The sequence below is a fragment of the Coregonus lavaretus genome (genome assembly GCF_964263955.1).
Source record: "Coregonus lavaretus genome assembly, chromosome: 26".
NCBI classification, from domain to species: domain Eukaryota; kingdom Metazoa; phylum Chordata; class Actinopteri; order Salmoniformes; family Salmonidae; genus Coregonus; species Coregonus lavaretus.
This window is the reverse complement of record NC_140013.1, coordinates 24,205,798-24,277,886: the sequence shown is the minus strand read 5'-3', so window position 1 is coordinate 24,277,886 and position 72,089 is coordinate 24,205,798. Positions and strand designations below refer to the sequence as shown.

The 72,089-nt window shown below is 45.8% G+C and overlaps 1 protein-coding gene and 1 pseudogene across 2 annotated transcripts in view; one reads left to right on the top strand and one right to left on the bottom strand.

Moving 5' to 3' along the window:
* LOC311101638 (serine/threonine-protein kinase TAO1-like) overlaps positions 1 to 24,586 on the bottom strand; it is a 27,338-nt gene extending 2,752 nt beyond the window's left edge. Inside the window, exons 1-20 of the mRNA XM_084142774.1 lie at positions 24,097 to 24,586; positions 15,793 to 16,049; positions 15,617 to 15,688; positions 13,068 to 13,169; positions 12,899 to 12,944; positions 12,696 to 12,792; positions 12,455 to 12,568; positions 12,217 to 12,308; positions 11,844 to 11,937; positions 11,639 to 11,720; positions 9,117 to 9,287; positions 8,322 to 8,522; positions 7,235 to 7,375; positions 6,455 to 6,691; positions 6,180 to 6,308; positions 4,926 to 5,129; positions 4,477 to 4,716; positions 3,742 to 3,954; positions 3,182 to 3,364; positions 1 to 2,906 (exon numbers count right to left, since the gene is read on the bottom strand). The exon at positions 1 to 2,906 is cut by the window's left edge and continues 2,752 nt beyond it. Coding sequence (XP_083998900.1) covers positions 2,373 to 2,906; positions 3,182 to 3,364; positions 3,742 to 3,954; positions 4,477 to 4,716; positions 4,926 to 5,129; positions 6,180 to 6,308; positions 6,455 to 6,691; positions 7,235 to 7,375; positions 8,322 to 8,522; positions 9,117 to 9,287; positions 11,639 to 11,720; positions 11,844 to 11,937; positions 12,217 to 12,308; positions 12,455 to 12,568; positions 12,696 to 12,792; positions 12,899 to 12,944; positions 13,068 to 13,169; positions 15,617 to 15,688; positions 15,793 to 15,924 — 3,084 coding nt within the window. The 5' untranslated portion in view covers positions 15,925 to 16,049; positions 24,097 to 24,586 and the 3' untranslated portion in view covers positions 1 to 2,372. The remainder of the gene's footprint in view (positions 2,907 to 3,181; positions 3,365 to 3,741; positions 3,955 to 4,476; positions 4,717 to 4,925; positions 5,130 to 6,179; positions 6,309 to 6,454; positions 6,692 to 7,234; positions 7,376 to 8,321; positions 8,523 to 9,116; positions 9,288 to 11,638; positions 11,721 to 11,843; positions 11,938 to 12,216; positions 12,309 to 12,454; positions 12,569 to 12,695; positions 12,793 to 12,898; positions 12,945 to 13,067; positions 13,170 to 15,616; positions 15,689 to 15,792; positions 16,050 to 24,096) is intronic.
* A 10,543-nt stretch (positions 24,587 to 35,129) lies between these two features.
* LOC311101639 (pre-rRNA-processing protein TSR1 homolog) lies at positions 35,130 to 56,593 on the top strand (annotated as a pseudogene). Its single transcript, XR_014615764.1, has 15 exons — positions 35,130 to 35,213; positions 38,574 to 38,671; positions 38,975 to 39,203; positions 40,371 to 40,505; positions 41,183 to 41,637; positions 42,907 to 43,054; positions 43,248 to 43,408; positions 45,517 to 45,734; positions 46,293 to 46,451; positions 46,537 to 46,647; positions 55,025 to 55,156; positions 55,392 to 55,508; positions 55,701 to 55,841; positions 56,093 to 56,167; positions 56,286 to 56,593. The product of XR_014615764.1 is annotated as a pre-rRNA-processing protein TSR1 homolog (transcript).
* The last annotated feature ends 15,496 nt before the right edge of the window (positions 56,594 to 72,089 follow it).

The following is a 72,089-nucleotide window of genomic DNA, read 5'->3' as shown; positions in this document are numbered from 1 at the left end:
TATGACTCTGGTAACTCACTTGTAATTAACCCCAGGTATTCAAATCCTGACTCCATATCTGACTTTAAGGTCAATTATTAGCTAGACCTTTCAACTTCCTCACCTCAACCACATAATACAGACACACTATATTCATCCCTCGGGTTGCTGTGCCTAAAATAAAGTCAAACTACCATCTGTTTTACTGTATACATTTTCTCTACTGTATAAAGTGCTTTGACAAGGCAGCAGTATTTAAAGGCACTAAAATAAAATCAACTGATAAACGTCAGGGTTCTTATTAAAGGCATTACAGTCTTTGCTCTTGTATCGGACAATCATGTAGCCCAGCATGAATTATACTGATCCTCCTCCTCGATCATTCAGCCAACTAAGATGAAACTCACAACATGTGATCCTCCGCACAGCAGAGATACCCAGAACCAGCCCTCAAGTACCTGTATGCATGCTATTATCACCTTTAAAACTTCTGTTCAATTGATCGCTTAACAAAACTCCTGATATGGACATAATTTTCAGAGGTACATGAGGACAGATGTTGGGATCGTCTCTTCCTGAGGTACATAATTTTCATTGAACGATGCCAATGTGCAAACTCAATGGAAACTAGTTTGAAATGTATTACAAACTTTGTAAACTATTTAATTTAATCAATCTGAGCTGAACTAAAACATTCACAAATATGCCAGTTTTACACTGAGAATGAATGATCAGTATCAGGGCATAGAAAGGCACCATTTTACTGAGTATTAACATACATATATACACTTTTAGTAGTTAGCAAAGCTTAAAGTTTATTTTGGCTCAGGCTCTGCCATGTCCCTCTGGTTTTGGCTGATGTAGTAATGTTATGAGAGACACCCACCCACTTGGAAACCCTAACCAACAGTGGCCTAAGGAACGGTTGACAATAAGTGAAGACTGCAGCCTAGTGGCCAGTTCCACACAGTACAGTAGTACAGAACTGAGCTGAATATGGCCAAAGCTGAAGCTATGGTTAGCCTGGACCCCTAGCTTTGCATCCGAAACAGACAAATAAAAAGAATAGCATCTAAAAACATTCATATTCTGCTTTAGTTTTCTTATTGGCAAATGGATAAATTAGCAGCTTAAACTCCCACAGGGAGGCGTAAAATAAAATGCAGATCACTAAATGCTGGCAAAATGCTCATTGATATAAAAAGGTTCAGACTGTTACTGCTTCTCCAATATATTAAATGTAAACATTTCGATCTTTCAAACTGCAAGTGTAACTGTGAAATTCACAACAAAAATCCTACAATATGACATCTGCTAAAAAAACTAACTTATTTTGCTCTTACCAGCTACAATTTCAAAAAACAATTATCTTTCTTTTTTTAATAAAAAAACAGACAAATAAGAACAGCTAAAACATAATTTATCTAATTCTACAAAACCCTCAGATTCTTGTATGTGAAAACTAAATAATAATATTCACAAAATGTCATCACATTCTTGCAACAGGGGTTGATAGTAACTAAGTTTGTGATATGTGTACTAACAACTGCCTGGCTTAAAGTAGGTTTGGCTTTAACAACAAAAGCTAGTTTTATGGAAGCTGGCCAAAATACAAGCCAACAACATTGTGTCCCAGTGTCCCTCACAATCTCAAACCTAAATGATCATTTCAAACCAACTTTAAATTTGTTTCAGGTATTGTCAAGCAGCTCTATACGGTATCTGAGCAGTTCTTTAAATCTCTCCCTGTTAAAACATTTTAGAACGCAAAACATTCTTCCGATTTGGAAAGAGATAAAATCTCAGCGATTTAAAATGACCATAAAAGCAGGCTGGCAAAAGGAGAGTAAAAAAAAAAGTTACTGGATAAATTGGCCAATGTATTATCAAATTTAGAGCAGGGGGATTTCCTGGGCTGTTTTAGCTTGCTGTGATTGGTAGACACTAAGCAACTTTTTAATTAAAAGCAGTTAGCAGATGTCAAAAGGCTTTTGACAGTGGTCTCAGTGGTGCAAAAGGAGAGCAGTGGCTGTGAATAACACATATATGTAAATGAACATGATTTCTAAGAGAGAACTGTAAAATAAAGACAGAAGGAAGTATTAAGTGTTGACGCTGAATGGTTTCTATAGAAACAGAAGAACTGATCTGTATGTGTGCTAATAAACTGCTGTGTAGAGGGGGTGTGCCTCTTTCAGCCCTTTTGACCTGAGCAACATTTATTTCCACACGCATTCACATCTGTACACAGGACAGGAGAGGAACGAGGGATAGCAGAGAGGGGATGAGAAACGTGTGAAAGAGAGGTGGAGGTGTAGTAGAGCTCAGCCCATACTGTCCCACTCTGCTCTGTGGACTCGGCAGCCCCCTACTCTGACTCTGGGGCTGGGAGTCTATGTGTAGGACAGGTGCGACCCGTTGGATAGCTGAGAGTTGACGCTGGTACTCCTGCTCATAGCCTGCTCACTGCGCCCCCCTGAGGCTGTCCTGCTCAGTGCCTGGGGGCTGTTCTGCACTCCTCCACTGCTTCTGGCCCCCAGGGGCCCTGCCGAGGGGTGACCCCATGGCTGAGGACCCCCACTTCCCTGCATGCCTTGGCCCCAGGCTTGCTGCATGGGGGACCCTCCCTGACCAGAGTGGTAGTGGTGTTGGTGATGGCTGCTTTGGTGCCCTGACGCTCCACTTCCCCAGTGTGGCCCTTGAGAGCCCCCAGAGTGGTGCTGTGTCTGGGGGTGGGCCCAGCTGCCTGAGGCACCTGGGAAGCTGTGGCTAAAGGCCTCTGGGGAGAGGTTTGACAGCACCATGTTGTTGAAGCCTAGACGCATGCTCTCTGAGTCGAACGCTTCGATCTCCCTGGCCTGGCGCTCCAGCAGGCTACGGATCCTCTCCAAACGCTCGTTCTGAAGGGCCAGCATCTCCTCCTCAATCTGAAGATACACACATATACACAGCTACTAAGTATCATAATATGTCCATGTCAAAATAGCACTGGTTTAGCAATGATAACAGCAAACTCCGGAGCTTGAAATTAAATAAAGCCTAAATGTCAATTGAGGCTTTTTGCCACTAATACACCATGATTGTGTCCCAAATGGCACCCTATCCACTTAAAAGTGCACTACCTTTGACCACAGTGCAATATACAGGGTGCCATTTGAGACGAAACCCATGTTAACAATGTTCCCAGTATGGAAGATCAGACCTTCTGCTCCAGTAGGGCCCTCCGGAGCGACACTCTCTGCTCCAGGTCCTTCCTCTCGCGGTCGTGCTGGGCATCCGTCTGCATCTTGATCTTGCTCTGGTAGGCGTTGAGTAGCTCCAGCTCCTGCTGCAGCTGCATCCTTAGCACCTGGCACTGAGCCTCCTGAGCCTCATCCAGACGCAGCTAGAGAGGAGAGCCAGATAGGAGGTCAGCACAATGTTAAAGGGATACTTCCCCAGAGTCAGCTGAACTAGTGGATACCATTTTTATGTTTCTGTGTCCAGTATGAAGGAAGTTCGAGGTAGTTTTGCGAGCCAATGCTAACTAGCATTAGCGCAATGACTGGAAGTCTATAGGTATCTGCTAGCATGCTAGTTAGCAACCTCATTCAAACTGCACGCAGACATAAAAATGTTATCCACCAGTTCATATGACTCTGAGGATGTAGATAAAGGGCCTCTTTGTCAAAAGGCCCATCATCAGTAGTCAGCTTTTTAGGAACTCATCCCCTCTCCTGCCTCCCTCCCCTGCAGTGTTTTCAAGGTCCCTGTGTGACTCACAGCCTGTGTGGAGAGCATCTCGTTGATAGAGTGGTCGTACTGCTCAGCAAGGATGGCCAGCTTACGGGTCTGCTCCTCCTTCAGACGCTTCAGGACAGCCTTGTGGTCAGACTTTGGTGTGCTCTCCAGTAGGTGGTTTCTCAGGGCCTTGTACTGTCTGGTCTGGATCTTACATGTGTCTTGGAACTGTTTCTTAATCTGGAGCTCTTTGGACTGGGACAGAGGAGGGAGGAGAGAGGACAAACAGAACAGTGAGGGGTCAGGTCTGGAGCTCTTTGGATGGGACAGAGGAGGGAGGAGAGAGGACAAACAGAACAGTGAGGGGTCAGGTCTGGAGCTCTTTGGACTGGGACAGAGGAGGGAGGAGAGAGGACAAACAGAACAGTGAGGGGTCAGGTCTGGAGCTCTTTGGACTGGGACAGAGGAGGGAGGAGAGAGGACAAACAGAACAGTGAGGGGTCAGGTCTGGAGCTCTTTGGACTGGGACAGAGGAGGGAGGAGAGAGGACAAACAGAACAGTGAGGGGTCAGGTCTGGAGCTCTTTGGATGGGACAGAGGGAGGAGAGAGGACAAACAGAACAGTGAGGGGTCAGGTCTGGAGCTCTTTGGATGGGACAGAGGAAGAGAGGACAAACAGAATAGTGAGGGGTCAGGTCCCTACATAACGGACATTAACGGTAACACAAAACAACAATTTATGGGAATCGTGTGTGTTAGTATACATTGTGTGCTCACCTTGAGGCTCTTGGGCTGCTGTCGGACCTCCATGACGTGTTTGCGTCGGAGCTCTCTCTCCCTCCTCTTGTTGTACTCCTGCTGGTTGGTGAGTTCTGTCTGGTGCTGCAGGCGGATCAGCTCAGCCCTCATCTTCTGGATGGTGTTGACCTGGCGGAACTCCAGCTCCTGCATGGACTCGTGGTGCCGCAGCAGCATGGCATGCTCCAGGTCCTTCTGTGTCTGACGCTTATTCAGTTCCTACACACAGACAGCATTTTAAAGAAAAAAAGGGCAGTATGAGAAAGGTATGGTTGAACTATGTATACAAGTAGGGAAATGAGCAGAACCCACAGCTGAGCCATGGTTACAAAACGAAAACCAAGAGCAGGGAAGGGGACCCTGTTTTGAGGAGAGTGAGAGGAGCAAGGGACTGTATGAATGAGGAGAGCTGAGTGATTACCGCTGACCTCTCTCACTAGGTCCTGCTCCACGTTGTGGCGAGCGATGAGGATCCTCCTCTTGAAGCATCGACACTCCAGCTCTAGGTATTGTCTCTGTCTCCTCAGCAGGTTGGCCTCCTCCTCAGCCTGGAAGTGCTGGAAGTTCTCCTTCTGCTTGGACAGCCACTCCTGCTTCTCTTTCTTAGGGGTCGACTGGTTCTCATTCAACTCCTGGGGGAAGAACAAGGATGGATATTAAAGGGGCAATCTGCAATTACTACATCCATTTTTGGACTTGTAAATGAATTATATAAACCCATTGATTCTTGAAGAGTATAACATATAAATGCCTCATGAGTTTAGTTCAACTGTCGTACCCCATCAGAAGCCAAAATATAAACTTGCTTTTCCGATGTTTGCCAACAACGTAAATGTAAACAAACACTGTATAGCCTCAAAACATGGTTAAAACTATAATGTAGGGCCTCCCGAGTAGTGCAGCGGTCTAAGGCACTGCATCGCAGTGCTAGAGGCGTCACTACAGACCCGGGTTCGATCCCGGGCTGTATCACAACCGGCCGTGATCGGGAGTCCCATAGGGCGGCGCACAATTGGCCCAGCGTCGTCCGGGTTAGGGGAGGGTTTGGCCGGGGGGGCTTTACTTGGCTCATCGTGCTCTAGCGACTCCTTGTGGCGGGCCGGGCGCCTGTAGGCTGACCTCGTCGTCAGTTGAACCGTGTTTCCTCCGACACACTGGTGCGGCTGGCTTCCAGGTTAAGCGGGCGGGTGTCAAGAAGCGCGGTTTAGAAGGTCATGTTTCGGGGGACGCATGACTCGACCTTCGCCTCCCGAGCCCGTTGGGGAGTTGCAGCGATGAGACAAGATCGAAATAAAATAAAAAAAATAAAATAAACTATAATTTAGATATCATGGATGGTCAGTCCTTGCATCCATAACTCTGTCTATGAACTTGAGTGTGGTTACATTTTCTCCAGCCCCATCCCTCAACCTTTTACCGGATCAGTGGGAGTATGCTTTGTTATCGTTTCAACTGCAGATTGTCGCTTTAAGCAATTCGACATGAGAGCTCACTGTTCACATTTTCTACAGAGGTTTGTCATTCATTGAGTCTGTCTGACATGCTGAGAGGAGTATGTAGGCGAGCAATGGTGCATGTCGTGTTTTTTCTTGAAATGATACAGCAATGATTGAAGCCTTTGTATAATGTGTGTTTAGCCTTAAATGTGACTGTTCATCTGTATGACGCATGTGATTCTCTACCTCTTTCAGCTGCTCCTTGCGGAGTTTGTACTCTCGTTTCTGGGACTCTAGGAAGCTGTTGAGCTCTTTCTTCTGCTGGCTCTGGATGTGCTGCTGGAACTTCTTCTCATCATTGGAAAAGGTCTTTGCCTGCAGAGAGACATACAAAATAAACATTTGAAAATGCCCCCATAACTTAATTTCAAACAAGAACATTCAACAGCGACCTAGGGAACAGTAGTAGAATCTAGACAAAGTATGAATTAAGTATGGAGTAAGTGAGCAAACGACCGTACATCTTTCTCCATGGCGGCCTGGTGCTTCTTAATGAGTTTCTCCATCTCCTGGGCGAAGCTGTTCCTCTGGTTCTCCAGTTCTTTGTCCAGACGGAGCCGGTGTTCGTCCATCTCAGCCTTCAGCTTGTTCTCCAGGGCCATCAGGTGCTTCTGGTGCTGCCTCCTCATCCTCTTATAGCCTGACATCTGCTCTCTCAACTCACTGTCCTGCTCATGCTCCTTCATCTGACGGGTCACCTGGGAGAAACATAGGGCTTATCATAGAACTCTAGGTTCATCTTATACTCTCCTACAGGAGCAGACACTTAAAGGCCCAACGCAGCTGTTTTTATCTCAATATCAAATCATTTCTGGTTAACAATTAAGTACCTTACTGTGATTGTTTTCAATTAAAATACTCCAAAGGAAACATAAATAGCTTCTTAGCAAAGAGCAATTTCTCAAGCAAGAATTTTGCTAGGACTGTCTGGGAGTGGTCTGAGTGGGGAGGGGAAAAATGAAAACTAGCTGTTATTGGCAGATCTATTAACCAGGCAGGCCAAAACTCCATCCCACCAAAAAAGGCTGAAATTTCAGGCAGTCTTTTCAAACAGCTCTTACACTAAAAGGGCATTATAATAATCTTCACAAGTTCACATTATTATTCCAACTTCATAGTGTGGAAATGTATATAAAACACAGGAAATTCACATTTTTGACTGCACTGGGCCTTTAGGGGTCCATTTTTAAATCATGTTATCTACAGTATCATTGTATTTCTAGGGCTCGATGTGCTCTTACCAGGGAGGCTGTGCGTATTGTGGCAAAGTGCTCGCGGTTGCGGTGGTGTTTTGGCCGTGGAGTGTGTGCAGGGGGAGACTGGGGCTCAGTGAGCGGCCTGCTGTTAAGTTCCGACTCTTCGCAATAAGTCGTCTCCTCCTCCTGAGGAAACAAATACAACGCAGCACATCAACAGCAGAGAATTACTGCTTATAAATGATCTGTGAAAGGCACCAGGAAACACTATCATCACTATGTCTTGTACATCACCGAATCATCTCACTATAATCAACACTGTGTCCAGTTATCCTGCTAGCAATGTTCCCTCTAAGCTGCGTGTGGGCGCAGAGTTCCCCGGGACTGTCGTGCAGAAGAAATATCAGCCCGCGCAGAGAAGCATGAGATTGAACTTCACTCAACTTTCTAGTTTTACCCTTTAGTTAACACTATCAACGTTTCCCTCTACTGTGTGAAATGTGATAGAATCAACGCAATATTAGCCACTTTCAATGCAACATACTGAAACAAAACAAACTATGCAAGAGATTTTCTTGTAGGCAGAGCGCATTAGAGTAGGATTCTATTGCATTAACATGCAAGACACAGCCCATACTCTACACAGACCAGTGCCGCATAACCAATCAGAGCTGCGGTATCCCTATATGCATAATTTGTCTGATTCTCTGTAATAATGGTAGTGGATAAACAGGTTAATGTCAATCCCTACACGTTTTTTTTCAAAACTCTCATGGAATTCAGGCCTACATTGAGCACCACACATTGGCTGCTACTGTAGGCTGAATGATAGAACAGCTATTTCCATGTTAAAATGTTATAAGATGCATTTTCTCCATTGTTTTTTTTTATGGTAGGCCACTCTGATAGGCCTACATTATGATAAATAGCCACAGTAGCCTACTTGGCCACTGTTATAACTGTAACTTAATGCGGGCACAGCCTCAGTGTTCACAGTAAACACGCGCCAGAAGTTGCACAGAATTTTCACAACGTTCAAGTTTGCGCACAGCAGACCTGAAATTTGCTCAGCGCCTAATTTTTTTGAGGGAATATTGCCTGCGAGTCCAGCTCTAAGATAATCTCTACCCACCGGTTTGAGGTGAATGACGGAGCTGTTGGACATGACCGTGTGGTCTCCCTCCATCATGTCCAGTTCACTCTTGTCATCTCCGGCGTCGGTCAGGCTGTTGACAGAGCTGCTCTGGGAGCTGGCGCTGATCGACATACTGGGGATAGACTGGTTACTGCCAACGCTGCTCACTGTGCCTGTCCTGCCACTGTGCTCCGGTTCCTGGGGACAACACCGTAGCAAAAGCAAGACACAGGTGAGTGAAATACTTTCTGAATGACAGTGTGTCAACTATAGCAGGTTATGAGCAGAGGATAAACAGGAACAACTGAATTGTGAGAGAATCTTTCAGACCCACCAGGCCTCCCTTAACCCTAATATAATAATTAACCTTAATATTATCAGAGTGCATTAAGAGAAACTACAATTAAACAATTTCCTTGTTTTAAACACAACTGAAGACCTACCTATTAATGCTGGCTTTTAATGTCTGATCGCTTAATCTGCTTAAAGTCTATATTTTGTATTAGTAGGTAATGGTTTGATGTATTGTGATAGTTTTTTCTACTTTTTGCTGTAATGTTGCTGAATTTTGTTTGTGTGTTGTTTTCTACCTTATTGAGTGTGGGAAATACAGGTTTACAAATTAAATAATATTATTATTATCATCATTATTATAATAATAATAATTTAAAAAATGTATCATCATCATCATCCTACCTAGGCTTTTTTCAAAGACTACAATGGTTCTGGTATAAACCATGCTAATTTCAAACTAAGCTCCACAGGAGAGAAGAGCCAGATTGGGCGACTGACCTCCTCGTCTCCGTCCTGTGCCTCGGCTGCAGGGCCATTGTGAGCCTCCTGGAAGAGGATCTTCTTCATCTTGCGGTACTGCAGGTTATCCAGCTCCCGCACCGCAACCTTGGTCCTCACGATCAGGTCCATCAGGACAGAGTCGGGCCGCTCCCGCTGCACAAACGCATGCTGAGAAAGAGAGGGAGGCAGAGGGGCCAATAACTTTCTTTCGAGTTGAGGGTGGGTATTATTCATGTTTATTTAAGGTACACTCAAAATCAAGTCAACAGAGCTATCTCTGTCTATATGTCTTGGCATTGGTAGATCATGATAATCATAAATAATATACACTATATACAGTGCATTCGGAAAGTATTCAGATCCCTTGACTCTTTCCACATTTTGTTACATTACAGCCTTATTCTAAAATGGATTAAATATTTATTTTTTTCTCATCAATCTACAAACAATACCCCATAATGACGAAGCAAAAACCGTTTTTTAGAAATGTTTGCAAATGTAATAAAAAAAAAAAAATGAACAGAAATATTACATTTACAGTGCCTTGCAAAAGTATTCATCCCCCTTGGCATTTTTCTTATTTTGTTGCATTACAACCTGTAATTTAAATTGATTTTTATTTGGATTTCATGTAATGGACATACACAAAATAGTCCAAATTGGTGAAGTGGAATGAAAAAAATTACTTGTTTAACGGAAAAGTGGTGCGTGCATATGTACTCACCCCCTTTGCTATGAATCCCCTAAATAAGATCTGGTGCAACCAATTACCTTCAGAAGTCACATAATTAGTTAAATAAAGTCCACCTGTGTGCAATCTAAGTGTCACATGATCTGTCACATGATCTCAGTATATATACACCTATTCTGAAAGGCCCCAGAGTTTGCAACACCACTAAGCAAGGGGCACCACCAAGCAAGCGGCACCATGAAGACCAAGGAGCTCTCCAAACAGGCCAGGGACAAAGTTGTGGAGAAGTATAGATCAGGGTTGGGTTATAAAAAAATATCAGAAACTTTGAACATCCCACGGAGCACCATTAAATCCATTATTAAAAAATGGAAAGAATATGCCAAGAGAGGGCCACCCACCAAAACTCACGGACCAGGCAAGGACGGCATTAATCAGAGAGGCAACAAAGAGACCAAAGATAACCCTGAAGGAGCTGCAAAGCTCCACAGCGGAGATTGGAGTATCTGTCCATAGGACCACTTTAAACTGTTTTGCTTTGTCATTATGGGGTATTTTATGTAGATTCATGAGGGGGAAAAAAACAATTTAATCTATTTTAGAATAAGGCTGTAACGTAACAAAATGTGGAAAAAATCAAGTGGTCTGAATAGTTTCCCAATGCACTGTATATACAAATGTATGTGGACACCCCTTCAAATTAGTGGATTTGGCTATTCAGACACACTCGTTGCTGACAGGTGTATAAAATTGAGCACACACCCATGCAATCTCCATGGACAAACATTGGCAGTAGAATGGCCTTACTGAAGAGCTCAGTGACTTTCAATGTGGCGCCGTCATAGGTTGCCACCTTTTCAACAAGTCAGTTCGTAAAATTTCTGACCCGGTCAAATTTAAGTGCTGTTATTGTGAAGTGGAAACATCTAGAAGCAACAACAGCTCAGCCGCGAAGTGGTAGGCCACACAAGCTCACATAACGGGACCGCCAAGTGCTGTAGCCTGTAAAGATTAACTGTCCTCAGTTGCAACACTCACTACCGAGTTCTAAACTGCCTCTGGAAGCAACATCAGCACAAGAACTGTTCGTCTGGAGCTTCATGAAATGGGTTTCCATGGCCAAACAGCCGCACACAAGCCTAAGATCACCATGTGCAATGCCAAGCGTCGGCTGGAGTGGTGTAACGCTCGCCGCCATTGGACTCTGGAGCAGTGGAAACGCGTTCTCTGGCAGTCCGACGGACAAATCTGGGTTTGGCAGATGCTAGGAGAATACTACCTGCCCCAATGCATAGTGACAACTTTCAAGTTTGGTGGAGGAGGAATAATGGTTCGGGCAAGGCCCCTTAGCTCCAGTGAAGGGAAATCTTAACACTACAGCATACAATGACATTCTTGACGATTCTGTGCTTCCAACTTTGTGGTAACAGTTTGGGGAAGGCCTTTTCCTGTTTCAGCATGACAATGCCCCCGTGCACAATGCAAGGTCCATACAGAAATGGTTTGTCGAGAGCGGTGTGAAAGAACTTGACTGGCCTGCACAGAGCCCTGACCTCAACCCCATCAAACACCTTTGGGATGAATTGGTACACCGACTGCGAGCCAGGCCTAATCGCCCGACCTCACTAATGCTCTTGAGGCTGAATGGAAGCAAGTCCCTGCAAAAATATTCCAACATTTAGTGGAAAGCCTTCCCAGAAGAGTGGAGGCTGTTATAGCAGCAAAGGGGGGACCAACTCCATATTAATGCCCATGATTTTGTAATGAGATGTTTGACGAGCAGGTGTCCACATACTTTTGGTCATGTAGTGTATTTCAGAGGTCTTACCTTTAACAGTTCCTCAGAGTTGGGCCTGTCTTGGGGGAATTTCTGAAGGCAAGAATCTACAAAGTTTCGGAAGTAATCCGTCCTGAAGTGAGAGATGGGGACAAGAGGGAATAGTTTGTTTCATTCTCACCATGACACACTTTAAAAGTGGACAAATGCCTTCTCCTAAAGAATAAGTCAACTCCGATGAAGCTCAATGACGTACCATTCGCTTGACTGCAGTGTGGGGCTTTCATTCTGCGCTATGTGATACAAGGCACTCATCGCATTCATATTGAACAGTGGAGGTTTTCTCTCAGCTAGAAACAAAGAGATCAGAGAAAACAATAGGTTACCAGGATCCACTAACAGCAAAACATAACAAGGAGGCCAGTGGGGAGGAAAAGTAATAGGAAGACAGACAAAACCTATCAGATGTATTATTTCAACCAGTTTGAAAAAAAAATAAAAAAATGTATACTTTCTTCACTGGCCAGATATTGGTTTGAGATATGGAATGAATAAATGAGAGCATTAAAACAACAGGAGAGCTAGTCTAGAGTTGAACCAGAGTGGAGTACATGGACTAAAGAGTTTACCTAATTCAATGCAGGTTATTCCCAGAGACCAGATGTCGATCTTCCCATCGTACTGACCCTCGTCCATAGCTAGGATTACCTCTGGGGCCATCCTGAGGAAACATCCCCATTTTAATGACCGGTACACCGCTTTTGATTTGATGGAAAATATTGAATGAGACAATAGAGGGTGCCCCATTTCTTCCCCATATTTCAAACACCATCTATTTTTCTTGTACATTGGAATTTTGCCACTCACCAATATGGCGTCCCCACAAAAGAGTTGGCTGGAGAGACAATGGAGGCAGAACCGAAATCTGCAAGTTTCACCTGGCCAGGCTCTGTCAGCAAGACATTCCCTGCCTTGATATCTCTGTCAGACAGAGGAGAGAGATTACGGCATTACAGCTTTGTTCCACTGGCACAGGCACACTCCCTCCCTGAGGGCACAAAGTAGTCAGTCTAACACGTCCACATATACAGGTACTAGGACTACTCACCGGTGAATCATGTTGTGGGAATGAAGGTAAGCCAACCCCTCTAGAGCACCGTGGGTAATCGCTGCTATTTCCATTTCTTGTAGAGGTTTCTTGTGAACTACAGAGGATGTAGAGCGAGAGAGGATGAGAGTGCTGCAAATCATGGGGAAAACAACAAAGAAGAACTCATCTTATAATCATTGTCATAAAAACTCCTATCTTACCTTCCAGGACATCGGAGGCAGAGCCTAGACAGTACTCCATCACCAGCTACAGAGACAGAAAGAGAGAGTGTTATACTGGGTTAAATAATGTACAGTTCCAGAGTATTCACCACGTTATCATAGCATTATGACCTGTTGTTTATATTTTCCATTCAGATAACACTCTTACCCAGGCAGTATGCTCTCGTAGATAGCATCCTTTATACTCTATGCTGTTTGGGTGCTGTATTCTCTGCAGAAACTTCACCTCCTTGATTATGTCTTGCCATTTCTGTAAGGTAAAACAGTGGAACGATTACATCATGTTTGCGTAACAAGCTCTAAAAGGGCCAATCAACAGTGGAGACAATAACAAAGCGGTCTCCCATCCTCTTGTTTTGGTAAAAAGCTGAGGGATGCGCCTGGAGAAATGTAACCACTCAAATTCATAGACTGACCATCCAAGATATCACAATTATAGTTTTAAGCATGTTTTGACGCTATACAGTTTGTTTACATTTACAATGTTTACAAATACTGGAGTAAAACAAGGTTATATTTTGGGTTCTGATGGGGTACGACAGATGAACTAAGCTCATTAAGTATTTATAAAAGCTATATTCTTCAAGAATCAATAGGTATATCATTAATTTATAAGTCAAAAAATTGATGTAGCAACTGCAGATTGCCCCTTTAAACAATAAGGATATAGATGCAGGCTGAAACTATTAGGTGTTCTACATGGCACTTTAGTTACTTCCCTTTGACTTCAACTCTACTTCTTTGGGTTAATGAATTAACCAATCCAGTCATTTTGCCAGATTCAAATCTGATTATCAACTGTTTTTAGACTGAGCTTCAGAGAACAGGACACTGTTTTGCAGTTCCACTACTTTAAGCAAATAAGATAAATGTTTTAAATAGAAACTGCTGAGAAACACAACAAATCCCTTTGAAGACCAAACCTTAGAGAAACTATAGGCCTAATGCTCCAAACTCACTGAGGACAGGATCTTGAAGGAATAGGCCTTGTTAGATTAGATGCTAATGAGTCTTTTCACAGTAAACCAATACTGAGACAACAAACAAAGCTTCAGTAACAGCCCTGCACTGTCTCAACTCATTGATGTTGGCTAATCTTTATAACGAGGCAAGGTGATACCAGGCCAGGTATCACGATACCACAGTGGAAAAACATCAGTGGCCTAGCATCCTGTTCGCCCTGTCGCCCGGACACTTGTTCACGTTTTCTAAACGTTCTCCAAAAACCTGTCACTGAAATGTACACTTCTACTCAATACAACACATTAAATTTAACTTCACACTGTTCAGTGTATAATAGAATACTGCATAGAATGGCTGATTTGCTCATATTTGCAAAGGCCTACCTGTGATTTGGCTGGAGGAATGGGAGGAAGGAATACAAATGCATAATGATCTGCATGTCATTGTGTCAGTAAGGGGAAAACACTGCATGAAAGCTTCTTTACTCTTCAGTTAACACAGACTCTCCCTCCCTTCCTCACACACTATGTCTCTCTCACTCTCATAAACACACACACACCACTCTCTCTCTCCCTCCCAAACACACTGCTCCCAACTTTTAAAACATTAGGCACCAAACAGAATGTAAGGAGCACCAGAAAGAAATAGATAGTTGATATAGTTTAGTCTTCCATTAGGCCTGTATGACTCCTACCTTTGAAGCACATACTGTATCATGAGTAGCATACCCTTTTCCTTTCTTCCTGTGCCAATCAAATTTGCCTAAACCTAATGTCAAGTTACCAGGTTGTTAGCTAGCTAGGTAACATGACTGAACAACGTTGTTTGCCGTTTAGGCTAGAGACAAGCCGTTTTCTTTGCTATAAAGCTGCAAACATGCCTGGTGCGAAGCGGTTCTCCATTTTCCCTCTCTGTCACTCAGAGGCTGCATGACAGTGAACTTGCAAAGTCTACACAGACTGGTCTGTGCTCTTGGTTATGACAGGCGATTAAATGATATAATGTATCAACGTTGCTCACTTTGCACGCTGCTCCAATGTAAGAAATGTACAACATAGGGCGGCAGGTAGCTTAGTGGTTAAGAGCGTTGTGCCAGTAACCGAAAGGTCGCTGGTTCTAATCCTTGAGCCGACTAGGTGAAAAATCTGTCGATGTGCCCTTGAGCAAGGCACTTAACCCTAATTGCTCCTGTAAGTCGCTCTGGATAAGAGTGTCTGCTAAATGACCTATTTATTTTTATTTTATTTAACAGAAAACTCCTCAGGGTCTGCATCCCCGCTCGCAATCACAGCTAAATTATATATTTTTTAACTGACAGAGGAATAGATGTGCATGAAGAGCGCACGGAGAGAGCAGGTGAGTGAGGGCTGGTAGGGGATGCGGCTGGCTGATTACAGCTGCCACACCTGATATGCGCATGAAAGTGAAGTAGATATTATTGGACCTGCGCATAGAAGCAACTAGTGGCTGTTGCTTAAATTCAACTGAATTTATAAACAAAACTGACATTATAAACATTTTACAACAGGCGCCAGCAGGTTCTTTAGATCGGTAGGGCTGGAAACTTCGGCAGTATCATATGAAACGGTACTACGGTATTCTAAAATGTTGGTATCATAAGTATCATGACGTTTTGGTACCGTGAGATTACCGTAGTACCAGTATACTGTGCAACACTAGTTATAACTGTTTGATGTAACATCAACGGCATTTGATGCACAATCAGTCTCTTACCTCGTTGGATTGTTTTCCACTGTAAGACATCTTCTTGATGGCCACCACCTCAGTGGTCCGCACATCTCGTGCCTGAAGAAAAATACAAAGTCAACACCCTGCCCTATATCTTAAACAGTGCTGAATATAAATCCAGCTCTGTTACTGAGCGCAGAGTGGCGGGTCCAAGTACTCACAAAGTAGACGGCACCAAAGCTGCCATGTCCGATCTCTCGCAGGTCTGAGAACAGTTTCTCAGGGTCCTCCTTGAAGAAGAGTTCAGCAACATCGGGGTCCTTCAGGCTCCCCGCCCGACTGGTGTTGGGCATGCTGAGGGGGGGACGTGCCAGTGCTGCCACCGCCGCGGCCAGGGATTATCTGGATGTGCGACAGCGACGTGACAGCCCCCACCGACGGCTCATCTGCAGGACAACGGCCTCATACGTGTACACACCTGGGGGGATGGAGAGGACAGAGTGAGAACTAGTACAGTAGAATTAAGCAAGCACATTAATATAATCATTTTTTTATACATTTTAATTATTTAGCAGATGTTCTTATTCAGAGCGATTTACAGTAGTGAGTGCATACATTTTTCATTATTTTTCTCTGTGGGAATCGAACCCACAACCCTGGCATTACAAGCACCATGCTCTACCAACAGAGCCACATGGGCCCCAAAATCAATCAAGTTATGATATTGAGGGGCTGAATGGTGAAATTGATTCTCCGGGACAACAGCCTAGACAGAGAGAGTGAATAGGACTTTTAATACTGATTATGTAATACTGAAAAGCCTACATGGGGGATGGGGCAGCCCTACACTCAGAATAAGCCTCCTTTCAACCCTTTTCCTGCACAGTCACCATCGGGCCATGTACCCATGATAACTAAAAAACACTGTCTCTAGCTAGGTTTCCATCCAATTGGCGACAGATCTTCATGCGAATATTCAAATATCAGCATAAAGAAAATATGTGCATTTTCCCACCAGTGGTGTCTCCATCAAAAGGACTTATTGAGGATAAAAATCAGTGCGTGATGACGTAGTGCACACAAAATGTACTTTTTCGCTTAAGTTTTCATGAATAAAAATCTAAAGTTTAATGTGTTTCCATCGCATTTTCAACTCTAACAATAGTTTTGTCACAAAAACTGTGCCTACTCTGGTCTTGGCACTTGTGCTCTAGCCAACAGCTGGCAGATACAGTGCGGGTAGTCTGTGTAGGTAGGCTAGTCTACATGATGAGATTATTATGGATACGAGCAAGAATATTTATTTGTCAAACTGCAGTCAAGCATCGATCATCATGTCACCAGAATCAGACCCTCGATACATATTGGAAAGGAGCATCAAGATCAGTGTGCACTTTTGTCACCATGTGAAGTTCATACGTTTTTTCATCTGTAGCCTAATAAACTGCATGCTTTCCCGAGTCGTAGTGGGAGGTCCACACACCATATCATCGCGTGACTCCAAGATTACTTCGATATAATGGTTATTATATCAATATTGCCCATAAAGGCGTTTCCACCACCATTTTTCGCATAATTAATTTTACAGACAAAAAAAGATCCCACCATGTCGAACGAACAAATTCTGTCTGCATTTATAAAACTGTACCGAAATGTCCTGTTTCCATCACAGCTGTCGTATATACACTGCTAAAAAAAATAAAGGGAACACTTAAACAACACAATGTAACTTCAAGTCAATCACACTTCTGTGAAATCAAACTGTCCACTTAGGAAGCAACACTGATTGACAATAAAATGTCACATGCTGTTGTGCAAATGGAATAGACAACAGGTGGAAATGATAGGCAATTAGCAAGACACCCCCAATAAAGGACTGGTTTTGCAGGTGGTGACCACAGACCACTTCTCAGTTCCTATGCTTCCTGGCTGATGTTTTGGTCACTTTTGAATGCTGGCGGTGCTTTCACTCTAGTGGTAGCATGAGACGGAGTCTACAACCCACACAAGTGGCTCAGGTAGTGCAGCTCATCCAGGATGGCACATCAATGCGAGCTGTGGCAAGAAGGTTTGCTGTGTCTGTCAGCGTAGTGTCCAGAGCATGGAGGCGCTACCAGGAGACAGGCCAGTACATCAGGAGACGTGGAGGAGGCCGTAGGAGGGCAACAACCCAGCAGCAGGACTGCTACCTCCGCCTTTGTGCAAGGAGGAGCAGGAGGAGCACTGCCAGAGCCCTGCAAAATTACCTCCAGCAGGCCACAAATGTGCATGTGTCTGCTCAAACGGTCAGAAACAGACTCCATGAGGGTGGTATGAGGGTCCAACGTCCACAGGTGGGGGTTGTGCTTACAGCCCAACACCGTGCAGGACGTTTGGCATTTGCCAGAAAACACCAAGATTGGCAAATTCGCCACTGGCGCCCTGTGCTCTTCACAGATGAAAGCAGGTTCACACTGAGCACATGTGACAGACGTGACAGAGTCTGGAGACGCCGTGGAGAACGTTCTGCTGCCTGCAACATCCTCCAGCATGACCGGTTTGGTGGTGGGTCAGTCATGGTGTGGGGTGGCATTTCTTTGGGGGGCCGCACAGCCCTCCATGTGCTCGCCAGAGGTAGCCTGACTGCCATTAGGTACCGAGATGACATCCTCAGACCCCTTGTGAGACCATATGCTGGTGCGGTTGGCCCTGGGTTCCTCCTAATGCAAGACAATGCTAGACCTCATGTGGCTGGAGTGTGTCAGCAGTTCCTGCAAGAGGAAGGCATTGATGCTATGGACTGGCCCGCCCATTCCCCAGACCTGAATCCAATTGAGCACATCTGGGACATCATGTCTCGCTCCATCCACCAACGCCACGTTGCACCACAGACTGTCCAGGAGTTGGCGGATGCTTTAGTCCAGGTCTGGGAGGAGATCCCTCAGGAGACCATGCGCCACCTCATCAGGAGCATGCCCAGGCGTTGTAGGGAGGTCATACAGGCACGTGGAGGCCACACACACTACTGAGCCTCATTTTGACTTGTTTTAAGGACATTACATCAAAGTTGGATCAGCCTGTAGTGTGGTTTTCCACTTTAATTTTGAGGGTGACTCCAAATCCAGACCTCCATGGGTTGATAAATTTGATTTCCATTGATCATTTTTGTGTGATTTTGTTGTCAGCACATTCAACTATGTAAAGAAAGAAGTATTTAATAAGATTATTTCATTCATTCAGATCTAGGATGTGTTATTTTAGTGTTCCCTTTATTTTTTTGAGCAGTGTATATATAGCGGCTGGGTCCGGGTGGAATGAGCGGGCCCTCATCGACAGCTTCCGGTGTAGCCTGCGAGAGGACGTCCGAAGGGAGCTATGACTTTACTCACATAAAAACTGTGGATGGAAACATGGTTAATGTCTTTTTTTTTTCTCCCACCAGAACAGCAAGTTCTCATGCTGAGTATGAGGGAGAGGAAGTGCAGACACAAAAATGCCAGTGCTGTGCTTTCAACTTTTTTGCTCAGTACAGTGCTCTCTCCCTCGGATATGACGCACGCCACGGGCTGCTTTAGGCAGACGATGAGAAAGAAACTAGTGTGCCTGCCATGTCCAGCCCATTACTGTAGGATCATGTCCCTCTGAGCGTCCCTGGCTGCCACAGGAGAGCCTAATAATAGGAGCGAGGGATGGGCACACTGGCCAGTGATGTCAGGCTGAGCTCTGGAGAGTGGCCAGTTATAGCTCTCGGTCCATTCTGGTGAACGAAGTAGGAAGAGATCACAGTCTCCTGTTTCCATAGAAACAGCAACTACTGTAAGAAAGCCAGTGGGCTGTGTCCTGGCTGATAGACAGTGGTATGCAGACAGACAGATGGAAGGGGGAAACAAAGAAAATAGCCCTGCAGCTGATAATCTCACACAAAGAAAACCCAACATTACAACACAGTAGGTGACTAAGGAAGAGATTACATGAGCTATGCGCCATACCAAACAAAGGAGGTACAATAGTGATACTAAATGCAGCAGACTAGGAAAAGGAAATTCTGAGACAACTTAGTGATGATTAATTTTTACAAAAGACTCCCTAAGGACCCTACTAATCAATTAAAGTCTTTGATCCATGATAAATTGTCAACAAGACAGAATATGAGTATATGAAAGTTGACTGCCCAACCACACCTGTCATATACGCTCTCCCCAAAATTCACAAGAGCATGACACCACCTCTACCAGGCAGGCCCATTGTGAGTAGTAACAGATCTCTGACAGAATATCTCTACCTTTGTAGACTATGTTGTGAAACCCTGGGTGATCTCCCTCCCCATGTTTACCAGAGACTCTACTGATTGTATAAAAACATTTTAATCTGTGGACCATATACCTGAGAATTATTTTCTGTGTACTTTTGATGTTACCAGTCTATATACTAACATCCCCCATCAGGGTGGCCTAGAGGCCCATAAGTTCAACCTCAATGAACGTCCCCCTAATGCTCTTCCCAGCACCAATTGTATTGTGGACCTGGCTGAACTGGTATTAACCTCCAACTATATTCTCTTCAGAGGATACTTTTTCCTCCAGACCAAAGGGACAGCGATGGGGAGCACTATGGCTCCTAATTATGCTAACCTATATCTAGGAATGTTTGAAAAACAGGTGGTGCCGAATCCAGACCTTAACCATTTTCTCTCCAATATTCTCCTAATTCTGAGATATTTGGATGACATTTTTGTGATCTATACAGGGACCCAGGAAGAACTTTTGGAATTGCATGCCTATCTAAACTCTATGAATGAACACCTTTATTTCACCATTAACTATGACCTATCACAAATCAGTTTTCTTGATGTGATGGTTATTAAGGACAAAACCTCCCTCTCTACAGATCTCTATAGGAAACCTACGGACGGGAATACCCTCCTTAGAGGTGACAGCTTTCATCCACGTCCACTTATTAAAAGTCTCCCTATAAGTCAATTCAGTCGCATCAGAAGAATATGCAGCTCTGATGCTTCTTATCAGAAACAGACCACGGACCTCACACAGAGGTTTAAGGAAAGGGGGTACAAAGACAATTGGGTAAAACATGCCAATGATCGTTTTGAAGGACTAACACAGCTGGAAAGCCTTCAACCAAAAGTTAAAGAAAAAGCAGAACATGTCCACTCGTGCTTTACCCAATACTCACCATTGGGGAAGGCATTAAAGGACATTATCAGGAAGCACTGGTACATTATTGATACTGACCCACAATTGAAACCCATGTTTAAATATCCCCACGTAGAGTCTTTAAAAGACCCCCAAATGTGAGAGACATTGTGATTAAATCTGATTACCCACCAGAGAAAAGGGAAACTTTCTTGGACAAGGTTCCAGAGGGTAATTACAAATGTGGCCAATGTGCTCAATGCAGCTTCACGTACAAATGCAACTCATTTACCCACCCCCGCACAAGACAAAGATTTAAGATCAAAGGCCTGATTACCTGCATGTCCACCAATGTTGTTTACATGTTGAAATGTCCTTGTGGTCTGTCTTACATAGGGAAAACCCACAGAAGCCTTAAGACACGGATCTGTGAGCACCGCAGCAATATACGGACAAGTGAGACTAAAAATCTGGTTGCTGTTCATTTTGTACACGCTGGACATCCTATTAGTTCTCTGAGATGCATTGGAATAGAAATGGTCAAGATGTCATGCAGGGGAGGGGACATTGAGAGGAAACTTCTTCAAAGGGAATCTTTCTGGATCCACTGGCTCAACACACTGTCTCCTCTTGCCCTTAACGAGGAGATTGACTTGAAACTGTGTTTATAGTTGTCGAAATTGTGTTTTTTTATTATCCTAATTGAACATTGTATGAATATTGTATGTATATTACTGTAAATATTGATCACATTCCTTGTATATGATCATATATTTTGATACATTGAATGTTAATATTGTGAACCTATGTTATAGATTTTTTTACCTCCTGTTTCAGGAAGTGATGTCACTGAGTATTGCCCCTATATATAGGACCTTCCACCCCCACCTGGGATATGGATGTGTTTTTCATGAATTTGCCTAGAACTCCAGCACCTGTGGAAAGTACCTGGATGTGCATATGTTCTTCAGCTTTTGTACTATGCGCCATACCATCCATAACATAACACTAGCTAGTTGTTAGACCTGTACGGTCAAGACAGACACACTTCCTCAGTCAATTGATTCAAATACATATTTAGGGGGTATTTTCCATCCTCAAATAAAAAAAGCAAAACTCTGTTTTTTACTAGGCCTATATTGCCTGTGGAAGACCAACAGGTATGGTAGTAACATGTTGCTCCTATGGTTGCATAGCTGCCTGTGTAACATAGCCACTCCTTGACAAAACCAGAAAATTGACTAAGTGACAATTTTATGTAGTAATTAAAATACATTTCTGGCAGTAACACAACATGTCACTGTCTGCATGCCTCAATAAACATGTTATGTATTGCTGGCTCTTAAACATGATGTAATTGTTGATCGCCAACTAGTTATCTGAGGAAGGTTGACTGTGCCCAGCCAGCTCAGATGATCAGCTGCACACAGACACACTGAGCAACACTCTCCCTCTCTGACGCCAGCGTCACAAGACTGTTCCGCTCATTCTCGGCCTGGGAGGAACAGCACAGCCGGACCCCAGTCCCTCAGGCACAGCAGGCAGACATCCTTTGTCCCACAACACTGGACGACTCACTCACTACCCTGCTGCACAGATGCAGCCACAGCCCTGAAATAAAGTATAATTAACGGCGTGGGACTGTGGCTCTTTATTGCCATTGTTGTTTACTACATTGTTGTTCATGAATGAGCCTTGTTGTTGTAGCCTCTCTCTCATGATGATGACATTTTGAACTGCAGGAGGCACATGAGCGCAGTGACAGTGATGGTAAGTGATTCATTTAATGAAACACTTCGGCATGACACTGACACCCTACACACACAGAGGCAGCAATAATGCAGCAGGACAGGACAGCAAAGCTGGAGGGCTGGAATTCCCTCTGCATGCTGTCACTGCACTGCATTTCTCAGCATTTCCTGTTCGCTCAGCTATAGGCACTGCTGGGAATTGTTTCAGGCAGTAAGACTATTCTATTGTAGCTTATACAGGCCTAGCAATGGTGTTGTTTTGGAGCTCCTAGAGGGGAAAACAACTGTATTGTATTATCTGTGTAAGTGTAATGTGGTCTGTGATAGGCTAATCAATCATCTCAGGTATGGATACAAACATGGGCCATCCATATTGTCTATCTCTGGGGCCTATGTGTGTCTCTCTCTGCAGTATCCAGCATACCATTTTTGAAGTAAATTTAAATGCAATTCATGAATTGATAAATCCTCATAGTAGAAAAAAATTAGCAATATTCAATTAACTTCCTGAATTGAAAACTTAATTGACCCAACCCCTTTGTTTTCATGATTATGTAATAGACACCCATAAACAAATTAAATGAGTATGAACACATAGCCTACTCATTTCAGTTCACAAGGTAAAGTAGCACCCATTTCATTGACCAAAACAAAAACACACACACAGCTGAACCAGGGAAATGACAATTATGAATCAATATGCAAGGAGGACATCACATTTAATGTGCCTTCCAGCATTTATGGAGCCCTTTTAGGCCAACGTTAATGGCTTGGGGTATATGAACGTCACATAGCTAACAAATTTAATAATTGAGAGGTCTAAACGTGGGTAATAGCAGCTGGATGGGAATGCAAGCTGTTGCCAAATGCTGTCTCATTCTTAAAATTTATAAAATAATAATAGCCAGGCTTGTGCAATTGTAGGCGTATTCAAATGCATTTAGTAGTGTTCCGTTCATATTAATGATGTGTACCAATTGCATAAGGAACACCCAGCATTAGTAAATAAACCCCATGTGGATCAAAGAAACATAACTTAACAACAAAACAGACTATTGTTTACCATCTGATCTTTGCAATAGATGCAACATACACCTAATATGTACCCTAGTTAATCTGACAGTACAGTAGCAAGACTGTAAATTGACGAATGACGTTCAAGGCAAACTCATCATTGAGAAACGTCCCTAGACTCCCTAACCATTCTGAACTCCACAAATTCCAATCGACAAAACATTTACTACGAGACAAAGCAGCCAACTTTATCTAGGTAGCCAGCTAGCTAGTTGTTTTACTAATGTCAACAAATTCGAAGTTACCGGTAGCTAGTTACCTACACCCTATTCGAGTAGTCTGGTCGATGTGAAATCATGCTATGGCTAGCTCAGCAGCCAAAAAAACGTGAGGCAGCTAACTAGTACTACTGTTAGCTAACTTGATGTTACTAGTTAGCTAGCAATAGAAGCCAACTTAGTTTATTATGTGGTGTGCAAGCAATACATGGTGATATGACAAGTGTTGTAGGTATTAGTACATTTTAGGGCTACGTTGCAAGTATTGTTTATCACCGTCTCATTCACAGTTTAACGCGTTAAAAAATGTGAGGCTAGCTATCATTAGCTGCTGCTAGCCAGTTTAAACTCACCCTTCCGACGGGCCTGGCTGGTTTGAACGGAGCAGAGAATGTCGTGTGGTTCCACCAATTTTGGACAGGAAGAGTACTGGACTAGTGTTTTTTCCTGAATTATATTTTCCTTACACTGATTTCTGATGTTTTTCAAAGTTGTCAAACGATTTGTTGCTTTAGATTGGCTGTGTAGAGTTGGCAAGAAATCTCCACCCTTGCCTTGGACTAACGGGGGCCCAGATTGTCGAATCCCGTACTACAGGCAGATCCCAAAGATGGCGGCCGTGCTTTCCACCGCCTCCCTCCGTGACAAATAATACGGCGGGGGAAAATGTGAGGGAAGCTCAGGGAACACCACGAAAACAACCAAACTGAAAGCGACCGCACCCTTGAAATCGTCGGAAGATTGGAGAGGCCTTTTCTATAAATGAGAGTAGGAATATGTTCAATATTTCACTGTGTTTATGTTGGGGTTGGGATTCTCTCCCGTCCTCTTTCAATTCAGTCTGTTCCTGGAACGCCAGTTCCGCCCTATCGCTGTAAACTCCCTCTGACCCATTCATATCCAGTCATTGCTCTGACCCAATGCTCTGACCTAAATGCATGGAATAGCAAAGCTACCAAAACCTCAAGGAGAAGTGACAATACAGTTTTGGTCTGCAGACTAAATAGTTTCTCTAATTACTATGGACAAAATAAAATGGCATGACCGTAGCATAACAAGTAATTGAAGCTATGGACGTTGTTTTTTACAACTTTTCCCCAGCATGATGTAGCTCTCGAGAACCCAAGCAGACCGAAGAGGGCTTACAGCCGCTCCCCAATGCGATAGCATGTCCATGAACATCACTGAAGTTGAGTTCAATTAGTGCTATTTAGTTTCAGACACAGACAGATACATTATATACAGTCATGGCCAAAATTGTTGGCACCCCTGAAATTTTTCCAGAAAATGAAGTATTTCTCACAGAAAAGTATTGAAATTACACATGTTTTGCTATGCACATGTTTATTTCCTTTGTGTGTATTGGAATAACACAAAAAAAACAGGAAAAAAGCAAATTTGACATAATTTCACACAAAACTCAAAAAATGGGCCGGACAAAATGATTGGCACCCTTAACTTAATATTTAGTTGCACACCCTTTGGAAAAAATAACTGAAATCAGTCGCTTCCTATAACCATCAATAAGCTTCTTACACCTCTCACCCGGAATTTTGGACCACTCTTCTTTTGCAAACTGCTCCAGGTCTCTCATATTGGATGGGTGCCTTTTCCCAACAGCAATTTTAAGATCTCTCCACAGGTGTTCAATGGGATTAAGATCTGGACTCATTGCTGGCCACTTCAGAACTCTCCAGCGCTTTGTTGCCATCCATTTCTGGGTGCTTTTTGAAGTATGTTTGGGGTCATTGTCCTGCTGGAAGACCCATGATCTCAGACGCAAACCCAGCTTTCTGACACTGGGCCCTACATTGCGACCCAAAATCCTTTGGTAATCCTCAGATTTCATGATGCCTTGCACACAGTCAAGGCACCCAGTGCCAGAGGCAGCAAAACAACCCCAAAACATCTTTGAACCTCCACCATATTTGACTGTAGGTACTGTGTTCTTTTCTTTGAAGGCTTCATTACATTTTCGGTAAACAGTAGAACGATGTGCTTTACCAAAAAGCTCTATCTTGGTCTCATCTGTCCATAAGACGTTCTCCCAGAAGGAATTTGGCTTACTCATGTACATTTTGGCAAACTGTAGTCTTGCTTTTTTATGTCTCTGTGTCAGCAGTGGGGTCCTCCTGGGTCTCCTGCCATAGCGTTTCATTTCATTCAAATTTCGACGTATAGTTCGCGCTGACACTGATGCACCCTGAGCCTGCAGGACAGCTTGAATTTCTCTGGAACTTGTTTGGGGCTGCTTATCCACCATCCGGACTATCCTGCGTTGCAACCTTTCATCAATTTTTCTCTTCCGTCCACGTCCAGGGAGATTAGCTACAGTGCCATGGGTTGCAAACTTCTTGATCATGTTGCGCACTGTGGACAAAGGAACATCTAGATCTCTGGAGATGGACTTGTAACCTTGAGATTGTTGATATTTTTCCACAATTTTGGTTCTCAAGTCCTCAGACAGTTCTTTTCCTCTTTCTGTTCTCCATGCTTAGTGTGGCACACACAGAAACACAATGCAAAGACTGAGTCAACTTCTCTCCTTTTTATCTGCTTTCAGGTGTGATTTTTAGATTGCCCACACCTGTTACTTGCCCCAGGTGAGTTTAAAGGAGCATCACATGCTTGGAACAAACTTATTTATCCACAATTTTGAAAGGGTGCCAATAACTTTGTCCGGCCCATTTTTTTAGTTTTGTGTGAAATTATGTCAAATTAGCTTTTTTCCTGTTTTTTTTTGTGTTATTCCAATACACACAAAGGAAATAAACATGTGCATAGCAAAACATGTGTAATTTCAATACTTTTCTGTGAGAAATACTTCATTTTCTGGAAAAATTTCAGGGGTGCCAACAATTTTGGCCATGACTGTATAACAAATTATGCTGATGGTCATAACTCGGCTATTATAGATTGACCAATTGTGAGTCCTACTATTCTATGTCAACACCCCAAAGAAAAGGAAAACAGACAAGTTATTGTATCAGTGATATTAGTAGGCCTAATATGATCAGATCTAGGGTAATACTTTTTCTTGGTTTGCTGCTCTTGAAAAAAATAATAATCTGTAGGGCATATCATGTTTATAAGTGCCTACAACAACTTATAATGAGTTATGATCATATGGCCATATTGTAAAACATTATTCCATCCTTGAACATCAGCCTTCACAAATTAGGTTTGTAAAGTGAAGTCAATGTCTGTAACATTTTACACGAAAACACCTTAATGGAGTATTAGGGATTTGTGTAATAACACTAATCACTCTAGTTATTACATAGCAAATTATAATTAATTGCATTGCAGGCTAATCCAGTTGATCCTACATTAAGAAAACCTTTGTCTTTGACTAATTCATGATTATTGTGAATGTGAAGCAGTAAAAAAAGCGATTAGTTACCGGAGTGTAACTCCAGTTCTATGAGTGGAGCTCCGCCCCATAGGGGAGCTCTGCTCCTAGTGGTTTACCCTCTGCCCTAAGGCAGCAACAGCCTGAAGCAAAATTATGCACACACCTGCAGCCAATGGGAGCACAGGTGTCCCTATAAGAGGGGACGCTTCCCCTCAATCAGCCTCCCGAGATATTATCTTCAGCGAGACTAGAGAGGGTCGGCAGGGCCTTAAGTCCTATGGGGCTCCGCTCCACTCATAGAACTGGAGTTACACTCCGGTAACTAATCGTTCTATATCGTGGAGCTCCGCCCCATAGGGGAGCTCTGCTCCTAGTGGTTTAAGGCGGAGCGTAGCGCTCCAAAATGTACTCCCTGCCGAGCCTAACACTTCCCATTAAAAAATGAAAAGGTCAAGCCTAGCAATGGCCGCAACCAATTCCCGCAGTACTGCAACTAAAAACCCCTCCGGGCGTCACAATATACCGCGTCATCGGTTAAAGACCCGCCCCACCTAGTTCAATGGCAATGCCAATGACTAGTGGGCAGATCACCAGAATAGAAGCTACACTAATCTGCACTAGCAGATAGATGTGCCTCAATATCCTGTGAAAACACTACCGACCACTAATGGAATGACACCAAGTGTCACTCTACATTATGTACACAGTAGACCACCTCACTCACTCAATGGAATCCCAGAGATTAGTAGGCAGGAACAAAATATAAGTCATACTAAACTGAACAATCAGATAGATGACCTCACATTCTGTCAATTCAATACATGTCTCTACTATACTGACCCTGTCAGTCAAGAGACATGCCACAAGATATGCTTTCCATCCAAAGCGGACCTGATAGAAACCTGTTTCCATCGTCCTGCTTTTCTCTCTTCTAGCTCAAGATTCCCCTTCAGCTATGCTGAGTACAATCGAACCAGAGAGATAGAAAGCCTATCTATCAAAAAACATGTTTTCCTAACCAAAGCGGACCTGATGGGAACCTGCCCATAGTCCTGCTTTATCCTCTCTTCCTGGCTCAAAATCCCCTTTCAGCTTTGCTGATTACAGACCGAGCCAAAAAGTTAGAAAACATAACTGTCCAGAATATGTCTTCCTAACCAAAGCGGACCTGATGAACACCCATGTCCACAGTCCTGCTTTTTTCCTCTCTTTCTTGCTCAAAATCTCCTTTCAGCCACGCTGAGTACAGATCGAGCCAAAGAGTTAGAAGGCATATCTCATAGATAGAAACAGAATATGTCTTCCTGACCAAAGCGGACCTGATGGACACCCATGTCCACAGTCCTGCTTTTTTCCTCTCTTTCTTGCTCAAGATCTCCCTTCAGCCACGCTGAGTACAGATCGAGCCAAAGAGTTAGAAGACATATCTAATAGATAGAAACGGATAAATGGAGACGGTGTCGACCATGACGCTGCTCTACAAATATCCTCTACCCCTGTTCCTCTGAAGAGGGCAGTAGAAGCTGCTACTCCACGAGTGGAGTGAGCTCTGATACCCTGAGGCAGTTGTCGCCCCGCTGCCTCGTAAGCTGTCTCAATACCTTCACAAAGCCAATGAGACAATCGCTGTTTTGAAAGTGGTCTACCTAATGCAGCCGCACCGTGACACACAAACAGCTGAGGCGATGACCTAATCACTGCTGTGCGCTCAACGTAACACGCCGAAGCGCGCACTGGGCACAGACAATAAAGCTTTTCCTCACTCCTCTCCCCATGAGGAGGGGGAGAAAAAGCCCACAACTCCACGGTCTGTGATCTATATGCACTGCTAATAACCTTCGGCACAAACGCCGGGTTAGGACGTAACACCGCTCTGCTCAGATCGCCATTAATGGCAAGGCAGTCGGGTCTCGTCGACAGGGCACACAAATCACTGACACGCTTAGCGGTAGTCAAGGCGAGCAACAGTGCCGTCTTGATAGACAGCATCTTGAGGGGTATTTGATTCAACGGCTCGAACGGCGACTTACATAGCGCTTCGAGTACCAAGGCCAAATCCCACTGGGGCAGCGTGGCTCTAGGCATTGGCCTAAGCCGCCGCGTTCCCAATAAGAAACGTTTCACTAAAGGATGGCTGAACACGTTCGTTCCGCCAAACCCCTCATGACCAGCTGAAATTGCCGCTGCAAACACTTTAATGGTGGAGGGCGATTTCTGCTTATCAAACATAAACTGCAGAAAAGAGAGCACACTCTCAACCTGACAGTTCATGGGGTCCACACCTTGTGTGTCACACCATCGTGAAAAAACGTTCCATCTGCTGGTATACATCCTAGAAGTGGAACCGGCTCGTGCACCTTGTATGGTTCTGATCACTGCATCAGATAACCCACGGCGCCTCAACCTGTCCCATTCAGGAACCAAGCCTTCAGTGGTTGGCCGATTATGGGCCACTGCCCTATCGAGCCTCCCGCCTGGGTCAACGCGTCCCGTCGATGTGGAATTGGCCAAGGTGGCGCAATCAACATCTGACTCATCTCCGCAAACCACAGAGCCCCCGGGCGATCGGGCGCTATCAGTATCACTGACAGCCCCTCTGACCTCACCCTGGCTAGCAGTGGGAGAATGCAAGACAGCGGAGGGAATGCATACAGGAGAACTTTCGTCCATGGGTAGTGCGCGAATGCGTCTCTTCCCAGTGGTGGCTCGTCCTGTTCCCTCAGAGAGAACCATAGGGGACATTGCGCGTTCACGCGTGACGCGAACAGATCCACCTCGGCTCTCCCGAACTGTTCCCAAATTCGGAGAACAATGTCCGGATGTAGACACCACTCGTCGTCTCGAGGACCCCCTCTTGACATGAGGTCTGCTCCTACGTTCAAGTAGCCTGGAATGTGTGCTGCTCTCAACGAGCGAAGGTGCTTGTGAGCCCACAGCCACAATTCCTCTGCCGCCCGGTGGAGGGCAGGTGACCTGACCCCTCCCTGGCGATTTATGTGAGCTACTGTGGTCCGGTTGTCTGACCAGACCAGCACATCGCGACCCCGAAGGGTAGGCGCAAAGTGGGTCAGAACCAGTCAAACCGTTTCCAACTCCAAGAGGTTTATGTGACGACCTGATTGAGGCCATGCACCTCCTATCGCTTGAGTCTGACATGTCCCTCCCCATCCAGTCAGAGAAGCATCTGTAAATACTGGAATGTAGGATGACACCTTGCCCTTCGGGACTCCGTGCGTGAGAACGCTCGGATACCTCCAATAGTCCAGGTCTGCTCTTAGCGAGAGAGGAACCACCACCAACCGATGACGTTGACGCACTGGGTCTAGTCTTAGTTGGGCGAACCATCGCTGTATTCTGCGCATGTGCAGAAGTCCCAGCGGGACCACAGAGTGGGCTGACGACATGAGACCCAAAAGTGACATGATCGACAGCGCCGTCACTGTGTGATTCGGACGACACTTCCTCAGGGCTAGCAACAATGCTACCCTTCGAGGGTCCGAAATTCGAGCCCTCATCATTACAGTGTCTGTAGCCCCAGGTAGACAATCTGATGACTGGGCCAGGGTGCGCTCTTTTTCCAATTCACAGCAAACCCCAGACGCGTGAGATGAATCACTGTCTGTGTTGTGTGAGTGAACGCCAGCTCTGCTGATGGGGCGAGAACCAGCAGGTCGTCTAGGTAGGCTAATAGCCTTATCCCTTGACGACGCAGCGGCTCCAATGCCGCCTCCACACATTTGGAAAAGTTCGAGGTGCCAGGGCGTACCCGAATGGCATCCTCGTGAACTCGTACGCCACCCCTTGAAAGGCGAACTGCAGAAACTTCCTGTGACGCGATTGTATCGGCACATGGAAGTACGCGTCCTTTAGGTCTATGCTTGTACAAAAGTCTCCTTTCTGGACACATTCCAGTAGACGTTTTGTCGTCAGCATTCGGAAGGGTCGTTTGGTTATGCTCTCGTTGAGAGTGCGTAAATCCAAAATCGGCCTCACTCCCCCCGTCTTTTTGGGCACTAGGAAATAAGGCGAATACAGCCCTTTGTTCCTTTGCTCCCGGGGAACTACTGTGACCGCCTCCTTCGCCAAAAGTTCCGTAATCTCTGACATCAGAGCGGCTACTTTGTCCGGCGTTTTCATCACCGTCTCCACCACTCCCCTGAACGGGGGTGGGGTTCGATGGAATTGGAGGGCATAACCCTTCTGCAACGTCTGTTCTAGCCAGCGTGAGAGGGTACAGCTTCGTTGCCACTGCCAGCAATGCAGAGAAAGCGGGCGCGCACGAAGCTGTGGTGCATCCAGTAGGAAGGACCTGTATTCCTCTATGGCCCTCGCCGCCGCTATTCCCCAGCACTGGGTTGGTGGAATAGCCCAAGGCGGGCCCCCCTCGAAAGGGAGAGGAAACATCAGCTCGTTCTGAGGGAATCGGAGGCCTTGATACGTCAGTTACATCCGTAACTCTAGTATTCCGGCCCTCCGTGAACGCAGCACGGTTTTGAGCTGCCCTGACTGAGGTGTTAACCTGAAGCAGAGCGCCCTCCCCGGATAGCAATTGCGTCATCATGTCATTGTCTGACTGAGACTGCTGCTTGTCATGAGATCCGTCCACTGCAGTACTCAACAGAGTCTGGAAAGTGTGGTCTCTAACTGGTACCACAAGGTGGCGCCACAATACCTCCTTTTCACTGGTCTCATGAAGCTGCTCAACAGCACACTCTGGGTGTGGTGAGCTGCACTCAGAGTAATGGGCATTGTTACGTTCTGAATTAGCCGGGGGCGCCCATACATTGGTTACACCTGTAACTCTAGTATTCCCGCCCTCCGTGAACGTCGCACGGGTCTGAACTGCGCTGGCTGAGGCGTTAGCCTGAAGCAAGGCGTCATTCCCAGCTAGCGGCTGCGTCTTTATGTCATATTTAGACTGAGACGGCTGCCTGCTATGTGAGACCTTTACTACAGAGCTCCTAGGAGTCTGTAGTAAAATATCTTTATTAGGTGAGCTAAGGCTACGCCTTGCTACCTTTTTCTCTTTCCTCTCCTGAGTGTGTTCAACTACGCACCCTTGGTGGGTTGAGCTACACTCAGGATGGTGAGAGAAATTCATAGGACGTGAAGTACTCTGCAATGTGTCATGGAAGACAGGCCCTTTTGTGACAATGTCAGTGAGAGCCAGCTCTTTATTCACACAACAACAATAAACATTTCCCTCCATGCCCTGAACAGTAGGGTGGGGGGGAACAGTGGGCTCTGTCGCGTCTTGCGCCGAGCCGTCATCCGTCCTCTCCCCCTCGTCCCGTCATTGACGCCGTCTTTTCTGGCTGACCTTCTGGTGTTGCCAGGACGGTTTCGTGACGACCTCTCTCGCCGGCGGAATCGTCGCCACCACCGTCGTCGCTGGAGGGGCCGAGCCCGCTCGCCTGCTGTCGGTGGTAGGCGCCTGTCGCCTGGCCCGTCGCCTCCCTGTAGTTCTACTGGGGGCGTTGGAGGTTGACGGTTTGGTTGAGGCCCTGCTAAACTTGCCTGCCAATGGCAGGTGTTTAGCCAGGTGCTTCTTCTCCTCGTCCAGCTTACCAAAGCGTTCCGTCGCCTCTTTAACGGCGACCCCAAAGAGGCCCTCGCTAGAGACGGGAGCGTTTAGTAGCGAGGCCCTGTCCAACTCCTTCATGGCTGTCATTGACAGCCAGAGGTGACGTTCCATGACCACCGAGGTGGCCATGGACCGGCCTGCGCATATCGCTGACGCCTGTGTCAAGTGAAGAATAGCGCCAGAAATCCTGGACGCCTCTTCAATCTCATCGCTGGTCAACTCTGACCTACCCGTTGTTAGACGGGATAGGGAGGCCGCGAGGAGGGCGATGTTGTTAGCCGCTGACACAGCCTGGGCTCCCAGCGTGAAAGACTTCTCAGCCAGCTGTGCTGTGAGTCTGTCTTTTTGTGCTGGTAAGATGGCTTTCTTGGAGGCCGCCCAGGGACTCGAACCCGGCACTAGATACGCCGCCATGGCGCTCTCGAGCTTAGGGATTCCCTTAGCCGCCCACTCACGTCCAGCCACTCTCGTGAATGGGATGTACACCTTGGCCGGCGAACGCGCCGCCAGGGGTGTGTTCCACGAGCCCTCAACATATTTCCCAAGGGAAGGCATAGCCGGAGCCATCGGCTCAGCTGCCTTCCTTGGTTTAGAGTAGGGGCCGCCCTCCATCAAGTCAACCTCCACGGGGGGGAGCAGGGGGCAGCGCTATCTCGAGTCGATTGGCGGCTCTCTCAATGAGTTCGGGAAAGTCCGAACGCAGAGAGGCCGCTGCGAAGGACAGGGCTGCTGACGTAACAGAGCCCGTGTCGTCATCGCATAAGGAGCCTTCAGACCTCGTACTCCCCATAGGGAAGGGGGTCTTGAAGGTTGGCGCTAGAGGGTTGGATTGTTCCATTGGAACATCCATCTCTGCGTCTCCCTCCTTATCATCCCCTGAGCCAGCACTGTCCGACGACGCCTCTGAAGCAGAGGCGAGAAGAGACAATACATCCTCTAGGGGGATATCTTCCCTAAAAAACGCCCAACGCTGCTTCCTCTCCTTCATAGGAAGGAGGGCGCAGGAGGCGCAACTAGGGGGATTGCCGGCTCCTTCCTTGGCATGCTGCGGCCCCAAGCACACGAAACAAAGGTCGTGGGGGTCCGCAGATGTCATGGCGGTACATCGGCACTGAGCCCTGAAAAGGGCTTTTGGGGGTGGAAAATCTCCTGGTGTGCTCATTTAGAAGACGTCGATGGCTGGATCATCGACGGCGATTTCTTCCTGAGTCTTCTTCTCTTCTTGGCTTCTTCAGTCTAGTCGTCCAGTCGCTGAAGATAAAGGGAGGCTGATTGAGGGGATGTGTCCCCTCTTATAGGGGCACCTGTGCTCCCATTGGCTGCAGGTGTGTGCATAAATTTGCTTCAGGCTGTTCTGCCTTAGGGCAGAGGGTAAACCACTAGGAGCAGAGCTCCCCTATGGGGCGGAGCTCCACGATATAGAACAGTGCTGTAAGTTACAATTCTGATGCCAAAGAAAAAGGGTGATCATGAAGAATACAATGCTGTATATCAAAAGTGCATCCAGATTAACATAAAGACGATTTTGAAAGATAATCCTATTAAATGTACCTTTTTACAAGAGGATATCATTTAGAAAGAAGCTGGATGATAGGGCGCTAGATGTAGCCTATCCGAAGCTGTTCAAGTGTTTGCTAAGAAGAAGAAAACTGAACTCAGTAGTACTATCCTGCCTAGAACATCCTTCAAGTCCTATCTCTGTCTCTATGCATTTCCTGAGATAGGTCTGAGTGGGCTGCCCCTGCCCTATAAGGAGCGTGCCTTCCCTCCTTTCTCCCACTCTACTCTGAGGATGGGACTTGTGAACTCATGAGATATTTTGCACAGCATTTCATAGGTAACCTGATAATGATGTTGTGACATAGCTAGAGAATGTGAAATGTTTCATCATTGTAACAGCCACACTGATATCTATCCAAGATGTACATGTCAGAACTATTGATCAAATCATCCTACAGTGGTCCTCTGTAGCTCAGCTGGTAGAGCACGGCGCTTGTAACGCCAAGGTAGTGGGTTCGATCCCCGGGACCACCCATACACAAAAAATGTATGCACGCATGACTGTAAGTCGCTTTGGATAAAAGCCTCTGCTAAATGGCATATTATTATTATTATTAGAAAAAAATGTTATTGTCCCTTGGAGGTTATTGGTAAAATGACTGAACAATTTATAAAGAGATAGATAGATAGAGCAGGACCTGAATCCACATTTAACAATTTATAAAGAGATAGATAGATAGAGCAGGCCCTGAATCCACATTTACTTTAGTAATGACGGCAGTCATTTTTGCGAAAAACAGTAGATGGAACAAGCACCCCTATTTGACCAAACACAGACATTGCGCAAGAAGTCCAAACGCGAAAGTGAACTACGTCATCAAAGTTGGCATGCCGTCGCATGATCGTGGCGAAAATGGTGTCTGGTGCGAAGAGCAGGGTCACAGAGCCGAAGTTTTTAAACAGAAAAACAAAGAACATAAACATGGCAAGCATCGGACGAAAGGAGAAATCGAACGGGAGAACAAGGGTAAGTTCGTGACGCAGGGATGTGGTCCTTTCTGTCGCTGGTTGTAGCCATAGACATGCTGCTGCTGTGCTGCAGAACACTTGCTTCAAATTCTGTTTCGAAAGTAACGTTAGCTGTGGTAAACTAATATCATCAGATGTGGGAACTCCATACCTTCAGTGGCGGTTTTAGCATGTAAATCTTGTTGGGGCAAACACAAAAACATTTTTTGGGGATACATGCCAGCAAAGCCACTACACAACACTAAACATACATTAATTGCACTATGTATTGTTTAGTGTTGTGTAGTGGCTTTGCTGCCCACAAACTGTTAGGGCCTACATAAAGCTGTCCCAACACCTTACCACTGCTACACCTGGCAGCGAAACAGTTCATTCAGCCTCATTTACTGGCTTTAAAAAAACATAGCTGAATTGGCTGACTTGCTTAAACAAATGTTGTTTCTTCTGACAATTGAGATGTACAAACTATGGCATAAGGGGACGACGAGCAGATAAGAGGCAATCCGTAATTTCGATTAAGGCATTAATGAGCGAGCTAGCACGGACGTGGTCAATATAACTATTTGTCCAGCGACATAATTCCGAACATGGGCCGTTCTTACAGTATTCTCCCTGTACACCAAGTCAGAACCGTAAGATAAATAAAGGGGGCATATAAGCAGACAATGAAAGCGCTTACAATATTCAATTATTACATTTCTCTAAAACAGGCTATAGGCTACATGTGCACAACCAAGTCAGAACAGTAGGCGAAATTATGAGGACAAAATGGACCCAATTATTAGGTTGAGGCACATGGGCTACTAACATCTTACTACACAACATACACCTAGTATTACTTCCTTAGCTACAGTATACATATCTCCCTGGCATATTACATAATTTATGCTGCAGCATACAAGACACTTTTGGACTCACCTTATTGTGCTGTGCTTACTTACATTTACATTTTAGTCATTTAGCAGACGCTCTTATCCAGAGCGACTTACAGTTTGTGAGTGCATACATTTTCATACTTGAACAGGAAGGTGTCGCGGCGGTCCTTCTTGGGCCAACTTTGTCATTAAAGTCTGGTCTTCTTCTATGGTGTTTGCAACAATTTGATGTACATTCCGCCACCTACTGTGCGGGTGAATAATAAGGATCCCAAAAAAGGAAATAATGTGGGTAAAAAATAAATCAAATACCATACAAACGATCAGAAAATAAATTAACTAAACAGGTCCCTACACAGGCTCAAAAGACTCCTGTGAGGGTGGGACATTTCCTATTGACAATAGTCCTTGCAGTGCTTCTGCCGTGAAGTCTTGGAGCCCCAAAAACATATCGGCTGCAGATATAATGATGTCCAGCTTCTTGGACTTCTTAGACACTTTTGCTGTACAATTAATCACTGTGGCAATAAATGCCCCAAAATCCACTTTCTTCACAATGTGTATCCAGATAATAATAATAATAGTAATAATAATATGCCATTTAGCAGACGCTTTTATCCAAAGCGACTTACAGTCATCACTCGATTGACTTAAAACGCTAGCAACTGGTTGCATTGCATCCACCTCCATATCTTCAACACTGTTGCCTCTTGCCCCTTCGACTCTCTTCACCACCTCCACATAGGAAATCTGCTGCACAGCCCTGATCCTTGACACCTCAACCTCCTTCACCCTAACAGGGCACTTAAGGAAGTCCGGAGTATGATTCCCACCACAGTTGCAACATTTTCCATTGACAGGTTCTTCAATACTATACTTCTCCCATCTGCAAACATTTGACACGTGACCATATCCTTTACAATTCCCACACTGTAATGGTTTGGACACAAATGCTCTCAACGCATACCTCACATATCCAAGCATCACATATTCAGGTAGAGTCTCCTCAAACAACAATAATATCGATAGGCTTTTCTCCTTCCTTCCATTTACCGTACGGGTCAGGCGATGTGCACTGACCACTCCTGGAATTTTCTAAGGTACTCGTCATCTATATCCAACGAGACTCCAGCTATAACTCATTTGAAAGGGGCCCTGCTCCGAAGATACATGTTACTTCTGACGTGGACAATTTTGCCAGATCTAGTGCACACTTCTTCTGTTCTTCATCAACACAATTAACCAAAACAAGGCTGCTTCTAGTCACCTTGATTGAATCCACCTTTCCCACTGCTTTCTTCACAGTCCTCAATATTACTAACGGATTTCCCAAATGAATCTCCTTGTCCAAAAAACGCAGTCCAATAAGAAATGTATTATGGGACCGGTCCTTGTCTTCTACTACAACTTTTGCTCATTTTGTTCCATTCTTTGATTTCACTATGTTCCATTCATTATCACACACTTCACTTGCCGCACTTTCAGATTCAAGCACAGTCCCCATTTCATCCGGGCTCCGAGACCAACCTTTGCCTCTCCTCCAAGTCTGGCATTCTCTGGATTTATGGTGCTTTCAAGACAACTTGGAACTCGGGGGGGGGGGGGGGGGAGACAGACAATGTCGAATCATGACAACATCAGTGATCTTCAGGTCGGAGCTCTAGAACGAGGCCCGAGTTCCCAACTTGCAATTCCGAGTTGGATGACCGTTCAAAACGTATTTTCCCAGTCGAAGCTCATTTTATTCCAGAGTTCCCTGTTCCAGAGTTCCAGTTGTTTTGAGCGCGGCAGAAGTCACGCTGGATTGACAGCATGGCCAATGTTGAACGTTTATCCTTTTAAGCTTGGAAAAGAGACCCTTAAACCCAGACTTGGACCACACACCCTCTCCACTGAATAGCAGGCTAGTGATCGCTTTGCAATGCTTGCAGTTAGCCACTGATTCCTTCCAAACAACTCATTGTTGAATTTGCGATTTCCAAATTGTTGTGTAATGTTTATGTCCAATGAGCACCGATACGTTTTATCTATAATTTGTCTTCAAGGGTGGCTTCAAGGGTGGCTATTTGAATATATTTAGACTTGTTTAAAAATTTTTTGGTTACTACATGATTCCATATGTGTTATTTCATAGTTCTGATGTCTTCACTATTATTCTACAATGTAAAAATAAAGAAAAACCCTTGAATGAGTGGTGTGTCCAAACTTTTGACTGGTAGTGTAGGTACAAGGTAGGCATTTCATATTATTGACCTTGGGCAAGTCCATGTAGTAGGAGCTAGATTCCACAAAGCCTGGTCTCTGCTCCACACCTTTGGTGGATCATCAGAAACCTCCTTCACCATGGACAGGAGTTTAGTCCTCTACCCTTACATCAACTGTAAGTGTTTATCTGTTAGTGCACATGTTGGTAGCCATGCCCTTTTCATTTGTTTCCATCCTGATCTGTCATTTACCTTTGAATGATGTCATCCCCAACAGGTAGAGTGTCGGTGACGGCTCTTACCAAGAAACAGAGGCAAGAGGCGAGAAAGCTGGACAAAAGACACAAAGCCAACCAGCTGCGGCAAAATAAGAAGGACCTGGTAAGATGCTCTTGCATTTGACACAATGTCACTTTGGAACCACTGTGGTATGAATCAGACAAGTTAAAGGTAGAGTCAGCGTTATGACATTACAACAAGCAGCACCGCAGATATTCAGATGAAAGCGATGCAAGACTTTGCAGTCACACAGAGTATCTGCTACAACGTGGTAGCTACGGGCCCAAAACAGAGGAGAAGTTTAGCATTGATGCACTCTTAGTTGTTGCGGAAATCAGCACGATATTGCTATTACTTTGTACATTGCTGAGTCTACCTTTAATGCTACGTGTCTGTCCTGTCCAGGTCCTGGCAGAGAAACGTAGTCTGGGCAGCAGGGATGGTCCCCCCCACCTGGTGGCTGTGGTGGCCCTCCATGCAGGTGTGAATGCTGAGGCTGTGACCAGGTTGCTGCGGTGTGAGGAGGCTGGCGGGCTGGTGCGTGAGGAGAAGAGTGTGTGTGGGGTCAGTGACAGCTTTAGCCTGGTCATGCCCCGCTTCAAACAGAGGTTCACCTTCCTCCGACCAGACACAGGTAGCTCACCGACTTGGCTACTACAATGTGTTTATGTTGTCAACACTAAAGTTTTATATAGATACTGATTTATAGTTTATGTAAATGCAAGTATAATCCATGTCTGGCTGTACTGAACGTTTATAAGGGGCATTCTGAGTCATTCATTTACATTTGAGTCATTTAGCAGATGCTCTTATACAGAGCGACTTAAGGCGTCCGCATGCTTCCCATCCGAAACAGTTTGGAAGTGTTTGTGCATATATTAAATAAAATCAAATTTTATTTGTCACATGTGCCGAATACAACAGCGAATACTTACAGTGAAATGTTTACTATGACAACATTTTGTGACGTTTGTTAGTTTTGGACTTCGGTGAGGGGTTTTTCGGCTGTTCGGGGGCACATTCTTTCTGGAGGCAAGACGAAGTTCGGAGCCGAAGTCTACGCTCTTTCGTTGGTGATTGGTCAACAGTAGAGATTCTTCTATAAACTCTTTGTTGTCATTCAACGAGAGACGACTCACTATCATGCACATTTTTTCATTGAGAAATACTGCACCAAACATCTTAGTTAGATGTGAAATTGCGCGACTAAGATCTCTTCTGCAAAAACGTCAATTAATTACATATTTCTTAGATAAATTTGGACTATTTTGAGGAAGTGTATACTGGCTACGGCGTCTCAAAATGGACAAACAGTACTATTGCTGTAATTTTTTTTTAAAGGGGAGTATGCGAGCACACTCGTTCGGTTCGGCTAGCCGAGTTTGGCTAGGCACCAGCCGAACTGAAGCATGCTGACTCCTTTACAGGAGCAATTAGGGTTGTGCCTTGCTCAAGGGCACGTCAACAGATTTTTCACCTAGTCGTCTCAGGGATTCGAACCAGCTACCTTTCGGTTACTGGCCTAACGCTATAGGTTTCGTTCTAGGTTTCTGCCTTTCTAGGGAGTTTTTCCTAGCCACTGTGCTTCTATATCTGCATTGCTTGCTGTTTGGGGTTTTAGGCTGGGGTTCTGTATAGCACTTTGTGACATCTGCTGATGTAAAAAGGGCTTTATAAATACATTTGATTAATTGATTGATCTTAACCGTTAGGCTACCTGCCGTCATTCGATGCCGACACTAGTACTAATCCGATAACATTACCTGTGACTCTATTCCCTCCCTCTCCCTTCACTCTCTAGCTGACATGCACACTCTACTAGACGTGGTGAAGGTAGCAGACAGTCTGGTGTTTGTGCTGGACTCTACAGAAGGCTGGGACAGCTATGGAGACTACTGCCTCTCCTGTCTCTTTGCACAGGGGCTGCCCACCCATGGTGAGCTTCCATACAAGCTATCCAAAAAAGACGCTCACAGTGCACTGGATTTTGTTCAACTCCCCTTGCTGATTATCTAAATGTTTAGCAGATGACATACTGTAGATATTATACATGGTATACTGATTCCGTTACTCCAAATCTCAACTACCCCACCACTTATTTTCTCTGCATCCACTGTCATCTCTCTCCTATATAACCTCCACTTCTCTCTCCTGTCATCTCTATCCTATATAACCTCCACTTCTCTCTCCTGTCATCTCTATCCTATATAACCTTCACTTCTCTCTCCTGTCAGCTCTATCCTATATAACCTCCACTTCTCTCTCCTGTCAGCTCTATCCTATATAACCTTCACTTCTCTCTCCTGTCAGCTCTATCCTATATAACCTCCACTTCTCTCTCCTGTCAGCTCTATCCTATATAACCTCCACTTCTCTCTCCTGTCATCTCTATCCTATATAACCTCCACTTCTCTCTCCTGTCATCTCTATCCTATATAACCTCCACTTCTCTCTCCTGTCATCTCTATCCTATATAACCTCCACTTCTCTCTCCTGTCATCTCTATCCTATATAACCTCCACTTCTCTCTCCTGTCATCTCTATCCTATATAACCTCCACTTCTCTCGCCTGTCATCTCTATCCTATATAACCTCCACTTCTCTCTCCCCCAGCTCTGGTGTGTCAGGGTGTTTCAGACCTGGCAGTGAAGAAGCGTGTGGACTCACGGTGGGCGCTGGCCAAGATATCCGAAATCCGCTTCCCCGGGGCACGCCTCTTCCCCCTGGACTCAGACCAGGACGCCACACTGATGCTCAGACACCTGGGAGCACAGAGGCAGAGGAGGCTGGGCTTCCGCTCCCGTCGGCCCCACCTCCTGGCCCAGCAGGTCTCCTACACCCCCAACAGCTCTGAGATGGGGAGTGGGGGAGCCCCCATGGGCCTGGGGACCCTGCGTGTGTCTGGGTATGTCCGAGGCTGCCCTCTGCAGGTGGACAGGCTGGTGCACATCTCTGGGTTTGGAGACTTCCAGCTCAGTCAGATCGATGCGCCCATAGACCCCCTTCCCCTCAACTCTATGACCGCTCGTCCTGCTAAGCCAGGGAAGGAAGGAGACGTAGGCATGCAGGTGGGTCTCTCTCTCTCTCTCTCTCTCTCTCTCTCTCCTAGGGATCAGGTCCTCCAGGAGGGGAGAGAAATGGGAGAATTAGAGGGAGCATACTTAAGTTCACACAGGACACCAGATAGGCCAGAATGACCCAAGCCCTCCGGCACATAGACTATTGCAGCATAGATACTGGAGGCTGAGACTGGGGGGGTCGGGGGACACTTTGGCCCTGTCCGACGATACCACCGGACAGGGCCAACCAGGCAGGATATAACCGCACCCACTTTGCCAAAGCACAGCCCCCACACTTCTAGAGGGATATCAACAGACCACCAACTTACTACCCTGAGACGAGGCTGAGTATAGCCCACAAATATTTATAGCCCGGGGGGCGCAAAAACCGGACAGGAAGATCACGTCAGTGACTCAACCCACTCAAGTTGAGTATAGCGACGTAGCTACCACGTTGCACGACAGGGACGGCATGGAAGAGCACTAGTAAGCCAGTGACTCAGCCCCCGTAATAGGGTTAGAGGCAGAGAATCCCAGTGGAGAGAGGGGAGCCGTCCAGGCAGAGACAGCAAGGGCGGTTCATCACTCCAGTGCCTTGCCATTCACCTTCGCACCCCTAGGCCAGACTACACTCAATCACAGGACCTACTAAAGAGATGAGTCTTCAGTAAAGACTTAAAGGTCGAGACCGAGTCTGCGTCTCTCACATGGATAGGCAGACCATTCCATAAAAATGGAGCTCTATAGGAGAAAGCCTCCAGCTGTTTGTTTAGAAATTCTAGGGACAATAAGGAGGCCTGCGTCTTGTGACCGTAGCGTACGTGTAGGTATGTACCAAATCGGAGAAATAGGTAGGAGCAAGTCCATGTAATGCTAAGTAGGTTAGCAGTAAAACCGTGAAATCAGCCCTAGCCTTAACATGAAGCTAGTAATAGCACTGGAGTAATATGATCAACTTTTTTGGTTCTAGTCAAGATTCTAGCAGCCGTATTTAGCACTAACTGAAGTTTATTTATCCGGTTAGCCTGAGAGTATAGCATTGCAGTAGTCTAATCTAGAAGTGACAAGCATGGATGAGCTTTTCTGCATCGTTTTTGGGCAAAACGTTTCTGATTTTTGCAATGTTACGAAGATGGTCACAGCTTATCACAGGCTGATATCATTACATAGAAAATTGACAGTGATTTAATGAATAATTTACAAACTATAGTGAAGACATTTATCAGCGCTGCTTCTGCTCGTTGACAGTAGGTGCTAACTGCTCTCTAAGCGTTTCAGGATGGTGGTGTTGATGAGGTGGCATCAGTGCGGGTGCTGATGAAGGCAGACCCAGCTCGCAGGGAGAGTCTGCAGGCCGAGGCAGAGGTAGACCCCATGGATGGAGAGCAGACCTGGTCCTCTGATACTGAACTGCTGGAGGCTGAAGGTAAAGGGAGAGAGTGGACAGAGTTATAGGGTCATTACATTGAATTACATGATAGCTGTATGGTCGCAGTGCTGTTGTTGGCATCCATTGTATGGGTACTTTGAACCAGTTCATGTCGACACTGAGTTTATTATTCTCTCTGGGTTTACAATGTAATGAACTTGTCTCTAATAAATGTTTCTCCTTCCCTCAGAGGCCAGAAAGAGCAAGCGTGTTATGAAGGTGCCTAAGGGGACATCAGACTACCAGGCCACGTGGATTGTGGATGAGGAGGATGAAGTGAGCACTGACGATGAGGAGGATGATGCGATGATGGACGAGTCCATAGATGGAGAGGACCTTGACTCTCAGGTGGTAAGTAGTGAGTACACTCCACAGCCTGGGAAACTGAAAAGGCTGCACAGAAGAATGCTTATGTATGTATTTCTCCCGGGACATACAGCATTAGTTTCAAGTTTTATTGTCACGTGCACAAGTACAGTGAAATGCTTTTCTTGCAAGCTCTAAACCCAACAATGCAGTAATCAATATCAATGTAGTACTAAAAATAACATAAGGTAGAACAAAAAGACACTAGAAATAAGAAAGTAAAAAGCTATATACAGGGTGGTCAGTTCCAGTACCATATATACAATGTGAAGGGATACTGGAGTAATATAGGTAGATGTATAGGGGTAAGGTGACAAGGCATCAGGATGTATGACAGAGAGTAGTAGCAGCATAAATTAAGATTGTATGTTTGTGTCTGTTTAGAGTCAGTATAAATGTGTGTGCATGTTATGTGTGTGTTGTGGTGTCAGTGTGCGTGAGTGTGTAGAGTCCTGTGAGTGTTCATAGACTGTGCAAAAATAAATGCAAGGGTCAACTCAGATGGTCCCTGTAGCCATTAATTCAGAAGAAAGAGCGACAACTGTTATGCTGACCTCATCCTGTCTCAGCGCATTGGGTGCACTGCTAAGGTGTTTGTTTACGTGTTTGTTTACCCTCTGCCTGTTGCCGTGGCAACAGTGAAACCACTAAAGGAAAGCGTTAGCAGAAGGGGTAGTGCAAGGAGAAGAGGGTGATCCGTTGGTATTCTGAGTTGATTGTTGAGACGTCTGAGCTGATGTGGGGTGATGCGGAAGACGTCAGGGGGAAGCAGCTCAGACAGGACAGTGATTGGTGGGGGAAAAAAGTGGCGGACGCCAGACGGTTCAGTGTGTGGTTGGGGTTAGGTTGGGGGTGGAACAGAACAGTGTATACGTGACCCGTGGTTAGTCTGCGGCGCAGCACCACTGTTTGTTTTCTCAGTGTCTGCCTCTGGGCTGTAGTGCCAGGCTGCTCACTGTGGCAACAATAGTGTTTGGAGCAGGGGTCCCAAGAGAAGCCACCTGACTTCCTGATCTGCGGACACAACTTCCTGTCTGGACCAGGGGAGGGGACGGCCATTTATTTATAACAGCCCTGCTTGAAAGAAGGGGGGAAATTATTCTATGGCGAAAAGGTTCAGCTCCATTTATTTTCTTTAATTATTATCAGCATGTGTTTGATGTTGGGGTTAGACAGGATTTAACATCTAGGAGATGTTAACAATGGAGGAAATGGTGCTGGGGATGATCATGATTATTATTATTGCAGCTGGGATTGTTCTTAAGGTTGTGAATTGACCCCATGCAGTGAAGATTTCCCCCTCATGTATCTCTTGCTTACTGTAATGCCACTTCTGTGAGAACCACTTGTATACTTCTTCTAACTTCCTTGGGCCAACATGTTGGCTCATTACCATTAGGCTTATAAATAGTATAAAGGGCTTGAACCTCATTAAGACCAGTAGTTGACATTACATATATACATTTACATTTACATTTTAGTCATTTAGCAGACGCACTTATCCAGAGCGACTTACAGTTAGTGAGTGCATACATTTTCATACTGGCCCCCGTGGGAATCGAACCCACAACCCTGGCGTTGCAAGCGCCATGCTCTACCAACTGAGCTACACGGGACCATATATATGATGTAGTATGTACAGTAGCTCTGCAGTAGAAACTAGTGATGGGGGGTAATCGATACAGTTACATATCGGGATATTATTTTTGACGATATATCATATTGACAATATCGCAATATTATTTTTGCGCCAGTTGGCTGTACCTGCACCAAAACTCCAGTATTTTTCCTTCATAGCTTGTTCTCCATCATCCTTTTAAATAGGGAACCAATTTGTTTTCAGCACTTTTATTTCCATGACTGATCAAAACTCGTTTTCTCATGGGTCTATCTTGGCCCTCTGCAGCAAAATATAGTGAGCAATATGTTTGGAACATCGAATCGCAATAAAATCACAGTATCAAATCGCAATACATATAGAATCGCAATACATATCGTATCGGCACCTAAGTATTGTGATAATATCGTATTATAAGATCCCTGGCAATTCCCAGCCCTAGTAGAAACATCCTGTCTTTTCCTGTTTGGTTTAGGATGCTGCCTCAGGTTGTGGCTCTAATGAGTACGAGGATGATGAGGATGAGGAGGAGCTGAATTCCACATCAGACAAGGGTGGATCAGACCAGCGCTATGATGAGCACATGGATGAGGCAGAGGAAGGGGAGGGGTTAAAACGCTACCGGGAGGCTCGGGCCAATGAGATGTTCCCAGATGAAGTGGACACACCTCTAGACCAATCGGCTAAGAACAGGTGACTATCGTATCGTCTATTACCAAACACACAGTGGCCCCTTACTTTTCCTTCAGTACAGTACAGCGGGGCTGTCTAAGCAAAAACATTCAACCAATCCTTGAAAAAGACATGTAACATCCACATTAGACCCATGGCTCACATACAGGTAACTGACAAAATAAAGTGTCTTAATAGGGCGTTGGGCCGCCAGAACAGCTTCAGTGCCCCATGGCATATATTTTACAAGTGTCTGGAACTCTATTGCAACACCATTCTTCCTCGAGAAATTCCATAATTTGGTGTTTTGCTGATGGTGGTGGAACATTTCCAGCTAGTGACTTCATCCTGGCCTTTGGTCAAAGGGTCAAAGCACTCCAAGATCTAACATTTCCTTTAGCAACACTCAGGGGAAAGTCTGAGGGGGGAGGAATGCACCAAACATGTCTGAAACATCTGGTCATATGTAATAGACAATGCCTTCGAGCCGTTAATGCCCAAACTTTACTTTCCAGGAAGTCCTGGCCCAGCGTAATTATTTTGCTATACGTTGACGTTGCTAATTTCCTATGTGCTCAGGTTCCAGCGTTACAGGGGCCTGAAGAGTTTCCGCTCCTCCCCCTGGGACCCCATGGAGAACCTGCCTGCAGACTACTCCCACATCTTCCAGTTTCAGAGCTTTGAGCGCACACGCCGCCGCATACTGGCTGAGGCTGCGCAGGAGGAAGAGGGGGCATGGTAAGAGGCTGCCGTGTGCGACATCCTGTTTCAATCCTGTCCCCTCTCTGTGCCCCCCATCCATTAACCGTGCTCTGCTTTCTAGGTGGGCTGGTATGTGACCCTCCATGTAGTGGATGTTCCCCCCACGGTGATGGAGAGTGTCCAGGCAGGCAGGCCTCTGGTGCTGGTCTTCTTACTGCCACATGAACAGAAGGTAGACTGTATTGGCATACTCCTGAATTATTGTGTCCTAAGTCTGAAAGTTAAGAATTGTAACCCATTTCTGCTGTAAAATGTTGGTAAAAGTGTAGACAAACTACAGAATCAGATAGAAATTATTAATATATATTTATATATTATATAAATTATGAATATACACTATATATACAAAAGGATGTGGACACCCCTTCAAATTAGTGGCTATTTCGGCTATTTCAGCCACACCCGTTACTGACAGGTGTATAAAATCGAGCACACAGCCATGCAATGTCCATAGACAAACCTTGGCAGTAGAATGGCCTTACTGAATAACTCGGTGACTTTCAATGTGGCACCGTCATAGGATACCACCTTTCCAAGAAGTCAGTTTGTCAAATTTCTGCCCTGTTAGAGCTGCACCGGTCAACTGTAAGTGCTGTTCTTGTGAAGTGGAAACATCTAGGAGCAACAACGGCTCAGCTGCGAAGTGGTAGGCCACACAAGCTCACAGAACGGGACCGTCAAGTGCTGAAGCACTGACCTCGGTTGCAACACTCACTACCGAGTTGCAAACTGCCTCTGGAAGTAACGTCAGCACAATAACTGTTTGTCTGTAGCTTCATGAAATGGGTTTTCATGACCGAGCAGCCGCACACAAGTCTAAGATCACCACGCGCAATGCCAAGCGTAGGCTGGAGTGGTGTAAAGTTCGCCACCATTGGACTCTGGATCAGTGGAAATGCATTCTCTGGAGTGATGAATCACACTTCACCATCTGGCAGTCCGACGGACGAATCTGGGTTCGGCGGATGCCAGGAGAACGCTACCTAACCCAATGCATAGTGCCAACCGTAAAGTTTGGTGGAGGAGGAATAATGGTCTGGGGCTGTTTTTTATGGTTTGGGCTAGGCCCCTTAGTTCCAGTGAAGGGAAATCTTAACGCTACAGCATACAATGACATTCTAGACGATTCTGTGCTTCCAACTTTGTGGTAACAGTTTGGGGAAGGCCCCTTTTCTGTTTCAGCATGACAATACCAACGGGCACAAAGTGAGGTCCATACAGAAATGGTTTGTCAAGATCTGTGTGGAAGAACTTGACTGGCCTGCACAGAGCCCTGACCTCAACCCAATCAAATACCTTTGGGATGAATTGGAACGCCGACTGCGAGGCCTAATTGCCCAACCTCACTAATGCTCTTGTGGCTGAATGGAAACAAGTCCCCGCAGCAATGTTCCAACATCTAGTTGAAAGCCTTCCCAGAATAATATAATAATAATATAATATAATATGCCATTTAGCAGACGCTTTTATCCAAAGCGACTTACAGTCGTGCGTGCATACATTTTTGTGTATGGGTGGTCCCGGAGATCGAACCCACTACCTTGGCGTTACAAGCGCCGTGCTCTACCAGCTGAGCTACAGAGGACCAGAAGAGTGGATGCTGTTATTGCAGCAAAGGGGGGACCAACTCCATATTAATGTCCATGATTTTGGAATGAGATGTTCGACGAGAAGGTGTTCACATACTTTTGGACTTGTGTGTGTGTATATAGATAGATAGATAGATAGATAGAAATGATAATTCTAACAACCTAATGGTCTTATTAACACAATTGTTCGTTAGAAACTATTGACGTGACGTGCCTTTCATTATTGTGATGACTATTATTTATCGAATAATTACCGAAATAATGTTTAATTGTTAATAGATTAAATTAATAATGTAACAATTAACTCATTAGGAATTTGGGGCACCACGGGAAAAGTTGTTTAACGGGTTGCGGTTTCCCGAATTAACTCTAAAGATATCTAGATATCTTATCATTTAACAGTCATTTATTAATCATTTACCTCATATCAGTCTCATTCTGAAAGTCGTAGGCTCTTTAAGTCTGTACGAACCCGGGTCTTACTGATCATTCCGTACCACACACATTTATTTAATTATGTATTTACTAACTAATTAAAAATGATAACACAAGATACAAACACATACAGGGTATAGGTAGGGATTAAAAAACGTAATACAATGAAAACGGGTCCCTAGCGGACTAACACAATATGACATTTGTTACAAAAGATGGCGAGTTAAAGAGAGAGAGAAAAACACTTGGATACACATGGACCTACGCTCATAGTAATCCTAATACTTTGCCCAGAACTTCCGCCCGTTTGGTAAGAAGTAATGCATGTATTTACGTGTTTGTCTTTGTCGTCTCTGTTGGACCCAGGCCTTCGTGGGAAGGGTGGGCCTTCTCTTTTCAGATGGCCTTTTAGATGTAAGGCTCAGATTGTCCACAAGATAGGGGTGGGCGATATGAGCTAAAATTCATATCACGATATTTTCCACTGTCCAGACGATATCGATATGATATCACGATATATGACGTAAAAAAATATGAATCACATTTTAATATCCCTTCTTGGTTAAATTATATTAGTTAAGGAAAAATATGTATTTGAACCTTATATAACCAGAAAGAGTGAGGCATTGGACCGTATGGACCTGAAAAGTTTTTATTTGTATTGTGCAAACATGCATTCCGTAAACATGAGGTAGGTAGGCCTATATATATATATATATATATATATATATATATATATAAATTAGATATTAAGTAAAATTAAATAAAAAATAACAGGAGATAAAGAAAATAAGGTAATTACAAATTCAAATACGTGTGTTTGTTTTGGCTACGGTCCGTAGATATGTAAAAAACTAACCGTTTGAAACTAAACCTTTCAAGCCTCAACCATCAATTATCAACAATATCAACAAATCTTCACTAGAACTTTCTTCACAAGTTCCGTGCCAGGAATACCAGCATGTTGACTGTTTCTGGCTTTAGTGCTGCCCTGTGACATGTCACCACATTGCCCCCAGTGCTGAATGCCCTCTCAGAGGGGGCACTTGTGGCAGGGATGCATAAGTATTTCTTTGCCAGACAACTCACACGTGGAAAATTAGATCCGTGAAATCGCCACCACTCCAAAGGATCAGACTCGCTGTCTGCTGCCGTTGCCAGAATGTAGCTATTCAGCTCTTGCTCAATGATCTGCCTCTCTGAACATGAGGCAGGTGCACTGCTGGTCTGCTTAAAGAAGCTCCCAAGGCTCTTCTTGGGCTTCTTGCCTGATTGATGAGCAGTGGAAGCTTCTTTCTCCCTGTCAGTGTGATCCTCTGCAAGAGACGATTTTCCCAGGGCTGTGTTCTCCACCAGGAGGGCTTCGGTCTCTGAGGCAGCTCTCACCTTAAAAAATGAAAATAATTAAACTTTATTTGTATAGCACCTTTCATACATAAAATGCAGCCCAAAGTGCTTTACATTTGAAGCAATAAAACAAGAACAAATGAATAAATACCTTAATGTCCTCCAGTTTCTCAGCGGACATGTACCTGGTCTTGAACCTTGGATCTAGAAAGGTAGCCATGGAGAGCAGCTCATCTGTTGCAGGGTCAGTGTACTTGTTATTCAAGTAATCAAGAACCTTGATCTTGATCTCTTTGGTCAGTTCTGTATCGTCCTTGCTCAGATTTAGAACCTCTGCATTTAACAGATTGATGACAGGCTTCAAATAGGACACGCTCACATACGCTTCTCCTGACAGGGCATCTGTAAAGTCCTGGAGTGGCTTCAGTGCTGCTGTGACTGATTCCAAGACCTGGATGTCTTGCCAGGTAGGTACAAGGTGCCGTGTCTTTTTGTCCCCTGCCAGGACCTGTGTAATGGCCTTTTCCTGCTCCAGGACTCTTTCCATCATTTTCAGACGAGATCCCCACCTTGTCGGAGATTCTGTGATGAGCTTGTGCAGGGGCAGGCTTAGTTCATTCTGTGCTGTCATCAGGGCCTTCTGCTTTTTCCAGCTGTATGAGAACGTGCTAACCACCTTTTTGCAAACCCCTGTGGCCCGGGAAATCGCACACCCCTGTGGCCCGGGAGCGTTTTGGACACTCCTCTCTGGAAATTGGGAATAAGAAATCAAAATAATAGGGTGAAAAATAATCAAATCACAATACAATAATAATTAATAATAATGCATTTTTATATAGAAATCACAATACAATATAACTTTTAATCTTTGTTTGAGGATTTACGGCATTTACATTCAACTGTTACACATTTTACAAATCTGATGTGCTTAGATTTAGCCTACGGTACATGGCTGATGTGAGCTGTATTTTTTCTTAATAATAAGCATCATACAGGGTAGGCCTAGGCTACAGTCCTGAAACTTACCAATAGCATTGTGCAGCCTGTGTCCGAAACATCCAAGGTTTGCCCACTTGTTCAGCTGCAATGCCTTGATCATGTTCGATCCGCTGTCGGTCGTCATACAAACTTGACGCGACTCTTTTAATCCCCAGGACGACAGTATGTCCCTCAGCCCACCTGCAATTATTTCCCCGGTGTGGTCGTCTGGGAAATAAGACGTCTGTAGGCACTTACTTTTCAGTTTCCAGTCACCGTCTATGTAATGGATTGTGAGGCTTATATAAGGTTCTGTGGTACGACTTGACCATAGATCGGCAGTAGTGGAGAAGAATGGAATGTTATTTATCTCACTGTAAACTCTGTCCCAGCATTCTGTGTAAAGCTGTGGCAGGCATTTTTGGCTAAAATATTTGCGGCTCGGGATCTCATATCTTGGGTCCAGAGTTTGAATCAACTTTCTGAACCCCTCTTTCTCCACAGTTTGAATCGGTACCATGTCCTTCGCTATGTGATTTGTAATCGCAGCTGTGATGTCTATCCATTTTTTGCTCGTCTTCTCATAGCAAGTACCGGCAGCAAATGATGATATAATTGATTGTTGAGTGCGAGTCTGGCTTGTCTTCGGGCGAGCTCCTGGGCTTACTGTCTCACGCATTCTGGTGCATTGTTCATACTCACGGACATGTATGTTTTTTAAGTGATTGAACAGGTTGGTCGTGTTTCCACCTTTTGCTAAGACAACACGACGACACAACTTGCATAGGGTAGTGTTTTGGTCGGGGTCGGAGATTTTAAAGCCAAACCAGTTCCAAACAACAGAGGTGCCCCCTTTCTTCTTAACCAATTTATCCTCCTGCTCTTGAGCAACATCAATTTCTGTGTTTTCGCTCATCCTGGATTGTAAAGTTTTCCCCCAATAGTTAACCTGCCTCCTAACTGCAGCTGCCTGCACACTTCTTTGTTGCTAGCACTACATGCGTGCAACAAGTGCATGCGACGTGCGCTCATAAAAATAGGTCAACATATTAACATACATTCTTTTATTCGTAAGAACCAAGAAAGGTTGGATAAAAAAAATAAAAAAAAGATGTAGCTACTTAGTACTATCACTCAGTTGAAATTTGGAACAAAAAAATATTGATGCAAAATTCGAATTTATGAATTCTGAATAAATCGCGGTATCCATGATATTGCTAAATCCATATCATGGCGCGGCACAATACCGGTTTTTACTATCAAACCGGTATATCGCCCACTCCTACCACAAGAGGTCACAATGTCCTTCTTCTTAGTAATCTGTTTACTTTCACTCGTTCTGGAAGTGGTCTTCTGAGGATGGCTAAGCAGCCGTGTCGATGATCCCCATGTGGGGTGATGAGAGCAGTGTAGTAGACGATGGTTTGAAGAGAGTAACAGGATGGTACTCCTGAGGGGCGCAGTGGTCTAAGGCACTGCATCGCAGTGCTAACTGTGCCACTAGAGATCCTGGTTCGAATCCAGGCTCTGTCGCAGCCGGCCGTGACCGGGAGACTCACGGGCGGCGCACAATTGGCCCAGCGTTGTCCAGGGTAGGGGAGGGAATGGCCGGCAGGGATGTAGCTCAGTTGATAGAGCATGGCGTTTGCAACGCCAGGGTTGTGGGTTCGATTCCCACTGGGGGCCAGTATAAAAAAAATATATATATATATGTATTCACTAACTGTAAGTCGCTCTGGATAAGAGCGTCTGCTAAATGACTAAAACGTAAACGTAAAACGTCCCACTTAAATTCACCTTCTTAGATACAGTACTTAGAACAGCTACTCAGCCGTAACATTGATTGTTAGTGGAGGCAACTTTGTCGTCTTCACCTCGTGTTGATTTTCAGGGTCGGGACCAATATGGACAACCGCTGCAGCTTGAGGTCCGTCTAGTCTGATCTGATAATTCTTATCTCAGTCTTTTATGCACTCTGGTAAAGAGGGGCGTTTCCGTCATGCTGACACGCTCTCTGAGCTCCCTCGGTGTGGCGTGGCTAGTTATGAGGCAAAAGTATTATTATCACTATGATTTTGTTAGAAAGCTAAAGTCACATTCCTATCTTCAGGAAAACATTGTCTTCCTCCTTGATATTTTCTACCCAAGGTAAAGGATGTAAGCCTGATATACACAGTGTAAAAGCTCTTCAAGTCACAATGTTTTAGTTATAACGCCTTTATACAGTGGGGAAAAAAAGTATTTAGTCAGCCACCAATTGTGCAAGTTCTCCCACTTAAAAAGATGAGAGAGGCCTGTAATTTTCATCATAGGTACACGTCAACTATGACAGACAAAATGAGAAAAAAAAATCCAGAAAATCACATTGTAGGATTTTTAATGAATTTATTGGCATATGATGGTGGAAAATAAGTATTTGGTCAATAACAAAAGTTTCTCAATACTTTGTTATATACCCTTTGTTGGCAATGACACAGGTCAAACGTTTTCTGTAAGTCTTCACAAGGTTTTCACACACTGTTGCTGGTATTTTGGCCCATTCCTCCATGCAGATCTCCTCTAGAGCAGTGATGTTTTGGGGCTGTCGCTGGGCAACACAGACTTTCAACTCCCTCCAAAGATTTTCTATGGGGTTGAGATCTGGAGACTGGCTAGGCCACTCCAGGACCTTGAAATGCTTCTTACGAAGCCACTCCTTCGTTGCCCGGGCGGTGTGTTTGGGATCATTGTCATGCTGAAAGACCCAGCCACGTTTCATCTTCAATGCCCTTGCTGATGGAAGGAGGGTTTCACTCAAAATCTCACGATACATGGCCCCATTCATTCTTTCCTTTACACGGATCAGTCGTCCTGGTCCCTTTGCAGAAAAACAGCCCCAAAGCATGATGTTTCCAACCCCATGCTTCACAGTAGGTATGGTGTTCTTTGGATGCAACTCAGCATTCTTTGTCCTCCAAACATGACGAGTTGAGTTTTTACCAAAAAGTTATATTTTGGTTTCATCTGACCATATGACATTCTCCCAATCCTCTTCTGGATCATCCAAATGCACTTCAGACGGGCCTGGACATGTACTGGCTTAAGCAGGGGGACACGTCTCGCACTGCAGGATTTGAGTCCCTGGCGGCGTAGTGTGTTACTGATGGTTGGCTTTGTTACTTTGGTCCCAGCTCTCTGCAGGTCATTCACTAGGTCCCCCCGTGTGGTTCTGGGATTTTTGCTCACCGTTCTTGTGATCATTTTGACCCCACGGGGTGAGATCTTGCGTGGAGCCCCAGATCGAGGGAGATTATCAGTGGTCTTGTATGTCTTCCATTTCCTAATAATTGCTCCCACAGTTGATTTCTTCAAACCAAGCTGCGTACCTATTGCAGATTCAGTCTTCCCAGCCTGGTGCAGGTCTACAATTTTGTTTTTGGTGTCCTTTGACAGCTCTTTGGTCATGGCCATTGTGAAGTTTGGAGTGTGACTGTTTGAGGTTGTGGACAGGTGTATTTTATACTGATAACAAGTTCAAACAGGTGCCAACAGAGGAGCCTCTGAAAGAAGAAGTTACAGGTCTGTGAGAGCCAGAAATCTTGCTTGTTTGTAGGTGACCAAATACTTATTTTCCACCATAATTTGCAAATAAATTCATTAAAAATCCTACAATGGGATCTTCTGGATTTTTTTTCCTCAATTTGTCTGTCATAGTTGACGTGTACCTATGATGAAAATTACAGGCCTCTCTCATCTTTTTAAGTGGGAGAACTTGCACAATTGGTGGCTGACTAAATACTTTTTTTCCCCACTGTACAATTTTTAATGACACCACAAAATATACATTAATTTTACATATTCCATTTCTCATCATTCCCAACGTTTGGATGTTGAAATATATTGTCCCAATATTCATTGTTGGATGTTTTGGGCGGCAAAAGTCTCTGAAACAAAGGACAGTCCTCTCACCATACTAGAGGGCCAGAAATAGATTCTCCTATTTCTAATTTATGGCAGTATTAAGATGTCAACACCGGCACAGCCCCCCCCCCCCCCTTTGATCCTGACCCAGGAAGAGTCATGACACTATTCTTCCAGCTCCTTACCCCTTGGTCCTATTTGTAAGTCGCTCTGGATAAGAGCGTCTGCTAAATGACGTAAATGTAAAATGTAAATGTAAATAACGTAACGTAAACGTTTCTTTCCATCCTGTGTGATCAGATGTCAGTGATGCACATGCTGGTGAGGAGACACCCCAGCAACACAGACCCTATCAAGTCTAAAAGAAGCTGGTGTTCCACTGTGGATTCAGGAGGTTCAGGGCCTGCCCCATCTTCTCCCAGCACACATCAGGTAGGGGGATCTGGCTAAACTGCACCATTTATGTCTTGAACAAAAATGGTCTATTGAATAAAAAGTATGGCAAATATGCTGACACTGTGGGGACTGGAGTATTGTGTTTTGGCTAGCTTTCAGCACTTTAGCGTTAACAAAGCAAGTGATGGAACCATGTATTTTATCTGCTTCATGTCTACAGTCAGTGTTAGGCTCAGTGTTGTATCTAACCTGTGATTGTCTCTCTCTCCAGCCAACAAGCACAAGCTGGAGCGTTTCCTTCGTGTCGACGCCCCCACGGTGGTTTCTGTGTACGCCCCCATTACATTCCCAACTGCTGGGGTACTGCTCTTCAGACAGAGGGAGGATGGTAAGGGCCTGGATAGAGTGATGTTTGGCTGAATTAGTATGTCTCTACCTGTTTGAGGATGGGGAAAGCCAGAGGAACACACTGCCTTTCTTTGCTTCTGTGTCCATATGAAAGTCTGTGTATCTGATGTGTGGCTGAATTAGTGTCTCTACCTGTATTTGAGCCTGTATCTCTCCTGTTCTCTCCACCCAGGCATGCAGGACCTGGTGGGTACAGGCAGTCTGCTGAGCTGTGACCCCCAGCATGTGGTGCTGAAGAGGATCGTGTTGAGTGGACACCCCTTCAAGATCAACCGCCGGTCCGCTGTCTGCAGATACATGTTCTTCAACAGGGGTGAGGGGTCACTGAGCTGGGCACTACATGTTTCCCAATAATACCCACATAACTTCTCACAGTCTGTGTCACAAATGGCACCCCATTCCTTTTATAGTGCACTACTAAAAGTGGAGAATAGGTGCCATTTGGCCCACAACTCCTCAGTCGTACTACCAATGTGGCGATGAAGGAAATGGCTCTGACTCATCTGTGGTTTTCATTATTTCTTTTCATTTTAACTGACCTCTGTGCTCTTTTATCTCTGATAGATGACATCCTGTGGTTTAAGCCTGTTGAGCTGAGAACCAAGTGGGGCCGGAGAGGACACATCAAGGAGGCCCTAGGTACGGAGAAAACCTAAACCTTGTCAATACTGTTTAGTGACATGAAACAATGTGTAACCTTCATTGAGAAATTGTTTGAATACCTTACCTAAACCTGTATGTGGGTATTTCTTTTCAGGTACTCATGGACACATGAAGTGTGTATTTGACAGCCAGATGCGGTCTCAGGATACTGTCATGATGAACCTGTATAAGAGGATCTACCCTCGCTGGACGTATGACCCCTATGTGCCTCTGCCCCTGCCCTGGGTCAAGGGAGAAGGGACTCGGGTGCCAGATGATTTTGACATGGAGTAGGTGGTGGTCTGTTGCAAGAAGTGTGCTATATGGGTGTTGGAGTCTGTAGAGATGGACTTACATGGACTGTGGCGATGACATTTTCACTCCAAGAGATGGATTTCCATTTGTATTAAATAAAACCAATTAGACCAAATCACTTGTTTGTCTTTATTTCATTAGAAAACGTCCTTGTGGTCCAGTTAGTTCATTTACTGGCCATTAGATGGCAACAGTGTATAAGAGGAAACAGGCTTTTTGTTGCAGTGACTGATAACAGGGTGGAACTGAATTCACTGATTATCTGAGAGCCATGTCCCTGTTCTCAAACACAAATAACTTGATCAAACATGAAGACAATGTTGAGGCATAATCAGAGAGAGCATGTTCAGATCAATAATACTGTTGTACAGATTCCATTCTCAACTTCAACATGTTTGGCACATTAATTATCACAACTTTGGATAAACTAGCTTGCCTTTCCTATTTAGGTCCATTGGTCCATCACTCTTTCCACTGCCATTCCTTTGGGTCTTTGCATTTTATTCCCCTATTGTAATCGTTGTTTTTTTCTTAATTATATGCAGATAGTGTACATTGCTGATGAAACTGGAAGAAAAAAATAATGTGTGCCTCTTTAATTAATTTGATTGAAAAGGTTTATTCTAAACACTTGGTCGACTGCTTATATCCCCCACACTAGCTACTGTCTCAGACCTTTACATAGTGCACCCCCCCCACACACACACACACTCCCTGGTGGCAGTCAGACTGAAGCAGAGAGCGCGTGACCCCATGTTGTTCTCTCTCTGGATCTCCAATGCTCAACAGTTTTACATCCCTCCCCATCCCCATCCCATGCTTTGTGCTCCTCTGAGAAACAGTGATTTATGAATTGTAATATTTATCATAAAACTGCGCTCTTGCATGCTCGCAGCGCCATGATTCATCCGGGGTCTCTGTTGGGACTGCACCAAAAGAGGCATGCCAATATGTCTGGGAAACTAGAAGGTGAAGACTTGGGGTTGGAGGAGCGGAACATGATCCAAGAAATGGAGGGGATCAAAAGTTCACTGTACATTTCTTCATACTGCGAATTTGATTACAGTGTGGAAAAAGTTGAAAAATAAAGATAAAACAATCGCACAAGAGTAATGCCTCTTTATTGCCTTGGGGGGCACACCGGGAGCCCTGGACAGTTTTGCTGAAACACTCCATTTATTATCAGCTTTTTTATTTTTTACACGTATGAATGGAGGCAAGGGCACTGAACGGTGACGTGTTAAAAGCTGAAGGCAGGGGTGAGGTGTGCCTGTTCTAGCTAGCTGTTCATGATCAGGAGGGGAAGGTGGGAGGGAGCGGGGGGGGGGACCCAATATCCCCACCTGCCATGGAGAATGTCCTTAGTCCCATTCTTTTACATGTGTTACTATCTGTCTATAGACGGCGTACACAACATTTCCCCGCACACTATCAATTTAAAACAGATACAAATGCAGTTGTTTAAGGACCAACGGCGACTTGGTAACGCAGTGGAATCCAGCCTAAAAATAAGTGAAGTGTGTGCTTGGCTGTGCTGGCTATGGTCTGAAGGAGTTACAATGGCTTGCGAAAGTATTGAACCCCCTTGGCATATTTCCTATTTTGTTGCCTTACAACCTGGAAATAAAATGGTTTTTTGGGGGGTTTGTACAGTGAAGGAAAAAAGTATTTGATCCCCTGCTGATTTTGTTCGTTTGCCCACTGACAAAGACATGATCAGTCTATCATTTTAATGGTAGGTTTATTTGAACAGTGAGAGACAGAATAACAACAAAAAAATGCAGAAAAACACATGTCAAAAATGTTATAAATTGATTTGCATTTTAATGAGGGAAATAAGTATTTGACCCCTCTGCAAAACATGACTTAGTACTTGGTGGCAAAACCCTTGTTGGCAATCACAGAGGTCAGACGTTTCTTGTAGTTGGCCACCAGGTTTGCACACATCTCAGGAGGGATTTTGTCCCACTCCTCTTTGCAGATCTTCTCCAAGTCATTAAGGTTTCGAGGCTGACGTTTGGCAACTCGAACCTTCAGCTCCCTCCACAGATTTTCTATGGGATTAAGGTCTGGAGACTGGCTAGGCCACTCCAGGACCTTAATGTGCTTCTTCTTGAGCCACTCCTTTGTTGCCTTGGCCGTGTGTTTTGGGTCATTGTCATGCTGGAATACCCATCCACAACCCATTTTCAATGCCCTGGCTGAGGGAAGGAGGTTCTCACCCAAGATTTGACGGTACATGGCCCCGTCCATCGTCCCTTTGATGCGGTGAAATTGTCCTGTCCCCTTAGCAGAAAAACACAGTTTGACGGTGGGGATGGTGTTCTTGGCGTCATAGGCAGCATTCCTCCTCCTCCAAACACGGCGAGTTGAGTTGATGCCAAAGAGCACGATTTTGGTCTCATCTGACCACAACACTTTCACCCAGTTCTCCTCCGAATCATTCAGATGTTCATTGGCAAACTTCAGACGGCCCTGTATATGTGCTTTCTTGAGCAGGGGGACCTTGCGGGCGCTGCAGGATTTCAGTCCTTCACGGCGTAGTGTGTTACCAATTGTTTTCTTGGTGACTATGGTCCCAGCTGCCTTGAGATCATTGACAAGATCCTCCCGTGTAGTTCTGGGCTGATTCCTCACCGTTCTCATGATCATTGCAACTCCACGAGGTGAGATCTTGCATGGAGCCCCAGGCCGAGGGAGATTGACAGTTATTTTGTGTTTCTTCCATTTGCGAATAATCGCACCAACTGTTGTCACCTTCTCACCAAGCTGCTTGGCGATGGTCTTGTAGCCCATTCCAGCCTTGTGTAGGTCTACAATCTTGTCCCTGACATCCTTGGAGAGCTCTTTGGTCTTGGCCATGGTGGAGAGTTTGGAATCTGATTGATTGATTGCTTCTGTGGACTGGTGTCTTTTATACAGGTAACAAGCTGAGATTAGGAGCACTCCCTTTAAGAGTGTGCTCCTAATCTCAGCTCGTTACCTGTATAAAAGACACCTGGGAGCCAGAAATCTTTCTGATTGAGAGGGGGTAAAATACTTATTTCCCTAATTAAAATGCAAATCAATTTATAACATTTTTTACATGCGTTTTTCTGCATTTATTTGTTGTTATTCTGTCTCTCACTGTTCAAATAAACCTACAATTAAAATTATAGACTGATCATTTCTTTGTCAGTGGGCAAACGTACAAAATCAGCAGGAGATCAAATACTTTTTTCCCTCACTGTATCATTTGATTTACACAACATGCCTACCACTTTGAAGATGCAAAATATGTTTTATGGTGAAACAAACAAGAAATAAGACAAAAAAGCATAACTATTCACCCCCCCCCCCCAAAGTCAATACTTTGTAGAGCCAACTTTTGCAGCAATTACAGCTGCAAGTCTCTTGGGGTATGTCTCTATAAGCTTGGCACATCTAGCCACTGGTATTTTTACCCATTCTTCTTGGTGTACAGCAATCTTTAAGTCATACCACAGATTCTTAATTGGATTGAGGTCTGGGCTTTGACTAGGCCATTCCAAGACATGTAAATGTTTCTCCTTAAACCACTCAAGTGTTGCTTTAGCAGTATGCTTAGGGTCATTGTCCTGTTGGAAGGTGATCCTCCGTCCCAGTCTCAAATCTCTGCAAGACTGAAATAGGTTTCCCTCAAGAATTTCCCTGTATTTAGCGCCATCCATCATTCCTTCATTTCTGACCAGTTTCCCAGTCCCTGCCGATTAAAACATCCCCACAGCATGATGCTGCCACCACCATGCTTCACTGTGGGGATGATGTTCTCGGGGTGATGAGAGGTGTTGGGTTTGCGCCAGACATAGCGTTTTCCTTGATGGCCAAAAAGTTCAATTTTAGTCTCATCTGACCACAGTACCTTCTTCCATATGTTTGGGGAGTCTCCCACATGCCTTTTGGCGAACACCAAACGTGTTTGCTTATTTTTTTCTTTAAGCAATGGCTTTTTTCTGGCCACTCTTCTGTAAAGCCCAGCTTTGTGGAGTGTACGGCTTAAAGTGGTCCTATGGACAGATACTCCAATCTCCGCTGTGGAGCTTTGCAGCTCCTTCAGGGTTATCTTTGGTCTCTTTGTTGCCTCTCTGATTAATGCCCTCCTTGCCTGGTCCGTGAGTTTTGTTTGGCGGCCCTCTCTTGGCAGGTTTGTTGTGGTGCCATATTATTTCCGTTTTTTAATAATGGATTTAATGGTGCTCCGTGGGATGTTCAAAGTTTCTGATATTTTTTTATAACCCAACCCTGATCTGTACTTCTCCACAACTTTGTCCCTGACCTGTTTGGAGAGCTCCTTGGTCTTCATGGTGCCGCTTGCTTGGTGGTACCCCTTGCTTAGTGGTGTTGCAGACTCTGGGGCCTTTCAGAACAGGTGTATATATATTGAGATCATGTGACACTTAAATAAAGTCCACCTGTGTTCAATCTAACTAATGATGTGACTTCTGAAGGTAATTGGTTGCACCAGATCTTATTTAGGGGCTTTATAGCAAAGGGGGTGAATACATATGCACGCACCACTTTTCCGTTATTTATTGTTTAGAATTTTTTGAAACAAGTTATTTTTTTCATTTCACTTCACCAATTTGGATTATTTTGTGTATGTCCAAAAATCAATTTAAATTACAGGTTGTAATGCAACAAAATAGGAAAAACGCCAAGGGGGATGAATACTTTTACAAGGCACTGTAACTAACGTTGCTGCCTGGTGGCTGACTGACTGACTGGGGCCTGCTCTGCTTGCTGCAGGAATGTCCTGTGGTTCCCAGTTCACTGCCACCACACTTAGCTGGCTCCCACTGAAGATATAATGGGTGAGAGATTTTTCCGTTGGATGCGGATAAAGAGAAAGAGGGAGAGAGAGAGGAGGGGTAGTAAAGGAGAGAAAGATAAGGGAAGAACCCGTCTAGGGGTGTTCAAACTGAATAAAACCAGAGATGGAGAGAGAGAATGCAAAAGGGATCTATAGAGTTGTGAAATGAGAATAAAAGCTGTGGGGGAAGAAAGAGAGGGAGAGGTTGAGATAGGTGGTGTGGGTGAGGGAGAAGGAAAGCGAGAGTGGCTGGCGTTTATGGATAGCAGATGTGGCGCTGTGGGGTTTTGGCAGGGGCCGAGCGTGCCTGAATCCCGCACCGGCTGGGTGGCACCAGGGTGAGAGGGAGGTCACTGCACCGCAGCACACAGCCCATAAAACACTGAGAGAGGGAAGAGAGGGAGAGAAGGAAGACTGCCTGGGCCTCACACACCAGCCTGGGACTCCAAGGCTGTGAAGGTGAGCAAATCACACTCACAAACACTATACATTCTTAGGTTGAGAAAAAACTCTTAGACCAGGGATTTTAAAACTGGCCTGAGGTACTGCAGGTGAGGTACTGCAAGTGAGGTACAGCAAGGGGTTGGCGATAGTAAAAAAAAAATGAATATAGCTAGCTGCAACAGAATACATACCATCGTGGATACAATTTGTATTTGTCTGTGTCCAGTATGAAGGAAGTAAAAGGTAGTTTCACGAGCCAATGCTAACTAGCTTTAGGGCAATGACTGGAAGTCTACAGGAAAAGTTAGCATGCTAGCTATTGCTGTTGATCCGACTGTGGGGAAGTAGATAAAGGGCTTTCTTGCCAAAATCTTAAACTATCCCTTTAATATGGAGGAAATTACAGTCATTGGAGCTAATTACAGGTTTTTTTCTGTATAGACAATTCTTAGGCGGGCCGTTTAAGTGGTAATTTTGTTGACACTGAAAAACAGTTTGTGTCAACTTAAACAACCAAAACCAGATAGAGAGCATGCAGAAAAGATATTGAACTATCTATATTTTTTATTAATACCATATTTGAGAACCAACAAACAAAATAAAAGCTAGACAGTCAGGGATAATATTTTTTTTTTTTAAGTTTGAGCAGAGGAACTCAGCTTTAGCCATGGCAAAATGCATAGAATTGCAGGAAATTAGCTTTAAAACTGCTAAATTGTGTCTCAGCTCCATGCCAAACTGTAGAACTGGCAAAAATTTGCTAATAGACTATGTTAGAGTCAACTCTGGAGAGTGTCACGTCTCCTCCCGTTGCTCCCCTCCGGCGCTCTGATTCGCCGGTCTACTGAGCCACCGGTCTGAGCGCACCACCTCGGCAACACAGGAATGGAAATCCAACGCACCCTAATCACCTCCAGCGCACCTGCACCTCATCATCTCATCACCACCGCTATGTAGCCCTGGACTGTTCAGTCATTGTTGTGTGTAATTGTTAGCGTCGTGTCGTTTACTCGCTCCTTGTTATTCTCGTTCTCATTGTTAAGTAAACCTTTACCTTGTTGATTCCTGCATCTGTGTCCTGCCTCTTCGTATCCTCAGTACTCGTCACAGAATTACAAACCTCTCACGAAAATGGATGCAGCAGGTAATCCTCCTGGAGTTTCCCAGCGCCTCGACCAGCACCAGCAGCAGCTAGCCCAGTTGAACGACGCCATGCAGGAAGTGCTCCAAACTCTGCATAATCTTCCCAGCGCTCCGGTTCCACCTCAGGGAGCGGCGAGCGCACCCAGTCCACCTGTTCCCATGCTATCACCAACTTCTGAGGGACCCCTCGCCCTACCGGAGCACTATGACGGTAAAACTACTAAATGTAGTGGCTTCCTGCTACAGGTTTCACTTCATCTGGCACGTCAGCCTGGGGCATATTCATCTGACCAAGCCAGGATAGCACTGGTGATTTCGCTACTTAAAGGAAAGGCATTGGATTGGGCCACGGCAGTCTGGGAAGGAGGTGAGGCCGCGGCGCTTCCTTACTCCAAATTCCTCGCTCGGTTCAGGGAGGTGTTTGATCATCCCACGGAGGGAAAGGAGGGGGGTGAGCGTCTCGCCCAGCTACAACAGGGAGAGGGGCCCGGTGTCTTCCGGTTGGAATGAGCGTGCTCTGCGCACGGCCTTCAGGGGAGGCTTACGGGAGGACAACAAGACGGAACTCGCATGTCGGGACGACGAGATGGACCTTGATACCCCCATCGCCACGTCCATCCGTCTTGACGACATGTTGAGAGACAGACGGCGTTCTCAACACCTCCCAGAGCCACGACGCTCACCCCATCTGAGCTATGGAAGCCGCCCTGCCTCAGAGTCCTCACCCATGGAGGTGGGCAGCATCCCCTACACCACCACGGACCATAGATCTCCTGGCGGCTCCCAATCTAGGCGGTATGACTCCCGTTGCCGCTCCGTGAGTGTTACATCATCTCCGATCACAAAACCATTGTTTTTAGTTCCCATAACGGTGACTGGTTATTCCTTCTCTTCCATTTCCACTGCAATTATTTATTCTGGATCAGCAGGGAACCTTATAGATAGGGAGCTGGTCTCTGAATGGGGGTTGCCAACCGTGCCACTACCTTCTCCGCTACACGTCACCTCGCTGGACAATAAACCACTTGGATCAGGCACCATTACGCACGTCACTTTCCCCATCCCCATCACCATTCCCACACTACCAGAGCACCACGAGGAGCTGTCATTCCACATCGTCACGTCACCCCTTCACCGGATCGTCTTGGGATTGCCCTGGCTCAGACTACACAACCCCACCATCGATTGGATCACCAAGAGGATCACAGCCTGGTCCACCTCATGCCGGAAGACCTGCCTGCCGGTGGTTTGTTGTTCCACGTCAGTGGAGAGTCCGGATTCCACCCTCCAGCCCAACATCCACGTGAGTTCGCAGATCTTTCTGATTTCTTCTCTTCATCAAAGGCTATGTGTATCCCTCCGCACAGGCCCTGGGACTGCGCCATTGACCTGCTGGAGGGACAACACCCCCCGACGAGTCGCATTTACTCCCTTTCCATGCCGGAGACTGAGGCCATGGAGAAGTATGTGGCGGAGACCCTGAAACAGGGGTTCATCAGACGCTCTACCTTTCCTGCCTCCGCCAGCTTCTTCTTCGTGGCCAAAAAAGACGGAGGACTGAGGCCGTGCATTGACTACAGGGGGATGAACGCAGTCATCACCAAGTACCGGTATCCCCTCCCTCTGGTTTCGTCGGCCATCAAGCAGCTACGAGGGGCCCGGTACTTTACCAAGTTGGACCTGAGGAGTGCCTACAACCTGATCCGAATCCGGGAAGGAGACGAGTGGAAGACGGCATTCAGCACTACCTCAGGCCACTATGAATACTGCGTCATGCCCTACGGCCTCGCCAACGCACCTTCTGTGTTCCAGTCCTTCGTCAAGGACGTGTTCCGAGACATGCTGAGTTTGCAGGTGGTGGTGTACATCGATGATATCCTGATCTACTTGGCTACGTTCGAGGAGCACATCAGAGACATCAGAGTTGTCCTACTCCGCCTCCGGGAACAGCCTGTTGGTGAAGGGGGAGAAATGCGAATTCCACCAACAGGCCATCTCCTTTATGGGATACAGGATCAGTCCTCAGGGGGTGTTCATGGAAAGAGAGAAGACGGACGCCGTCAGGTCATGGCCAGTCCCCACCACCATCAAGGGCCTACAGGTCCTTCAGCTCCATAGCTGCCCCACTCACCTCTCCTTAAGGGTGGGCCTCAGAAGCTGGCCTGGAACCCTGAGGCTGATGCTGCCTTCAAGAGGCTGAAGGAGAGGTTCACCACAGCGCCCATCCTAAAACACCCAGATCCATCTTGACCTTTCATCCTGGAGGTGGACGCATCTGAGGAGGGCGTGGGTGTGGTCCTCTCCCAGCGGCAAGGTAAGCCAGAGAAAATGTATCCCTGTACCTTTTTCTCTAAAAAGCTTACCCCCGCAGAGAGGAACTATGGAGCTGGAGACAGGGAGCTGTTGGCGGTGGTCCTCGCTCTGGAGGAATGGAGATACTGGCTGGAGGGCGCAGTCCATCCATTCTGGATTCTTACTGACCACCGGAATTTGGAGCACATACGGGCAATTTCTTACTCGCTTTCAGTTCATTCTGTCCTACCGCCCAGGATCCCAGAATGTGCAAGCCGACACACTCTCCAGGATGCACCATACCGGAGAAAGGAAGGATCTGGGGGGGTCCTATCCTGCCCCCGTCTCTCATCGTTGCACCTGTTGTTTGGGATGTGGACGAAGACATCCACCTGGCGGCTCAGGAGGACCCAGCGCCTGCCAACATGTATGTACCCACCAGTGTCCGTGACCGCCTGCTGATCTGGGCGCACACCACCCTTACGGCAGGGCACTCTGGTATTACGCGCACCCTGCATTCTCTATCACAAAAATACTGGTGGCCCACCTTGGCTACTGATGTCTCTCGCTATGTCAACTCCTGTTCCGTATGTGCCCAAACAAAGACACCTCGGAACGCCCCGGCAGGAAAACTAGTTCCTCTACCAGTGCCTCAGCGACCTTGGTCACACCTGTCCATAGACTTTGTCACTGACCTCCCACGTTCTGACGGCTTCACCACAGTCATGGTGGTCGTAGATTGGTTCTCAAAATCATGCCATTTTTTGCCACTAACTGGTCTTCCTTCTGCTCTCCAGGTCACTGAGGTCCTGTTCCCACAGGTCTTCTGACACTATGGACTTCCGGAGGACATCGTCTCGGACCATGGCCCCCAATTCACCTCCCGAGTGTGGAAGGCTTTCCTGGAGAAGATTGGGGCCACGGCCAGCCTCACTTCCGGGTATAGGCCTCAGTCAAATGGGCAGGTGGAGCGCAAGAACCAGGAGCTGAGGAGGTTTCTTCGTTGCCACTGTCAGGACCGGCAGGGTGAGTGGGTGAGGTTTCTTCCTTGGGCAGAATATGCCCAGAACTCCCTCGTGTACTCTTCCATGGGGCTCACTCCCTTCCAATGCGTCCTGTGGTACCAGCCAGCCCTGGCCCCTTGGACACCCAGCCAGACCGACGCGCCCGCTGTCGATGAGTGGTTCCGCAGGGCCGGACAGGTCTGGGTTGCCGCCCATGTCCGTCTCCAGAGGGCCATTCGTCGGCAGAAGGACCAAGCTGACCACCACCGCAGTGAGGCTCCTGTATTCCAGCCTAGTGATCGTGTCTGGCTGTCCACTCGAAACCTCCCTCTCCGCCTGCCCTGCAAGAAACTGAGCCCCTGGTTTGTGGGGCCGTTTAAGGTCCTCCGGCGGATTAATGAGGTGTCGTACCAGCTGCTCCTTCCCTCTCACTACCGTGTCTCACCTACTTTTCATGTCTCTCTCCTCAGGCCGGTGGTTCCTGGTCCTCTGGGTGATGCCGTCCCCCGGGGTATGCCCCCTTCGCCCCTGGACATTGACGGGAGTCCAGCGTATGCTGTAAGGGCCCTGCTGGTCTCCAGGTTCCGTGGGGGATGGCTCCGTTACCTGGTGGACTGGGAGGGGTATGGCCCTGAGGAGAGGAGCTGGGTTCCGGCTGGGGACGTTCTGGACGCCAACCTAATTCGGGACTTTCACCGTCGTTCCCTGATTGGCCCGCTCCTCGTCCTCGGGGTCATCCTCATGGCTGGCGATGTCCTGCGGCGGGAGCCGCGCGTCCCTGTTAGTGAGCATTTGTCATTGCCAAGATAATCCATCCACCTGACAGGTGTGGCATATCAAGAAGCTGATTAAACAGCATGATCATTACTCAGGTGCACCTTGTGCTGGGGACAATAAAAGGCCACTCTAAAATGTGCCGTTTTGTCACACAACACAATGCCACAGATGTCTCAAGTTTTGAGGGTGCGTGCAATTGGCATGCTGACTGCAGGAATGTCCACCAGAGCTGTAGCCAGAGAATTTAATGTTCATTTCTCTACCATAAACTGTAGTTTTAAAGAATTTGGCAGTACGTCCAACCGGCATCACAACCGCAGACCACGTGTAACCACGCCAGCCCAGGACCCCCACATCCAGCTTCTTTACCTACGGGATCGTCTGAGACCAACCACCCGGACAGCTGATTAAACTGTGGGTTTGCACAACTGAAGAATTTCTGCACAAACTGTCAGAAACCGTCTCAGGGAAGCTCATCTGCATGCTCGTCCTTCTCACCAGGGTCTTGACCTGACTGCAGTTTGGCGTCGTAACAGACTTCAGTGGGCAAATGCTCACCATCAGTGGCCACTGGAATGCTGGAGAAGTGTGCTCTTCACGGATGAATCCCGGTTTCAACTGTACTGGGCAGATGGCAGACAGCATGTATTGCGTCGTGTGGCCGAGCAGTTTGCTGATGTCAACATTGTGAACAGAGTGCCCCATGGTGGTGGTGGGGTTATGGTATGGTCAGGCATAAGCTAAGGACAACACAATTACATTTTATCAATGGCAATTTGAATGCACAGAGATACCGTGACGAGATCCTGAGGCCCATTGTCGTGCCATTCATTCGCCGCCATCACCTTATGTTTCAGCATGATCATGCACGGCCCCATGTCGCAAGGATCTGTACACAATTCCTGGAAGCTGAAAATTTCCCAGTTCTTCCATGGTCTGCATACTCACCAGAAATATCACAGATTTAGCATGTTTGGGATGCTCTGGATCAACGTGTACGACAGCGTGTTCCAGTTCCCGCCAATATCCAGTAACTTTGCACAGCCATTGAAGAGTGGGACAACATTCCACAGGCCACAATCAACAGCCTGATCAAGTCTATGCGATGGAGATGTGTCGCGCTGCATGAGGCAAATGGTGGTCACACCAGATACTGACTGATTTTCTGATCCACGCACCTACTTTTTTTTAAGGTATCTGTGACCAACAGATGCATATCTGTATTCCCAGTCATGTGAAATCCATAGATTAGGGCCTAATTAATTCATTTCAATTGACTGATTTTCCTTATGTGAACTGTATCTCAGTAAAATCTTTGAAATTGTTGCATGTTGCGTTTATATCTTTGTTCAGTGTATTTCTTTTTTTTATAAACATATGATGGGAGGCCCTGGGTCGCCTGTTTGCCTGGGCGGGGGTCCTTGGGAAAGAAAAGTTTGAAAACCCCCGTCTTAGACCACTAGAAACCTAGTAAACTCGTAAATTATCAGTGCATCAAACAGTTAAGTAATGATACAGATTGCTTATGTCAAATGGATCAGTAATGTTCCCTCAGTGGTAGGTTCTCCATACAGTGAAACATATCATTTGATAATGTGGGTAGACTGGGAATGTTCAGCCACACTATAGCTCTGCATTGAACTCATTGCAGGATTGTTACAGCGATGCTAGAAAGTAGGCCAACCAAATGTGGTCTGTCGTATTCTTACACTGTCTATTTTCTTATTATCAATCCATCCTCAACACTTTAAAACTGCGAACACACCAGAATAGGGCTGATATAGGACCACACATCTTACCTCACACTACCACTCTCGCAATTAAGATATCACAACGTCTTATCACAAACCCTGTATTTACCCCCGATTGCATATACTCACTCAAACTTTTCTATCACCCCACACTTTCTTTAGTTCTTTCCTTTATGATATCCCTCCCTCTCTTTCTTGTTCCCCTTTTCTCTTCCCCTTAGCCTGGTCCTGACTCCCTGGTTCCTGGGGCCTGGCCAAGGCGTGTGTCCCTGGAGGAGCCAGCAAGGAGATGGAGAGAGGGGGCAGCGAGGGGGCGCAGAGACAGGCTACAAAACCACAGCTGCAGCAGTCTTTCCTTCCCTTCCTCTCCTCTCCTCTCCTCTCCTCTCCTCTCCTCTCCTCTCCTCTCCTCTCCTCTCCTCTCCTCTCCTCTCCTCTCCTCTCCTCTCCTATCCTCTCCTCTCTCACTTCCTTTCACTTTGTAAGGAACTGGCCTGGCACACTCCCCAGCTCTGCCATTAATCAGGGAGTGAGGGGTAGTTCAGCGTGTGTGTGTGTGTGTACGCGCGCACATGTGGCTGAGTGTGTGTGTTTATGTGTATATTTGTGTGTGCTGATAGAGAGCTGGATGGAATGGGGGTGATGGTATGGAGACCAGGACCTCCCAACAAAGCTGAAGAGTTCACCCAGCGAGCGAAGGGGGGAGGGAGGGAGGCTGATAGACAAAAAGCCTGGTGTACAGATTGTGACTGCCAGTGAGAGGGACTGAGAGGACGAGATAGATGATCTAGAGAAGTTTTAGGCACAGAGAGAGGTAGAGATGGTCCAGGCCTTTCCCTATGTACATGACCGAAATTCTTCAGGTAGAAAAGTGATGGGACTGTCTGTTATCCCCAGAATGACTCTTCTGCCCAAGACCAACATAACATTTTAAATACCTTTCGCGAACACTTTGAGAATGTTCATGTGTGTGCAGGAGAGTGCAAATCAGGGACAAGACGCAAGTATGTGCGACAGGTAAGAAAGTACAGACATCATTATACAGGAACAGTTCCCTGAAGGAAAGCAGTTCATACAAAGTCCATGAGACCCCCACGCCCTCCCTCCTCAACTCCCCTCCCCTCCCTCCCCCCTCCTCCTCCAGTCCATGCCACTCCACCCTCTCTTCCCTGATTATCCAGGTGGGAGTGAAATGTGAAGAAAAAAAACCCCACTTCCAACCTGCTCACCCCCCAACAGGCCTCCCAGAATGCTTATCTGCTGACATCACTGAGCAGAGACCTGGCAAGCCAATCTCTCCCCTGCTCTGCTCTGCTCTCCGCTTCCCTCTTGCTCTCGCTAGCTCTCCCTGCTTCCTGCCCTCATGATGTCACACACCATATGGTTTTCAGCGAGTATCAAGCCGGAAAAGAGATTTAGTCGGTCGTGAGGAGAGGAGAGAAAAGGAGGAGGGGCGGAGCGGGTGTGTGGTGTGTGTAGGACACAGAAAACAAAAGTTTGCTCTTCCCCCATGTGTGCTCTGTGAGTGGAAGGTAATAGGAGAGGGGGTGAGAAGGAGAGGGGGTGAAAAGAAGAGGGGGTGAGAAGGAGAGGAGGAGAAGGAGAAGGGGTGAGAAGGGAATGGCTATGCTGTGTGAGGCTAATGAGGAGAGACCAGGGAGCAGAGACCACTCAGCGGACAGCCATGTGCACCACAGACACCCAGCAGCCTGGCCTGCTCACACACACACACACACACACACACTCATTGGGGTTACCGATATACTCCCCCTGCATGATGGTCCACAGGAGCCAACAAACTGTAGGTGCTGGGGCAGCCCTGAGGGACAAGACTGGCAGCTGCACACCTGAGGAGCTACCCCAACCAACACTTCCAGCTTGAGTGATAAACGTATCAAACGTATACGTTATGATAAACATACATTTTCACACATCTGCAGTATGATTTGCAGAGAGACATTTCAATGCCACCAATTTACTCTTACCATAGCCATTTCTCTGAAACGTGAATCCCGTACTATCCCTGTACCATCATAACTCATCCATGAGTATTTCTAATCTGGATTTTATATGGCAAGATGATTGCTCATCACAGACAGAGGGTGAACTAGAATAGCGACCAAACAACACACAAAATCTCAGGGCATTCAAATGACATGCCTTGCATGCCTATCCTCTAAAACTGTCACAAAGCTGCTCATTACATTGAATTAAGAGAGGGGTGTGACTCAATGTTGAGCCTACCGCTCAATCTCTGGTGTAGGGTTGGCTCTCCAGGGGGAGTGCATCTGGTAAGGACCGTGGCCATGTCCACATGGAGGGCAGGAGAGAAGGGAGAGAGGGATGATGAGCCTGGGTCAAAGAGAGAGAGAGAGAGATAGGATGAGCAGACTGCCCTGAGAGAGAAAACGAGAGAAAGTGGGAGAGAAAGACAGAGGTTGGAATGTGAGCAGAGTGACGATAGGTCAATCTGGTCTTGCTGTCTGGGGTAGGGCGGTGGGGCGCTAACTGCTAAGATGGCTGCAGGAGAACCATTCAATCCCCTGGTCCCTCCCGCTCTGCTCTGTACTGTCTTGACTGCAGCAGGCCACCAGCCAGACAATAATGGAGCAATAATAACTTGATTGGAATGTTATTAGTCACTCCGAGCGCAAATTGAAACGAGGTGCTCTGAGCCTTGGAGGACTGGCGCCCTCGTATCTCCTCCTCACAACTGTCTGAAAAAAAATCCTAACTTATGTTGGGTCTACATCCATCCAAGTTGATCCAACCCTGCTCTAAAAACACACACACACACAAACATGCAGCCCTGACACAGTCGTAAATACATTGAGTGTACAACATATTAGGAAAACCTTCTCTTTCCATGACATAGACTGACCAGGTGAAAGCCATGATCCCTTATTGATGTTACTTGTTAAATCCACTTCAATCAGTGTAGATGAAGGAGAGGATGATTTTCAAGCCTTGAGACAATTGAGACAAGGATTGTGTATGTGAGCCATTCAGAGGGTGAATGAGCAAGACGAAAGATTTAAGTGCCTTTGAACGGGATATGGTACTAGGTCCCAGGCCCACTGGCTCGAGTCTGTCAAGAACTGCAACGTTGCTAGGTTTTTCATGCTCAACATTTTCCCATGTGTATCAAGAATGTTCCACCACCCAAGGACATCCAGCCAACTTGACACAACTGTGGGAAGCATTGGCGTCAACATGGGCCAGCATCCATGTGGAACGCTTTCGACACCTTGTAGAGTCCATGCCCCGACAAATTGAGTCTGTTCTGAGGGAAAAAGGGGGTGCAACTCAATATTAAAAAGGTGTTCCTAATGTTTTGTACACTCAGTGTAAGTTGGAGGTGTGTG